The sequence below is a fragment of the Anabrus simplex genome, chromosome X (assembly GCF_040414725.1).
Source record: "Anabrus simplex isolate iqAnaSimp1 chromosome X, ASM4041472v1, whole genome shotgun sequence".
Classification (NCBI taxonomy): Eukaryota; Metazoa; Arthropoda; class Insecta; order Orthoptera; family Tettigoniidae; genus Anabrus; species Anabrus simplex.
The window spans coordinates 92,888,248-92,960,336 of record NC_090279.1 but is presented as its reverse complement, the minus strand read 5'-3'; the positions used below and the strand labels follow the sequence as shown (position 1 = coordinate 92,960,336).

The following is a 72,089-nucleotide window of genomic DNA, read 5'->3' as shown; positions in this document are numbered from 1 at the left end:
AATAATCGAATAAATAATCAAATAAAATAATCGAATGAGTTTCAAATATCATTCATTTATATCGCGCGGAATAATGGGATGCGACACGGATATTTTTTTTTCAGTTTAAATGTACCTGGTAGATAACCGATTGAAGTAAGCGAATAGATGAACGCTTACGAAAATTAGAAATACGCCTTTTTCCAAATGAATCTCCAAATGTTGAAACTAAATGAGTGAATTAACTGGCTTGACATCTAATATCTCTAAATAAAATTCCTTATTCAAATAAATGCCGCCTTTTCGCGCATTATGGAGCTAAGCCCCAGAACTAACAACTGACAGTTTCTTTTAACTAGCAGTGGAAAATACACCTACTTTAATTTTATGTCGTCCAGCTGCATGCATAAATGGTTAGCATGCTGGCCTTTGGTCCAAGGGGTCCAGGGGGTCCCGAGTTCGGTTTCCGGTCGGGTGGGAGATTTTAACTTTCATTAGTTAATTCCTATGGCTCGGGGACTGGTATTCGTGCCGTCTTCAGCATTAGACTTCATCTTAGGTAGGACTTCATCCTCACAGACGTGCAGGTGACCTATCCGGCGTCAACTCTAAAGACCTGCACCAGACCTCCCCGGAGGCCCTATGCCAGTATTATAAATTTATGTGAAAGGTATGAAATGTATTATATTAACTTTAAGACAACAGCAAAATATTTTTAAAATAATGATATTAATACACCTCGGTCGCTTTCATTCACTAACCATTATTTTCCCTCCTGGGTTGGGGTGGCAGAATAACATTCACAGTATCCCCTGCCTGTCGTAAGAAGCGACTAAAAAGGGCCCCCAGGGGCTCTTAAATTATTTAAGAAAAGACTAGATAAACAACTGATAGGCAATCTGCTACCAGGATGACTGCCCTAAGTCGATGGAAAAACATGGGTTGAAGGGAAGCATGAGTCACCGCGCACCCCATCCCTCCTGCAGTCATCGCAAGCACCTGATGTCAGGATTCGTGAATTTTGAGACTCATTATAATGTTTACTTTAGCTACCAGTTTGTAGTCGTCAGTTTTGATACTATTTGTTACTAATTATAGCCCGTGAGTTCTGAGACTCGTGAGTTCTGAGACGTAACCGAACAAGCTTTCACCTGTAGCTGAAGACTCCGAGTTCTCTCAAGTCAGATGTCTTGCGCCATAACACGTTGTCGCATTCCTTTACAACACCAGATTGGAAAAATACAGCTTAGCTCGCAAAGTCATTTTTTCCGCTGACATGTACACTGTAGTCATTTACTGTTGTCAGTATACCTCCATCGTAAACATATTTCAATAAGGGTGAGGATATTTGAAATGCAATTATGCTCTTTAGTTTTTTAGTTTATGTCAACTCCACGTTCGAATCCTTGGGAGTGGCATTTACTCTGCTCACCTAGGGCTTAAGTGCCCCCTACAAGAGTTAGCCAAGGAGGTTAGATAGACGACAGCTTAGCATACAACGTGCCTAGACTTAGCCAGACACCCCCGTGATTCCGCCAATGCAGACAAAACAACAGCACATGTTGCTCGACTCCTACCTAAGGCAAGGGTGCCCCTGGAGGAGCTTTACTATTCTAGAACCCCATCACATCGGAATGAAGTGTCCCACAAGAGTTGGCCCAGGAGCTTGGATAGACAACAGCTTAGCACACAACGTGTCTAGACTCAGCTAAAGACCCCTAGTCCACCAATGCAGACACAACAACAGCACATGTTGCTCGACTCCTACCTAAGACAAGGGTGCCCCTGGAGGAGCTTTACTCTGCTCGATCCCCAACACACCAGAATAAAGTTTCCTACAAGAGTTGGCCAAGGGAGGTTACATAGACAACAACTTAGAATACATCATGCCTAGACTCAGCTGAAGACCCAGAGTTCGCTAACACATGCTCTCTCAAGTCAGGCGCCCTTTTCAGTAGCCTCTTTCGACAGTATTCCTTAAGATAACGGCATCCTATCGTCTGGAGGTTTCAGAGGACGTAACGCGTGGCTAGAGGTGGATTGCGCGTCGCGGCCATCTTGCGCAGTAGCCCCTGGGCCAGCTCCCAGGAGTTAGTCCCATAAGAGCCAATGTATATCCGCCAGCTTGCACATTAGCCCCTGTGCCAGCTCCGCCTATTTTCCCTACTCAGGGCATTTGGTATTTTATGAGCCCCATCAGAAAAGGTTTTCATATTTGTTTTCGCGCGTTTTTCACACCTTTTAATAATACTTTCCTCTCATCTTTAGATATGGTAGATATAGTTTACACTGTACCCGCGGCTACACAACGTAAAGTGCCCTCATGTCGGGAAAAGTCGTATTTATTGTTTCTGTATCCTTGTTGGATAGTTTTTATTCGTATATAGAGTAGTAGGATTCCTTGGTTAGCACGTTCTTTTTTGTTGTCTCCTGTAGGAACGTCTTAACGAGGCTTTGCTGTCATAAATGTCATAAAAGAATATTTAAACTACCCTATTCATAGTTCATAAAATGAACACACCCGAAAGTTAAATAGTAAATTTAAGAAATAGTCCAACCTACATGATGGCAAATTTTATCCAATTTTTTTAGAAATATTTTAAGTTCACTTTGACAACTGTACTGAACAACAAAATTGAATTTTTCAACAGAACCGATGATTCTGATTTAGAGGAAAGTAACACAAAGTAGCATACAAGTAACATAAAAGACATACATTCCAACTTAACAATTTCTAAAGCAATATATATTATAAGTGATGGGAATCCGTGTGATGATGAGTTGCAAGAGGAAGATGTGCCTCAAAGTGTTCAACAGAGTTTACCTCTTGTGCAGGCAGCAAACATGGCACGTAGTCTTCCGGATTTTTTTCTGGCATGAAGTGATGTGCCAGAATATCTGTTAAATTCACGTGCAGTGGTTGCTGACTGCCTTGAATATTCGTTTGTGTCTGGGAGTGTTCAGAAGAAATTCGCAGACTTTTTCATAATACAAAGTCGAGGAGATAATGTACCGATACAGGGTAAAATTTTAGATCCTGAAAATTACTAATTATAACATTAACACATACATATTCCTGACAGAAAATTACACAAACACTGCTTCCTACCGAAAGAGACCGGAATAGATTTATGTTTATCCTGCATATCTCTAACATCGTCTATTTGTTTTTCAACTTCACAATGGTTATGAAAATCATTTTCAGGCTCCTCTACAGATGGCAGATATCTACGATTTGCCTCAGTACTGGTAAGCATCAATTCACTGCGCTCTTCTTCTTGTTGTTATGCTACCAACTCCTCCACACTCCTTTCCTCTCCAGTTATCACAGAATCCTCCCCACAAAAGAAGTCCTCAACAGTGCAGTTTGACTGCAACATTCTCCATACTTCTGGAAGCAGGCTTCCTTCTTTCACTGGCAGGCAAGAGTTGAAATTGTAGTCTGCTTCACAGCTTTCCAAACTTCTGAATAAATTGAATCGCACACAAGATTGAATCTTAAAATGATAAGGAATTAAATATGCTTCACATGGTTCTCCCTATAGAATGACTAAAATCGAATCACTTCCAGGTGGGGAGCGATTTCCTCATTGAATAAAATATTTAATTACTTTCGTAGAAACCATCCTACAAGGGGCATTCCCTACTCGTCACAACCGATTTCGCTCAAATTTATAGAACATGCAGGCCTTGGCTAGGAATGGAAGTAAGTAGTATAATGGGAGAGTTCTGGCGCCTCCTCCGCCGCACGCCTCCTCCTCCGCCTCCTCCTCCCGCGGGAAATTTGAATTTTGGCGGGAAATTTGAATTTTGGCGGGAGATTTGAATTTGTAAACAAAGCCACGTGCTTTTTGACAGCTGTCATCGACAACAACGCATCGCTAACCTCACTGCTGCCATCTTGACGGGCCTAAACCTCACTAGTGCCAACTTAACCTAAGTAGCATGAGGTAAACAAAGCCACGTGCTTTTTGACAGCCACGTGCTTTTTGACAGACAACAACGCATCGCTAACCTCAGTACTGCCATCTTGACGGGCCTAAACCTTAGTCGTACCAACTTAACCTCACTAGCGCGAGGTAAACAAAGCCACGTGCTTTTTGACAGCCACGTGCTTTTGACAGATTTGTAAACAAAGCCACGTGCTTTTTGACAGACAACAACGCATCGCTAACCTCAGTACTGCCATCTTGACGGGCCTAAACCTTAGTCGTACCAACTTAACCTCACTAGCGCGAGGTAAACAAAGCCACGTGCTTTTTGACAGCCACGTGCTTTTGACAGATTTGTAAACAAAGCCACGTGCTTTTTGACAGACAACAACGCATCGCTAACCTCAGTACTGCCATCTTGACGGGCCTAAACCTTAGTGGTACCAACTTAACCTCACTAGCGCGAGGTAAACAAAGCCACGTGCTTTTTGACAGCCACGTGCTTTTTGACAGACAACAACGCATCGCTAACCTCAGTACTGCCATCTTGACGGGCCTAAACGTTAGTGGTACCAACTTAACCTCACTAGCTCGAGATAAACAAATCCACGTGCTTTTTGACAGCCACGTGCTTTTTTGATAGCTGTCATCTGCCATCTTTAATCTATAGAGCACAGTGCTGCCCTCTTTAGCTACTTACCTTTGAAATGTGGTGGCGGATAATTTGAAAAAAAAAGGTTTTCGACATGCAGCCATCTTTAATCCAGAGAGAACAGTGCTGCCCTCTATGTGGTGGCGGCAAATTCCACGTGCTCTTGTTTGAAAACATACTCACGTGCTTTTTTGACAGCTGTCATCCGCCATCTTTAATCCAGAGAGAACAGTGCTGCCCTCTATGTGGTGGCGGCAAATTCCACGTGCTCTTGTTTGAAAACATACTCACGTGCTTTTTTGACAGCTGTCATCTGCCATCTTTAATCTATAGAGCACAGTGCTGCCCTCTTTAGCTACTTACCTTTGAAATGTGGTGGCGGCAAATTGAAAAATTCCACGTGCTCTTGTTTGAAAACATACTCACGTGCTTTTTTGACAGCTGTCATCCGCCATCTTTAATCCAGAGAGAACAGTGCTGCCCTCTATGTGGTGGCGGCAAATTCCACGTGCTCTTGTTTGAAAACATACTCACGTGTTTTTTTGACAGCTGTCATCTGCCATCTTTAATCTATAGAACACAGTGCTGCCCTCTTTAGCTACTTACCTTTGAAATGTGGTGGCGGCAAATTGAAAAATTCCACGTGCTCTTGTTTGAAAACATACTCACGTGCTTTTTTGACAGCTGTCATCCGCCATCTTTAATCCAGAGAGAACAGTGCTACCCTCTATGTGGTGGCGGCAAATTGAAAAATTCCACGTGCTCTTGTTTGAAAACATACTCACGTGCTTTTCTGACAGCTGTCATCCGCCATCTTTAATCACAGTGCTGCCCCGGTGACGGCAAATTCCACGTGGAAACAAAGCCATGTGCAGCTGTCATCCGCCATCTTTAATCACCGTGCTGCCCCGGTGACGGCAAATTCCACGTGGAAACAAAGCCATGTGCTTTTTTGACAGCTGTCATCCGCCATCTTTAATCACCGTGCTACACTCTATGTGGTGGCGACAAATTCTAAATGCTTTACAAACCCATGTGCTTTTCTGACAGAGCTGTCATCCACCATCTTTAATCACCGTGCTGCCCCGGTGACGGCAAATTCCACGTGCTCTTGTTTGGAAACAAAGCTTTTAATCCAGAGAGAACAGTGCTGCCCCGGTGGCGGTAAATTCCACGTGCTTTACAAAGCTATGTGCTTTTTTTGTCAAAAAAAAATTCTGCTCTCGAGATACTTACCGAACTATACTTACGAAACTGCTCATCACCTTCTTTCTTCTATGAGTAATAAACAAAAACTCTATCCTGCAAATAAGGAGCGGGAGGAAGGTGATACCTAACCTAAAATAAAAGAATATGCCAATTCTACATTATTTATTTACATCTTGTATGTACAAGTTTTATCTTGAATCATTTTACCCCAGTGATGTTTGCGTACTTCTCGATGCAATTCTTGAATGTACAAGTTTAAACTTGCTGTACTACGCTCTCAGCGTACCTCTCCCGAATTGTGATGTAAGACAGCGTAACGTAAGTACACACACCTCTAGCATAATGTTTATGTAAAGTAGTACTTATCAATACTACTATGCCCCCAGGCTAGCGTGTTGGTAGAATTTGGAATGACAAACCGTTTACAATAATCGCTATTAAGGGCTACCTTACTAATTAAATGAGTGTACAACTGGTGCTTCTTGCTTCTAATGACAGACATTTGCTTATGCAAAACAGGCGGATTACTTTTAATGCAATTGTTATAGTTTTCAAAACTTAGCTGATTCTGAACGACATTCTTTTTAACCCCCTTCAATCTCTTTATTTGTAATTCATTTAAGAGTTTTATGCAATATGACTTGGATTTAGTACCTACAAATGAATCGATAATATTCCCAGCACATTCATCTTTCATTTTACCTAGAACCTTTTTGTTCACTAGCGGTAGATGATATTGATTATCTGCAGGATAGTTACTCGTATCAAACCTACCCAAGTCAGGCTTTATATCATTGTAATAGTCATCAGTTTTGATTTGATAAATAAACGAATCGGTATCTGTGTAGAGCAATTGCGCATTATGCGCGTACTTCTTCATCATATAATCGTAATGGAATTCATACATGAGTGTTTTAGCCAATTCAAGTACTGTGAAGCCGACGTAGGTAGGTTTGTCATACTTAACCTTGACACGATTCATCTGTATAATAACTAAATTCTCATGTATGATGGTGCAGCTGTGGAAATTTGGTTTACTTATTAAATAGTTAGCACCATACCTTTTCTTAATATTATCCCAGTTTGTAATCAATTTTACATCAACGCGTTTGTCAACATTCTCCATAGTCTTACCAAACACACTGTTATTCATGAGCTTGTAGAAATCTTTTTCAAACTCGTTAACCGCATTCGTTCTTAAATTATTGTTCAGATCGATATATGGCTTTAGCCACGGTGACTGATTAAATTCTAGTACGCGATGAATTTTGGATAACTTCAAACCATGCTGCAAACACTGTTTTAAATTTCGGTAATGAATGATATACTTAGATTTATCGCATAAATTAGCAATGAGCATTTTCGTCGTTGATGCAATGTACGGGGACTTCATATTTTCAGGGCAGAACGGTAGGTCATTATGAGAAGTGTGTAACTCTTTAGGATACTGTAAGTCAACTTCGAGGAAATAACCTTTATCAGCTTCATCACCTAGGGCGTGTAGCTGTAAAGCATCAATTTCGCACTGCGTCAGCCAGCGGAAACCACTCACCGGTAGATGCTGACTCATCGCCCACCCATACTGATTATTAGCATCGAGGTAAACGATATACCGAGATTCCTGACTGGAATCGAAACTCGGCATGTACTTATTATTAGCACTCGAATACCGGCCGCTGCACTGACTCAGACCGCCTCGAATGGATGCTTTTATAAAGTGCACCATATCAATATCAGTTAGCAGTTCTAAATTCACACGCGTGTGTTTCAACATCGCGTCCCAACTTAACCCAGGTGCAGTAAAATACTGACATGGGTCAAGGCTGTAGGTGTTCATGCAAACACAGCGAAAATTTTCAAAAACATCAGCTAACAAAAGTACATCTGTCTTTAAATATAAATCGGAGTATTCACCCAGCGTTTGAATGTGGAACTGCTCCCAGATATGTTGTGCATGTAAATAGTCATCATCACTAATATCTGCTGAATTCAGCGAGCTGTAAAAGGATTGTTTCGATGGTAAGGCACGTTCTTCGAGGCGGTCTAAGCAGTCGAGATATTCGTAACTAAAACACCCTTACGCCGAAGTAAATTAAACTGCGCTTCTTCAGGGAAAACGCGTCGAATTTCTGTAAATTGTTCAGGCTGTAAATGACTAGAAAGTTTATCGAGGCTACTCACCATAAAGCGAAACGAGTCAAGGAATCTCAGTTTTATAGAATGCTCAGCATCTACTTTTACAGACTTTGCAAACGCAATGTACCGCTCTTTATTCTGAGGGATTATATCTACTTTTTCATCCGAAGCTCCAAATTGTGAAATGATGAAATGAGAGTCGTAACCGGATAAGTTATGAAAAATTACAGGGATAAATTTAGGAACTCTATACTTAAGATTACAGCTATAATGAGCGGCACATCTGTAGAAACCAGTTAAATGATCATGATCAAAAACTTTAGGGTCATTTTCGGAAAATTCCCCATCACAAATGCTACACTTTGTAGCACGTTCATGATCATTTAACTGAATTTCGGTGAGTGGCTTCATAGGAATATTACTATTCAGAATACGACCGAGACGAACTGCATCACTTTCAAGTCTTTCTAAAAATACTTTAGCAGCATCATGTCCTCGATACAGCTCTAACTTGTTAAGCGTACTATCGTAACTACACTTGATGTAATACGCGAAGCTATACGGGACATGCATGTGCGTAGTATTAGTGAAAGAGTTGTCAGGATTAGGTGAGCATGTGTTGCATGGCGTGAGGATGGCTTCAAAGTCTGCATAAATCACGAACGGTACCCACATCTGCTTGTGAAAATTTGTAAATTTTAAAACATTATTGCCTGTAGTAGGTATCTCCGTACGTACATGATTGCAGTCATTCTTGGAATGCTCCGTTAACTGATCTTCGGTTTTAAAATACTGCAAGCATCCATCACATAGCCACTTTTTACCATTACGTTTTGACAACTGACTGCCAACAAGTCTACTCAGATTTTTAATCCAGCAAAAGTGGCTATTCACACTGTTTTCAATATAGAGTAAATTAACGTGAGTACTCTTCTTATGACATGTATAATACAGAGGACCTACTACAGACTTTTTCTCTACACCATACACATTAATACTAATGTTATTTAGTTCCTCAAAGCGCTTAATATCCTTTATCTGCACAGGAAATTCTATACTATCGAAATTTAGCTGCGTTGAATAGTGTGGATACGATGATGTTCTATTCGCTACATTCCGTTTCACAGGATTTAAAGCTGACATCACCGCCCATGCAAAACATGCTTCGTCATTGTTTTGGATGTTTACAACAGCTTTTCTTTGCTGAATCCATGTCGGCAGCTCGATGTGCGAAGATCCACGCATAGGATTGTACTTATTGATGTTAACTTCTAGATACATTATCTCAACTAAAGCCCACCCTGATTCCTTTTCCTGAAATTCCTCGCTTAGTTGAAATAATGTTAGAGACATCCCTAAGTACATCGCCAAAATTAGTCGACTCACTTATGACAAAATTCTTCGTATTAAATGATTTAATGTCCGTTATTTCGGATTCATCCGTGCTTTTAATGTACAAGGCGAAAAGTTCAAAATTAACTTTAAATAAACTATGATTGGACAAAGATTTAGCAAGAAGCTGTTGTACATCCGGTTGAACGCAATTTAAAAAGTTTGAAGTGCTCTGAAACTTTTGACTGGTGCGAATTCGGTAACTAGCAATCCTACTTTTAAATGCTGTATTAATTTCCTCGATGTTTGCGTTACTACCACTTCTACACGCATTATTTTTATGTGCATTACTCCGTAAGTGCCCCTGAAAATGCGAAGATGGTACATCAGTGTTACAGTGCTCGCAGTGAATAGTTTGAAGTTCATGATTTTTTCTAGGTTTTTTACTACTAGTACTTTCTACAGCTACATCAGTAGCTGCACGCTTTTTCCCTACTACTACCTGAGGGCAAGTAGATATTTGATGTTCCTCTGCTAGGTGATCCTCATATCGCTCTACGTTAGCGAAGTACACACTACAAACTTTACATAAAGCAGATGTTATGCTAGGGTGTTTTGATTTCATATGGCGCATGAAGTTATCACGCCTTGCAAACGTTACATTACATTCTTCGCAGCAGGGGGACATCTGTTCATGATTTTTTCTAGGTTTTTTACTACTAGTACTTTCTACAGCTACATCAGTAGCTGCACGCTTTTTCCCTACTACTACCTGAGGGCGAGTAGATATTTGATGTTCCTTTGCTAAGTGATCCTCATATCGCTCTACGTTAGCGAAATACACACTACAAACTTTACATAAAGCAGATGTTATGCTAGGGTGTTTTGATTTCATATGGCGCATGAAGTTATCACGCCTTGAAAACGTTACATTACATTCCTCGCAGCAGGGGAACATCTGAATAGAGAACGACCGATAGAGATTAGGTGAAAGTTACGGAAGAAACCAAGTTTCAACGTATAGAGGTTGGACATGGCTGTGAGTTAGGCCTATAGCATGAGGATTGAAGAGAACGACTAAAGTTACGATGTTCGGAAGAAACCAAGTTTCAGCCCGTTGAGGACAGACATAGCTATGCGTACGTGTTTGAAATTATACCACGTCTATAGTATGTAGATTAAAGAGAACAACTATTTATGATTAGCTTAAAGTTACGATGTTCGGAAGAAACCAACTTTCAACCTGTTGAGGGCAGACATAGCTATGTGTGCGTGTTTGAAATTATACCACGTCTATAGTATGTAGATTAAAGAGAACAACTATTTATCAATAGACTAAAGTTAGGATGTTCGGAAGAAACCAAGTTTAAGCCTGTTGAGGACGGACATAGCTATGTGTGCGTGTTTGAAATTATACCACGTCTATAGTATGTAGATTAAAGAGAACAACTATTTATGATTAGCTTAAAGTTACAGAAGAAACCAAGTTTCAGCCCGTTGAGGGCAGACATAGCTATGTGTACGTGTTTGAAATTATACCACGTCTATAGTATGTAGATTAAAGAGAACAACTATTTATGATTAGCTTAAAGTTACAGAAGAAACCAAGTTTCAGCCCGTTGAGGGCAGACATAGCTATGTGTACGTGTTAGAAATTATACCACGTCTATAGTATGTTGATTAAAGAGAACAACTATTTATGATTAGCTTAAAGTTACGATGTTCGGAAGAAACCAACTTTCAACCTGTTGAGGGCAGACATAGCTATGTGTGCGTGTTTGAAATTATACTACGTCTATAGTATGTAGATTAAAGAGAACAACTATTTATCAATAGACTAAAGTTACGATGTTCGGAAGAAACCACGTTTTAGCCTGTTGAGGACGGACATACCTATGTGCGCGTGTTTGAAATTATACTACGTCTATAGTATGTAGATTAAAGAGAACAACTATTTATGATTAGCTTAAAGTTACAGAAGAAACCAAGTTTCAGCCTGTTGAGGACGGACATAGCTATGTGTGCGTGTTTGAAATTATACCACGTCTATAGTATGCAAGAACAACTATTTATCAATAGACTAAAGTTACGATGTTCGGAAGAAACCAAGTTTAAGCCTGTTGAGGACGGACATAGCTATGTGTGCGTGTTTGAAATTATACCACGTCTATAGTATGTAGATTAAAGAGAACAACTATTTATCAATAGACTAAAGTCACGATGTTCGGAAGAAACCAAGTTTAAGCCTGTTGAGGACGGACATAGCTATGTGTGCGTGTTTGAGATTATACCACGTCTATAGTATGTAGATTAAAGAGAACAACTATTTATGATTAGCTTAAAGTTACAGAAGAAACCAAGTTTCAGCCCGTTGAGGGCAGACATAGCTATGTGTACGTGTTTGAAATTATACCACGTCTATAGTATGCAAGAACAACTATTTATGATTAGCTTAAAGTTACGATGTTCGGAAGAAACCAACTTTCAACCTGTTGAGGGCAGACATAGCTATGTGTACGTGTTTGAAATTATACTACGTCTATAGTATGTAGATTAAAGAGAACAACTATTTATCAATAGACTAAAGTTACGATGTTCGGAAGAAACCTACTTTAAGCCTGTTGAGGACGGACATAGCTATGTGTGCGTGTTTGAAATTATACCACGTCTATAGTATGTAGGTTGAAGAGAACAATTATTTATGAATAGCTTAAAGTTACGGAAGAAACCAAGTTTCAGCCTGTTGAGGGTAGACATAGCTATGTGTACGTGTTTGAAATTATACCACGTCTATAGTATGTTGATGAAAGAGAACAACTATTTATGATTAGCTTAAAGTTACGATGTTCGGAAGAAACCAACTTTCAACCTGTTGAGGGCAGACATAGCTATGTGTGCGTGTTTGAAATTATACTACGTCTATAGTATGCAAGAATAACTATTTATCAATAGACTAAAGTTACGATGTTCGGAAGAAACCAAGTTTAAGCCTGTTGAGGACGGACATAGCTATGTGCGCGCGTGTTTGAAATTATACCACGTCTATAGTATGTAGGTTGAAGAGAACAATTATTTATGAATAGCTTAAAGTTACGGAAGAAACCAAGTTTCAGCCTGTTGAGGGCGGACATAGCTATGTACGCACCTCGCGTGAGGATTAAAGAGAACAACTATTTATCAATAGACTAAAGTTACGATGTTTTAGAAGAAACCAAGTTTCAACGAATAGAGGTCAGACATACCTTAAAATCTTCGCGCTGCAAACTGTTACTCTGATGTATAAAATGCGTGCGTTCAAGCCTGAAACTCGAATGATAATATTCTGGTCGTACCTAAAAGAAAAAGAAGAAACATATATGAATGTAGTGTAGGGTGCATCATCTAACCTAGTTATCTTTACAACTCAAAGTTCGAAAACATACCTTTTAAAAAAATGCACGTGCTGCAGACTGTTACTCGGATGAATAAAATTGTTGCGTACTTTCGAACGGTACCTAAAAAAGAACAAACATATATGAATGTAGATGTCTAGCGTAGAAGTTGCTTTGCAAATAAAAAAAGTAACAGTTCTACCTTACCTTAAGATAAAGGCTGAAGAATAATATTCACTGCAGACGGGAGATGTGTGTGTACGTAATAAACGCATACAGAGAACTGTGAGCACTTCGCGCAGACTGCAGCGGCTAAATATTCTGCTTGTTACCAAGCGGATATGATAATCGCTGAGCTGACAACTGCGGTACAGTCGGAACGAATGCAAACAAGAGCTCCTACCTGCAGGCTGACGTATTCGAACCTCCTGTTGATGCCGAGGTGTCAGAATTTAAGAGTTCAATCCTTGGAAAGTTAGCGTGTGATCCACGACTTCTCGAGGGTACATACGCGGTATTCCTTACCTGTAGGTATTGAGCTAAAGCTAGATCATGTAATGACGATCGCGCAGGCCCCTCGCCTAGCATTTACGGCTTCTAGTTCGAACCCGCTATCCCCCGAAGTAGTGAGAATGATTGGAGAGTGTTGAGGGTGATTCATTCGTCGGATGGAGGCGTTAAGCTATGTGCAGGCTTCTTCTAGTCGGGGTACGCGATTCAAATCCTGGTAACTTATACCGTCGGGAAGGGCATCCGGCTAGATCATGTAATGACGATCGCGCAGGCCCCTCGCCTAGCATTTACGGCTTCTAGTTCGAACCCGCTATCCCCCGAAGTAGTGAGAATGATTGGAGAGTGTTGAGGGTGATTCATTCGTCGGATGGAGGCGTTAAGCTATGTGCAGGCTTCTTCTAGTCGGGGTACGCGATTCAAATCCTGGCAACTTATACCGTCGGGAAGGGCATCCGGCTAGATCATGCAATGACGATCGCGCAGGTCCCTCGCCTAACATTTACGGCTTCCAGTTCGTATAAAACTATGGTGTGAGGCGGGGTGTGCAAAAAAGCCAGCATTAAGTAAGGGCTGTTGATAGGAGGCGTTAAACCATGTGCAGGCTCCTTCACCAGGAGAAGCCTACATGCCGGTACCGTGCTGGTTCTTTCGATAGGAGTAGGCACTGTGTGTGTTTTAACCTCTCCGTACAATCATGATAGTTTACGTTAGGAACTTACATAGGCTAAATGCTACACATTCCGTGGTAGAGCCGGGAATCGAACTCGGGCCTCCGAGGGTAGCAGCTAACTACTGCACTACAGAGGAGGACTATTTCAGAATATTTTACAACCTTAATTGGTACTGTGTTTTAAGAGCTTACATGCCACTCAGCTAAGAAGACGTTCGCGAGTTACATGTCGCTTATCAGTGTCCTCGTTCAAGGCCGAGCCGAAAGATACGTGTACAATTTCAGCTAACACACGCATTCCACACAACTCGCTCAGAATGACTGTGCCGATACTTCGAGGACTGTAGAACAAATCTATAGCCTACAGTATGCACGCCTCTCACCCGGTAGTCTCGGGTTCGATTCTCTTGGGAATAAAATGTGTTTAAATCACATGAATGTGTTGAGTTGTCCTTCCTGATGCAAAACTAGCAGTATCTAACCTCATACACTATAGTTTTACGACCGGTTGCCCTTCCTGACAACTCGGATTAAGAATCTGTTTTACAACGTCTAACACGGGGAATCGGGGATTTACAGCTAGATCCACTTCTTAGATTTTAAAACACGAACTATTGTTTTACGGCCGGATGCCCTTCCTGACGCAAAACTAAGATTTTAAATCGCAAGAATTTGTTTTAAGACTAGTCGCCCTCCCTGATGCAAAACTAGTAGTATCTAAGCTCTTGGTTGCCTTTCCTGACAACTCGGATTAAGAATCTGTCGAGAATCGGGGATTTACAGCTAGCTTAGATTTTAAATCACGAACTAACAAGAGCACGTGGAATTTACCGCCACCGGGGCAGCACTGTTCTCTCTGGATTAAAAGCTTTGTTTCCAAACAAGAGCACGTGGAATTTACCGCCACCGGGGCAGCACTGTTCTCTCTGGATTAAAAGCTTTGTTTCCAAACAAGAGCACGTGGAATTTGCCGTCACCGGGGCAGCACGGTGATTAAAGATGGTGGATGACAGCTCTGTCAGAAAAGCACATGGGTTTGTAAAGCATTTAGAATTTGTCGCCACCACATAGAGTGTAGCACGGTGATTAAAGATGGCGGATGACAGCTGTCAAAAAAGCACATGGCTTTGTTTCCACGTGGAATTTGCCGTCACCGGGGCAGCACGGTGATTAAAGATGGCGGATGACAGCTGCACATGGCTTTGTTTCCACGTGGAATTTGCCGTCACCGGGGCAGCACGGTGATTAAAGATGGCGGATGACAGCTGTCAGAAAAGCACGTGAGTATGTTTTCAAACAAGAGCACGTGGAATTTTTCAATTTGCCGCCACCACATAGAGGGTAGCACTGTTCTCTCTGGATTAAAGATGGCGGATGACAGCTGTCAAAAAAGCACGTGAGTATGTTTTCAAACAAGAGCACGTGGAATTTTTCAATTTGCCGCCACCACATTTCAAAGGTAAGTAGCTAAAGAGGGCAGCACTGTGCTCTATAGATTAAAGATGGCAGATGACAGCTGTCAAAAAAACACGTGAGTATGTTTTCAAACAAGAGCACGTGGAATTTGCCGCCACCACATAGAGGGCAGCACTGTTCTCTCTGGATTAAAGATGGCGGATGACAGCTGTCAAAAAAGCACGTGAGTATGTTTTCAAACAAGAGCACGTGGAATTTTTCAATTTGCCGCCACCACATTTCAAAGGTAAGTAGCTAAAGAGGGCAGCACTCTGCTCTATAGATTAAAGATGGCAGATGACAGCTGTCAAAAAAGCACGTGAGTATGTTTTCAAACAAGAGCACGTGGAATTTGCCGCCACCACATAGAGGGCAGCACTGTTCTCTCTGGATTAAAGATGGCGGATGACAGCTGTCAAAAAAGCACGTGAGTATGTTTTCAAACAAGAGCACGTGGAATTTGCCGCCACCACATAGAGGGCAGCACTGTTCTCTCTGGATTAAAGATGGCTGCATGTCGAAAACCTTTTTTTTCAAATTATCCGCCACCACATTTCAAAGGTAAGTAGCTAAAGAGGGCAGCACTGTGCTCTATAGATTAAAGATGGCAGATGACAGCTATCAAAAAAGCACGTGGCTGTCAAAAAGCACGTGGATTTGTTTATCTCGAGCTAGTGAGGTTAAGTTGGTACCACTAACGTTTAGGCCCGTCAAGATGGCAGTACTGAGGTTAGCGATGCGTTGTTGTCTGTCAAAAAGCACGTGGCTGTCAAAAAGCACGTGGCTTTGTTTACCTCATGCTACTTAGGTTAAGTTGGCACTAGTGAGGTTTAGGCCCGTCAAGATGGCAGCAGTGAGGTTAGCGATGCGTTGTTGTCGATGACAGCTGTCAAAAAGCACGTGGCTTTGTTTACAAATTCAAATCTCCCGCCAAAATTCAAATTTCCCGCCAAAATTTAAATTTCCCGCGGGAGGAGGAGGAGGAGGAGGCGGAGGAGGAGGCGTGCGGCGGAGGAGGCGCCAGAACTCTCCCATTATACTACTGAAGTACCCGAAGTAGGAAATCCAGATTTCCAAGCGTATAGAAAAAAGTGCACACGTCGAGCAGTTGTTGGCGAAGCGGTAAGAGCGCGGACTGATAATTCGATGGTCGTGGGTTCAACTCCCCGTGTGGAGAAAGGTTTTCTCTGTCAACTAGTATATTATTCATTTTACAATTAAGCAAATAGGTGAATAATTTATTTATTTGTACGGAAAAGGCATAGAAAAGGTAAAAAGTTGGGATTTAATTTTCACACATTTTTCTACCTGTGGCAAGAATCTATTTTTTGTGTACAGCCGCCAGGAGCAACCTTCACTTGTCAGGTGAAAACGAATCTTACAGCGGAACGACTATTCACGTTTATGACACATTACCCAAAGAGGGGAGATAGTCAATAAAGGAGAAAAAAGAAGAACTTCTGTTTGAACACGTCAGGAAAGTTCGCAACTCCAAATTTTCTACAATTGTGCGCTCATTAAAAAAAATGACGTCCTATATGCCTTTGCATAAAAAATAAATAAAATAAATTAAAATAAATGAATAATATAAAAATTGAAAAATGTTCTCCACAAACGGAGTCGAACCCACGACCAGCGAATTACTAGTCCAAGCTCTTACCACTACACCGACTACTGCTCGACGTGCGCACTAACGTAAGTGGCTTATACGGTACGAGAGCCGCGTCAACATTATTATTTTTACTTTTATTTTCTATACGCTTGACCATCTGGAGTTCCTACTTTGGGCACTTTCATTTCTAGCCAAGCCCTGCATGTTCTATAAATTTGAGCGAAATCGGTGGTGACGAGTAGGGAATGCCCCCTTGTTAGAGTAAAAAAAAACTGGGCCCTAAGATAAATATCTATTTGAATATAGTGTATTTAATATTTTAAAAATCCTGTTTTAATTTTTCAACCCTTTACGCAAGAAGTTCCAAGAGTTTTCACACTGTGGTACAGAGCTTGTTTCTCCCTAATAGCAGAGCTCAGTACCTTATACCTAAATATTTTAGGCAGTTTACTAACAATCTCTGCCTGGAAATATTTTTTCTGTCTATGTAAATAGTAGATTCACAACGTTTACATGTACTTAAATCGAATAAATTATAACACCCACGGCATTTTCTATGTTGGTTAGCGCTTTTGAGGGATACAGTGTATAAAGGCCTATCTACAATTCATAAGTGAAATACACGGACTATAATACACTACAGGTAATATTTACAGTCTTCACAGTGTTACGTCTTTTACAGCTGTTCATTATGATACACAAGCAGATCATGTTCATCCCGACTTCGCAATATTTGTATGATTCCATTCCAAAACACGATCGTTTCCTTGGTGTGTAAACTTTCTACCCTGGCCACCATTTCCATAACAAGAGGTTCTCGTCAACTGATACTTTGCCATCAGGAGTATAAGCTTCCAAACATTTTCCTACCAGGTGGTTAAATACTGGCCTTATCTTATATATTTAGGGAGGAATTTGTCCATTATACGCCACCATTGTCAGAGAAATGGAAACATTTTTTTTTTTTTTTTGCTAGTTGCTTTACGTCGTACCGACACAGATAGGTCTTGTGGCGACGATGGGACGGGAAAGGGCTAGAAGTGGGAAGGAAGCGGCCGCGGCCTTAATTAAGGTACAGCCCCAGCATTTGCCTGATGGGAAAATGGGAAACCACGGAAAACCATTTTCAGGGCTGCCGACAGTGGGGTTCGAACCTACTATCTCCCGAATACTGGATACTGGCCGCACTTAAGCGACTGCAGCTATCGAGCTCGGTGAAACATGTCGTGGAGGAAAATATAACAATAATATTATTGGATGCCTCCTCTGCGAACCATGTGACCTTGCCGCGGTGGGGAGGCTTGCGTGTCCCAATGATGCAGATAGCCGAGCCGCAGGTGCAACCATATCGGATGGGTATCTGTTGAGAGACCAGACTAACGAATGGTTCATCGAAAGGGGGGTAGCAGCCTTTCGGTAGTTGCAAGGGCGGCAGTCTAGATGATTGACTGATACGGCCTTGTAATAATACTCAACATGGCTTAGCTGTGTTTATACTGCTACACGGCTGAAAGCAACGGGAAACTACAGCCGTAACCACCTCCCGAGGACATGCAGCTCTCTCTGTATGAATGATGTACTGATGATGGCTTCCTCCCGGGTAAAATCTTCCGGAGGTAAACTAGTCCCCCATTCGGATCTCCGGGTGGGGACTACACGAGAGGGGGCGATCATCAGGAAGATGGATACTGACATTCTGCGAGTCGGAGCGTGGAATGTTAGAAGTTTGAATCGTTGTGGTAGGTTAGAGAATCTGAAAAGGGAGATGGATAGGCTAAAGTTAGATGTAGTTGGTATAAGTGAAGTACGTTGGCAGGAAGAACAGGATTTTTGGTCAGGCGACTACCGAATTATCAACACGAAATCAAACAGGGGTAATGCAGGAGTTGGTTTAATAATGAATAAGAAAATAGGGCAGCGGATAAGCTACTACGACCAGCATAGTGAAAGAATTATTGTCGCCAAGATAGACACCAAACCAATGTCCACCACAATAGTGCAGGTCTATATGCCTACTAGTTCAGCAGATGATGAAGAAATTGAAAGAATATATGAGGAGATAGAAGATTTAATACAATATGTCAAAGGTAACGAGAATCTAATTGTGATGGGAGACTGGAACGCAGTGGTAGGCCAAGGAAGAGAAGGTAGCACAGTAGGAGAATTTGGATTGGGACAAAGGAACGAAAGAGGAAGTCGGCTGGTTGAATTCTGCACTGACCATAATTTAGTCCTCGCCAATACTTGGTTCAAACACCACAAACGCCGGCTGTATACGTGGACGAGACCTGGAGACACTGGAAGGTATCAAATAGACTTCATTATGATTAGGCAGAGATTCAGAAACCAGGTGTTGGATTGCAAAACTTTCCCAGGAGCAGACGTGGACTCTGACCACAACTTGTTGGTCATGAAATGCCATCTGAAATTGAAGAAATTGAAGAAAGGAAAGAATGCAAAAAGATGGGATCTAGACAAGTTGAAAGAAAAGAGTGTGATGGATTGTTTCAAGGAACATGTTGCACAAGGACTAAATGAAAAGGCCGAAGGAAACACAGTAGAGGAAGAGTGGAGAGTCATGAAAAATGAAGTCAGTAGGGCTGCTGAAGAAATGTTAGGAAGGAAGAAAAGATCAACTAAGAATCAGTGGATAACTCAGGAGATACTAGACCTGATTGATGAACGACGAAAATACAAGAATGCTAGAAATGAAGAGGGCAGAAAAGAATACAGGCGATTAAAGAATGAAGTGGATAGAAAGTGCAAGGTAGCTAAGGAAGAATGGCTGAAGGAGAAGTGCAAGGATGTCGAAGGCTGTATGGTCCTGGGAAAGGTAGATGCTGCATACAGGAAAATCAAGGAAACCTTTGGAGAAAGGAAATCTAGGTACATGAATATTAAGAGCTCAGATGGAAAGCCACTTCTAGGGAAAGAAGACAAAGCAGAAAGATGGCAGGTGCATATCCAACAGTTGTATCAAGGTAACGATGTAGATAATTTCGTTTTGGAACATGAAGAGGCTGTTGATGCTGATGAAATGGGAGACCCAATTTTGAGGTCAGAGTTTGACAGAGCTGTGAGTGACCTAAATAGGAACAAGGCACCTGGAATTGATGATATTCCCGCTGAATTACTGACTGCCTTAGGAGAAACCAGCATGGTAAGGTTATTTCATTTAGTGTGCAAGATGTATGAGACAGGAGAAGTCCCATCCGATTTTCGGCAGAATGTTGTTATACCTATTCCCAAGAAAGCCGGTGCTGACAGGTGTGAAAACTACCGCACTATTAGTTTAGTATCTCATGCCTGCAAAATTTTAACACGTATTATTTACAGAAGAATGGAAAAACAAGTTGAAGCTGAGTTGGGGGAAGATCAATTTGGCTTCAGAAGAAATGTAGGAACACGTGAAGCAATCCTGACTTTACGTCTGATCTTAGAGGATCGAATCAAGAAGGACAAGCCCACGTACATGGCATTCGTAGATCTAGAAAAGGCATTCGATAATGTTGATTGGACCAGGCTATTTATGATTCTGAAGATGATAGGGATCAGATACCGAGAACGAAGAATTATCTACAACCTGTATAAAAATCAGTCTGCAGTGATAAGAATCGAGGGCTTTGAAAAAGAAGCAGCAATCCAGAAAGGAGTGAGGCAAGGCTGCAGTTTGTCCCCTCTCCTTTTCAATGTTTACATAGAACAGGCAGTAAAGGAAATCAAAGAGAAATTTGGAAATGGAATCACAGTCCAAGGAGAGGAAATCAAAACCTTGAGATTTGCCGATGATATTGTTATTTTATCTGAGACTGCAGAAGATCTCGAGAAGTTGCTGAATGGTATGGATGAAGTCTTAGGTAAGGAGTACAAGATGAAAATAAATAAGTCCAAAACAAAAGTAATGGAGTGCAGTCGAACGAAGGCAGGTGATGTAGGAAATATTAGATTAGGAAACGAAGTCTTAAAGGAAGTAGATGAATATTGTTACTTGGGTAGTAAAATAACCAACGATGGCAGAAGTAAGGAGGACATAAAATGCAGACTAGCACAAGCAAGGAAGAGCTTTCTTAAGAAAAGAAATTTGCTCACTTCAAACATTGATATCGGAATTAGAAAGATGTTTTTGAAGACTTTTGTGTGGAGCGTGGCATTGTATGGAAGTGAAACATGGACGATAACTAGCTCAGAAAGAAAGAGAATAGAAGCTTTTGAAATGTGGTGTTACAGAAGAATGCTGAAGGTGAGATGGATAGATCGAATCACGAATGAAGAGATGCTGAATCGAATTGGTGAGAGGAGATCGATTTGGCTAAATTTGACGAGAAGAAGGGATAGAATGATAGGACACATCTTAAGACACCCAGGACTTGTTCAGTTGGTTTTTGAAGGAAGTGTAGGTGGTAAGAACGGTAGGGGTAGACCAAGGTATGAATATGACAAACAGATTAGAGCAGATGTAGGATGCAATAGTTACATAGAAATGAAAAGGTTAGCACATGATAGGGTGGCATGGAGAGCTGCATCAAACCAGTCTATGGACTGATGACTCAAACAACATTATTGGATGAAATGACCTACCGAAGAGCTGTACCATTACACTGACAGACTCACAGACATGAACAGGAAACGCAAACTAACTTTCTATGGGCACATACAGAGAATGGATAATAACAGACTTACAAAGAAAATATTTGATGTGCTTCAAACAAGAAAACAAATTCGTATCATGAAATAGCGATGTCTTAAAGCAGGTGGGGATCAACAGGCAAATAATAAGAGCCGAAAAAGAATTTTAAAAAATGATGAATACAAAATTCATTTACATTCATTTCAGCAGCTCCATTAGCGAATCATCTACGAGTGTTTTTTAAGCTATCTCGAAATTTATCAACCTTCCAGGGAAGCACAGTGATTACAGGTGGTTAACGATCTTTTGCATTATTTTGGTTACGTAACTGTGTGTGGCCATGTGACGTATTTTCCTTTACTTATGCCATTTTCAACTCCGCGGGACGGTTGCTTCGATTTATGTACCACCCCCGATTTCCCCTTTTCTTTTTTCCCATTATCGGGTTCTTTCTTTTTAATGCTCGCCAATAATTCTTGTTATTGTTATTCGAATTTGTATCTGAGATTCGATGTAAGATTCATTTTTTAAAGTGCATTTTACTATTGTTATCTTTCCGACCATTCCAGTAATATGTGGCTGGTACACTGCACCTTGGCCAGTGATTCGTTTAATTAATGTTACACCGTGTTGCTCTCTTAACTTGGTCCTCTGAATTGTGCATTTAATTCTTGGCGTAAGTACGTGTTATACGTTGAGTTGTTTGAAATATTTATCTACTATTCTACAAAAGCCTCTGGTTGCCTAAATGCTTCCACGAACCTAGTTAATTCCTATTATCATTGCTCTTGGTCGGTTGGTCATTAGTTTTTGTATTAATGTTCGTGAGTATTATTATTATTATAATAGGCAACTGGCTAAAGTCATCTTACCACAGTCTATTAAACATTTGATACCTAAACTAACTCATAACAACCAGAACACAGCAGATGTTTACTTCACAATGGTCCTTTGGAGATTGTTCAGTTCCCCAGATCTCATACCTGTTGATGTCTACATATGGGACATGCTGAAATCTCTGTCTAGTAGTATATATGAAGAGTGGGTGACATAAGAATGGGGCACAATTAGGAAGGGAAGATATGGGATTGTGTACAACGGCGATCCAGGACTCTGAAGGACAAACGAAAGGACAAAATGCACTGAATAATCTCAAGATAATTAGTAAAAATATGGCAGTAAGGACTGAAATGTTAACGAAAAGGGAGAAGAGAGGGATAAAGCTGTAAGACGAGAACATCCGGAAATTTGATGCATTAAATGCTATAAAGATATGGAAGTGGCTCATCTACTAGAAAACTGTAAGGAGAAAAAGAAAGACCAGAGTGAAACATGGATGAGAAGAAGATAGGTAAAATTGAAACGGAAGCTGAATTTGACGCTCTCGTTACGGTATTAAACAAAGGATGCATACACCAGCAAAACTTGTACTATTATGATAAGAATATGGGAAAATAAATTAAAAGAAGGTTAAAACAGAGAAGACACATGCAGCTGGTAATAAGGTTATGCATGCGGAGGTATCCTAGACGCTATGACGTAGATGAAGTCTGGGAAGTACATCAAATGCTAAGTTTATATAATGACAAGCAAATGTACCCGTGCTGCGCTATGATATTCAACATTGTATACGGATTTCTCCGTAAATTACTCTAAAGGCAGTTAGTAAGATTATATTAAATTGCATGTCTCTTAGCGAGTCCGAGAAGGAAAACAGGGAGGACACCATACGTTGTTTCCGATGTGAGGTAGGCATTGGGGAAATTTCCTTGATAATGGCAGGCCACATTTCCTACCACCAATCACAATCGAGTTCGGTAATTTCTACTATAATGACAGGCTCATTTGGCAACTACCATTCACAGTAGAGATGGAGAGTTTTCATTATAAAGGCAGGCCCCTTTTCCTCATGCCAGTCACAATCGAGTTGGAGGGATTTCATAATAATCGAGAAATGCAGCGCTAACGTATCAATTGGGACACGAAAATAAACCACAGGACCAAAGTTCTAGATCTCTCCAAATTGAACGGCGATTGTGCTATCTGTTTTAATACGCCTTACCGTATAGCCACCATCTACCCAGAAACGAAGGCCTGCACCGTTCGGGAAAGAAATATCAAATCAAGTCTGGGGTAAAATAAACAATACTGAAATTACAGACACGCTATGAACATCAGAATTCGTCACATATCTATGCACCTTGGTCCTTTGGAGATTGTTCAGTTCTCCGGACGTCACACCCGTAGATGGCCGCATATGGGGCATACTGAAAGAATTTGTTTTCCAGTAAAGACGACTATATCTATAAATGTACATGAATTAAAAGAGAAAACTGTCTGTTGCAACCAGTATTCACAAATATGTTCGACGATCTACAGGAATATTATGATCTATGCATGACGCATTAGGCCACACTTTTCACGGACTTGCACAGCAAAGTGCATACCAGTTCGTGCCAGTGCTTCAAAAAGAACACATTACACACTGCCCACGCAAACATATGAGGAAACGGAATAAGCGAAGGAGACATCGGCCATTTATCCAACGAACAATTACGGACGTTTTTACAATTCTCTACATGTCTTTACGGGGAAGCTCCCATAGCCAGGATCGCAACTCCATTTTGCTAAATATTATGTTTCTCAGTGTTGCTGTTAATCTTCATACAGCAACAGCGATTGCACTCAGACCGGCTACTTCATGCCAGGGAAAGGCTGAGCATTGTAAGCTTCAATTTGTACCAATGAAATCATGTGATTCCTACGGGAGAATTTGAGGCATGTAGAGACAAGTGCTCATGGATATCTGTGATCCAAAGCGCTCCCTCTGTTTTCCCATTAAGCTGTCTTGTATATGGCAACTATTTCCAGGTATTGGGGAGACTCACTTCACTTCACAACAAGCCTAATTTCTTATTAAAATCTCTACAATTATCATTATGAAGGATGAACACTGGTACCAGTCATGTTTGCACATAAACCTGAACTTAAGGGTACATGTCTGTGAAGGACCATAATTTTAACTACAAATCACACACAAGATATCACCAGTAGTTTGCTTCATATACACCCGAAATTCACCGTACAAGTGGAACTAACCTTTTAGAACCATAAACCAACAAAGAAAAATTAGTTAGTCAAGTATTTTAATAATTAGCCTACTTTATCCTTTGTATGTAATTTACTTTTTGGGAGTGTAGACAGTTTTTAGGTACCTTTATCTCTGAAACTTATCAATAAAATCCACCAGTTCCATTTTTAACTGTATACAGAGAATGTGTGTGTGTATAAAGTAGACTACTACGCAGAACATACAGAAAGAGTTGAATTAGCAGCATTAATTAAAACTTGGTACATAAATGTACAGCAATTTTCTGTTGGGTGTAGCTGAAGTCAAGTCCTAACATTTTAAGATAGGTCCATGATTGTAGTCTACTTTTCTTCAATTATCGTACTGATTCTATGCACGAAGTTTCAGCCTTCTAGCTTGAGTAGTTTTTGGTCTATTAAACTAAATATGTCAGAAAACTAAACTTTCAGGAAATTGGACTTAAAGTTTAACTTTGAACTTTGCTTTTCATGAAAGTTGTGGCGTAACCTGATGTGTTTAATGCATTACAGAACACATAATCATCTTGTTTCAGAAGTTTTTCATCCTCGTTCTTCCTCCTTATATTTCTTTTTCTGGTTCTTGCCTCCTTGGAAGTCCCCTTGAACATTCTCTCTGCCTCGGCAACTATTATGTCAATAGCAGTGAGGAGGTAGAGGAAGATCCATAATTGCACAGAAAGTTTGTGTTGCTTTATACCCTTTGCCTATACAGCGCATACAGTTCATATTATAGAGCCTCTGAGACCATGACCACAGACACTGAGACTATTTACATCTTCAAGCAGTTCAATACTACTTTCACTTTCACAATATTTACACTCTAACATTTGTTCAGTAAACTGCACACAACACTCAGTTCAATTGTCACAGACCCAGGATTTATGTTTGGAATCGTTTCTTCACTAACGTTACTGCTGTATGAATCGTCCAAATATTTCAGTTTATTTTTTGAAGCGCTTGATTGCACCTTAACCTCACTCTCTCCAGAACCATTACTGGTATTGATTTGTGTTTCTTGCTCCTTAGATGTAAATCTATTTCCGTAGAACTTGCGCCTGCCAGCACCAAATTTCCTTGTCCTCGGCATATCTATGGAAATATTTGCTACTAAACTATCAAGGTAAATACAAAGTTAATGTAAACTACATTTATTTATTACTGATGTGGAGAAAGATGAACATCGTGCAGGTTAGCCAACTTTTCAAAGTTAAATTTACTATTTTTGCATAGATATTACCTTTAATGGCCCAAAGTGACTTGTTCAGGAAATATTATGAAGTTTAAATACATCTGACATGTAATGAGGCGTGGCAGAGTTCTGCAGATATTTAAGATTAGGGCTGTAAAAGGTCCTAAAATTAATAATATGTACTTATTTTATATGGTTGAATTCACGAAAGACTGGGGGATACTATAAGAGCAAAATTTATTTTGATTTCTTTAAAAAATTCGCGTACATGTTCCCTGAAAATACTAACTATTATTACAAGTAAATAATACATAACAATAGTACGATATAGACAAGGAGAATATTTGAGTGATAGATGTAACATAAATATTACATACTTTCGTGATTTGTCTTGGTTGTGGCAGTGAGTTTACAGACGAGGAGGTGACAAGAGTAAGTTAATAAACATAATGAATTATTTTATATTTTATACGAGTTTATTGAGTTGAGTTCTAAAAACTGACCATGTACGCCACAAAAATTTACTGTAAATTTATTTATTCCTATTTCCTTGTTTTAATTACATATTTTGTGATACTTCAATAAAGGTGATATTTAATAGTTACAGTAAATTAAGTGAAAACTGTAATCAATTCATTACATGAATTAGAACAAAAGGTAAGTCATACTTCCTGCAGTCTTGTACCTTAATTACTGTATCTTAATCTCCTTCACTGAGGCAACTGACAACAGCCCCACATTATCCCTTTGACGCCGACATCCATATATCATATACACACGCTGCCGACCTCCATACGAGGTATTGATACCTGCAGGCCCAACATCATTTTGTTGTTGCTCTTAAAGTAATAAATGTTGTAGAGATGGAAGTGGTATACCTTTGACGGTAAAGATCTCTACCTTCCTTGTATGTATGAATCATCCCAAATCAGTGTTTCTGTCTTTCTCTCTGAAGTGTTTGAAATAGTCTGATCCCTATCCGCTTGAGAGCACGAAGTCGAATATAGCAGATGTACGTTTCATTACGGGATGTTTCCTCATGTAGATTGATAGCAGAAATCGCAATCTCTTCACTGATATGAGTGTTGACATCATCTGGTGAATTCATATACCGTAATTCTTTCAGTGCCTTGAAATCTGCTTTGAATCCTTATTAGTTGAGAAAAAGGATATTGAGATAAACCACCCAATCAATTACAAAGTCAATACGGCCAATGTGAGCTGATTATCATAATTAATTGACCCGCTGTCAATTTGAAATGACATTTCGTGGAGCAGAAGGATGGCGCGGAGCAGTTTGAATGAAAGGGAAGTTACAGAGGTTTAATGAATCAGACGATATCAGCACTACACCAGACTAAACTGAGCGAAGAGAGAATGCACGTATTAACAAAAGAAATGGGAGTGCATAGTGCGCGCAGCAAAGTAACGGACGACGAAACACGCCAAAGTATACGCCCTCTTTCTCATGAACTATTCGACCCATTAGCCTGGGATTGGTGCCAAATAAATCTTCGAACTATTGTTCTCAGTTCTTCCACTCAGTTACTGAGACAACGATTACCGTAGTTTCACTGCATTGCGAAACATCCCAGGCAAATACAAGAACGTCACTTTCATTCTGTACAAATGCGGAAGGTCCCTTCTCTATTACTAAACTATCAAGGTAAATACAAAGTTAATGTAAACTACATTATTTCAGTCTCTTCTGTAAAAGTCTGAAAATAATCTGGACTAAACTGTATAAACTTCATGATCTGTATTGTCAGTGCTGAACTGTGTAAAGTATAAGGCTTTGTTTTTTCCCCCTATTCAAAACCTTATTCAACCTCCGGAGGGGGTTATACATTCATGTCAAGGTTACTTAGAAGAGCAGGCATGTTGTATTGTACTGAATTTGGAATAATCTAGATATACGGTACGGTAGTATAAAAATTCACAATTACGGTACACTACACATAAACATTCACAAGTCGTGGACCTATTTTTTTTCATAAAACAAAAATTGCGTTTGGATAACAATCGTCTGATGTTGTTAAACTAATGCTAAATTGAGTCTGATACCCATGAACAGATTACATACAACCTTAGCCACATATTAATAGTTTGCTTACAGGCGGAATCATTATCATTGACAGTGCTCTATTAACTTGGATGAAACCTTCTCCATTATTCTGACTTTTAACAACAGGCAGCCATGAAATAGGTTCACAGCTTCTACGGTCATTAGACAAGGACAGGAGAGAAAAGTGGGAAGCAACAGTGAAAGATATGGACTTTGCAATATCCAGCAGAAAAGCTTGGAGAGTCTTAAATCGACTTACTGGAAAACATTATTCTAAAGAGCAGTGTATTAACTTGAGCCCAGATGCCATTGCAAATAGAATGGTTGAAGTCACCCGAGCCAAGAGAGATAAATGCCATACGAAAACTGTGAAACGTAAGCTCACCGAGCTCCAACATGGAACAAAGAAGAATGAGGAACTGTCTAGACCATTCTCTATTCAGGAAGTTGAAGCTGCTATCAAAATGCTGAAAACCGGTAAGGCTGCTGGCTCTGATAATATCTTCAACGAATTCCTTCGAAATATGGGTCCACATAGCATAAAATGGATCACTTCTCTTTTTACTTACATCCTTCAGACTAATAACCTGCCGAAGCAGTTCAAACAGTCAAAGGTGATCGCCCTTATTAAGCCTGGAAAGTCGGAGCAGAGACCTGAAAACTACCGCCCAATAGCACTTCTCAGTTGCACTTATAAACTCTTGGAGCGAGTCCTCCTCACTAGGATAGCACCACTCATTGACGCTGTAATTCCCCCAGAGCAAGCTGGTTTCAGAGGAAATCGTAGCTGCACTGATCAAGTTTTGTCTCTTACCACTCACATCGAGGCAGGCTTCCAAAAGAAGTTAAAATCAACAGCTGTCTTTATTGATCTGACAGGTGCATATGATAATGTCAGGCGACATGGACCAATTCTTAACGTGCTGGGAGCAATTCCCTGCTTGGAAATTGCAAACCTAATTTCCAACATGCTCTGTGAGAGAGAGTTTGTAGTATTCCTAGGTGATACTAAAAGTCCCCCCAAAAAATTAAATAACGGTCTGCCACAGGGATCAGTATTGGCCGCAGTTCTCTTCAACCTATACATCCATGACTTACCACGAACCACAGCTACTAAGTTCATCTATGCAGACGACATGGCATTGGTAGCTCAAAGCAGAAATTTCGAGGATGGAGAAGGCATTATTTCAGCAGACTTGGTCAAAATGGCAACTTTGTCTTGGCGTTTGATCCCAAGTGCTTCTGAGACCGAGGTTTCATGTTTTCATCTCAGAAACAGACTCGCAAACTATGAGCCATCTGTCTTATTCCTTGTTGAAAACCTAAAGTACAACCCGTTCCCGAAATATCTAGGAGTCACATTGGACAGAACTCTGAGCTACAAAGAACATCTCACCAAGCTCTCCCACAAATTCGCTGCAAGGAATAACATCCTACACAAGCTTTGTGGCAGTTCCTGGGGAGCCTGGGCTGACTGATTACGAAAAAAATGAAATGGCGTATGGCTTTTAGTGCCGGGAGTGTCCGAGGAAATGTTCGGCTCGCCAGGTGCAGGGCTTTCGATTTGACACCCGTAGGTGAGCTGCGCGTCGTGATGAGGATAAAATGATGATGAAGACGACACATACACCCAGCCCCAGTGTCAGTGAAATTAACCAATGATGGTTAAAATTCCCGACCCTGCCGGGAATCGAACCCGGGACCCCTGTGACCAAAGGCCAGCACGCTAACCATTTAGCCATGGAGCCGGACACTGATTACGGTTAACGGGCATCAGTCTTGTCTACTCTGCAGCGGAATACTGTGCCCCAGTATGGCTGGAAAGTGCACATGACAGTTCCTGGGGAGCCTCGGCTGACTGATTACGATTAACGGGCATCAGTCTTGTCTACTCTTCAGCGGAATACTGTGCCCCGGTATTGCAGGAAAGTGCACATGTGCATAAAGTGGATACGAAGTTGAACGATACCATGCGCTGCATAACTGGTACTGTAAAGTCAACAGCTCGCCACCGGTTACCCGTACTTAATCATATCCCACCACCCCACCTGAGGAGAAAGGAAGATCTGCTGAGAGAAGCAAAGAAGATCTGGTCATCTCCCTCTTTACCAGTTCACCAGAAATTTTTTTACCCATCGCCACGACGACTTCGATCTAGGAGACCAGCAATTATACTCGCTGGCCGACTCTTGAGGGATAATTTTAATCTAAACGAGAGCTGGCGGGATGAGTGGCCAATTTCAACATCTGGAACAAATGCTCATGACCTAAATCCAACCGTGAAAATGAAGGGATTCGACCTCCAAAGAAAACGATGGTGTCGCCTCAACAGACTGAGGACTGGGCATGGACGCTGCAAATTCTTACGCCATAAGTGGGGTTGGATGGTTTCTCCAATTAGTGAATGCAATGAAGAGGAGCAGACCATGGACCATGTCATCCCGTGCTGCCCTCTTCATGTCTACTCCGGAAGCCCCAGCGACCTGTTTCATCTTTCAGAAAGTGTTGTAGAGTGGCTGAAAAACTTGGACCTGGACTTATGAATTTGTAGTTATAATCACCATACGATTAAATAAATAAATAAACCTTCAGAACGAGCATCGAGAATTATCTACAGACACTCAAAAATTTGTTTATCAATAAAATCAAGTATACACGCAAGAGAAGAAAATACTTCTCCTCAAACAACCGTTCTGAACAAACAGAATCTACTCTGAGAATACACAACAATTTAATATAAATTTTGGCATGATGATCATATGATTTTAATATTTTTAATGGGAACTGATACTCAGTATGTTAACAACAACTTTTACTGAATTGTGGGCTTGTAAAAATTAGGCCTACTTTCTACAGAGTCCTTGCAGTTATCCTGCTAAGTCTTAAACCTATTACAATGGTATAACATTTATATTTTTAATAATAGTTCGTGGTGTAGGTTAGTGTAGTCAGTTTGTGAATCAGGAACAACAGCTGAATGACCTGGTAAATGGAACTGAGACTCGGGATACCAGTTGCTACAGAATAGGAGTGGACATCTCGAGAAAACTGTGAGTCACGGCCCTGCTTGTGAAAAGTTACTGCAAGTAGCTCGCAGTTGTGAGACAATATCACTACATCGGTCTGTTTTCAGAGGAACATTGCTGCAAGGGAGTAAATTTGGTGGAAGTGGGATATCTTAATCATGAGTTTTAAATAACATACATGAAATAAGTGAGAATGATTGCTGGTACAAAGAGGTAGGGACAATGGCAGGAGATTATTCAGAATGAAGGGATATAAAGGTCAAGTTATGAATGAACTAATTCGATAAATGTGTAAACGTGCGTATTTTTGGGATCGTGTAAGGCGAATGGAGGATGATGTGTTATCGAGGGGAATAATGGACTCAGCCATAGGGGGTAAGTGAAGTAGCAGACTAAGACGACGATGGTTAGACTCAGTTTCTAAGGAGGTAAACATTAAAGGTATGGAATTTAATGAGGCCACGAAGTCTTACAGACTTACCTTATCACTCCTTCCAAGTTATACGGAGAAGAGAGAGTGTGACAAGCTGCAGGAAGTGATGGCCGATACACAGCTAGGTCACGTGTTACAGAGCTAATTGCTTTTCTCGCATTAACTGTTGCATTCACAAGTACGTAGAGTTGTGTAAAAAATCTTATAAGGTGAACGTGTGGATCAGTCTGAATCACTTGGTAGACAACTTCAGACATAAAAGAACTACAAATACACTTTGAGATGAAAGAAACAAAGAATGCTTAAATTACAAACAAGCTATGAACATCAAATTTGTCATTGTAACATGAAAGGTGTCCATGGAGTCACATGATTTTGTAACCGTTAAAATCCACCTAGCATTTCTGTAACTTAAATATTTTCTCCATGTAGTCACCTCTCAAACGTCTTAAGAATTTCATGTAAATATCAAGTAGTGAACGTGTTCGCCTCCTTACCATTTCGATTTTCGGCCAGTAACTTTACCTTTTGTTTCTACCAAAGGTCAGGTAGGATGGGTACTTGTTACCCTTGTTACAGTTAACATCATTCACTTCATTTCTAGGCAGTTAGACTGTTGAGCAGTTAGGACAGGGAGTACTGTTTCATTTGGTTAAATGTTGGTTGTGCCTGGATAGGCCAGGAACTTGTAAATTTCGAGAATAGTCTACAAATATGTGAATTTGCAGAACAAAAAGCTCTTCCCCTGATGTAGAAATTGGAAGATCCGTCTCCTTGACAGTTGATTGAAAGGATCAGTAGCGCTGATTTAAAAATTGTAATTAGGGAGCTTCGTGCTTATATTGTTAATTTATTGTTATCTAATTTTTCCAAGATTGTACCCAAGCTAACAAGCCAGATCTGTACCTGAATCTTTATTTGTTTAGCAAAGTGTAAAATTTAATATTTGAAAAGAAACAGTAGAAGAGAAAGAAATATAGCTCCAATTTTAAAGCAGCTGCCATCGTGTTGTGAGGTGATTGCCGTAATATTTCTGTACTTATCTACGACGAAACACTTCGAGGTACAGTCATGCGCCCAAGATTTTAAACATAGCTAATCCTAATGCTGCTCTTAACGACATAGAGCTATGTATTGATTACGTGACCGTGACGTCACTCCACATGCTCTTGTTTAGTAAACCAAGCCACGTGCTTTTTTGACAGCTGTCTTCTTGACGGACCCTAACCTCACATTGAAGGACAATAGAGCGTCGCTAACCTCACTGCTGCCATCTTTACGGCGGTAAACCTCAAGGCTGCCACCTTATGCATGTTATAGCGCGGAATTTAAAATCCAACAACAGAACGTCGCTAACCTCACTCTTGCCATCTTGATGGGCTTAAACCTTACTGTTGCTACCTTGGTTATACGCTTTTGTGTTAGTTTACTGTTAATCGCTAAGCTGTTCGCATCATCGAAGTAGAGTGTAACAAATGTCAAGTAGATTCAAAAAAGAATCTGTTAGCAGAAGTTAAAAGTCCCTCATGGAAAAACCTATTTCTAGGTATATTTGCGAAGAGTGTAGAAAAGCATTTTCCCGAAGCTATCACAGGAGACATCATGAGATATCATGTAGGACAATTTTTCAATGCAAACATTGTAGAAGAGAGTTCAAGAACGCATACAACGCTCAACGTCATGAAGCCGCGTGTAATGTAGCTTCATCGGGAACAAAATACAAAGAGCTCAACCATATTCCAGCGAACACTGATTTATGTTTAAAAAGTACACCTCTGCGAGAGATTTTTAATTCTCCCTTGTTGTCTAGGCCTGCTGCAAGTTCTGTTACTAAGCACAAACTTCAAGATAAAGAGAGGCAAGATCATGATTATGATAATAAGGATAATGATGTTGATCAAAACAGTAGTAAAGGGAAAGTAGAAGAAGAAGAAAATCTTAATGTTTCATTGCCATTACAGATTGATGATTTTACTTCATTTCCTAAGCCTACTACACGTTCTGTCGCAGTGCAAACATTTCAAGAAGAGATGCAAGGTAAAGATGAAGGAAATTTCAACGCTTCATCGCTATTGAAACAAGTTAAGTTTGTACCTAGAAACGCTACTGCTGAAGCACGTATTACATCAAAACAAGTCCCTACACATCAACTGTTTGCATATAGACTCAAAGTTTACAACGAGCCTCTGTTACCCCATGTAGATATGAGCTACTGTAAAGACCCCAACGTACTGGTAAAACGTTTACAACTGCTAAGAGCCTATCATGATGCTGGTTACACACAGTACAAAGAAGATATTTTTGAAATAGAGCATGAATTACGTCGTGTAGGTATTATTAAGTAAGAGCTTACCCTCACCTAAGCCATCCATCTGTAGTATATAGTCGATCGAGTAGCTATATTCGTATAGATTATTTCCCAACATTCTCCCTTCCTTAGGGTGTTAACTCCGCCTCTAGTTGTAGGGCCGGTCTCAAGCCCGGATAAAGAGAGGAGAGGCACCCTAGCCCTTTAGCCCATTAGCCCTTTAGCCTATTAGCCCTATAAGGAATGTGCGGTAATCTGATCTTCTTAGAACAAAGGTATCCCCTGACATGTTCTAAACACATGTTGTATCGAGTACAGTGTTCTATTTTAGTCTTGATCACTTATTTAGTGTTCTAAACACTTCAATCAATGTTCCGATCACATGATAAAGTTAACGGCATAGAGTGCAGTGTTCGATTCTAGTCTTGATATGTTTCTTTAGTGATTTGCAAGTCTAAACATGCATAATGACGTCATCACTGCAGCACGTGCTTACTCTAGCTATCCCGATGCAGGTTTAAACTTGTTCGATAGAGCTATACTTGACATAAGAGGAGGCCTTAACAGCTTATGTATAGCCGCTATTGTTTAAAGATAGCTGCTATTAAGAAAAAGCACGTAGAATTTTTCAAATTACTCCCCACCACATTTCAAAGGTATGAGGTTTAGTGCTGTAAAGATACCTACACGATGCAAAGCTAGCTTTCTTCATCAGAGCAGTCACCATCTTGTGTGAGCACCTTTAGGCCGTATCATAAGAAGCTGTGTATAGTCGCCGTCTTGTCGCTGTTACCTTGCGCAAGCACCCCTAGGGAGTCTCATAAGAGCAGCAGCCATCTTGTGCAAGCGCTCCTAAGCTACCTCATAAGAAGCTATGTATAGCCGCCAACTTGTAGAATTAGATAGCTGCCAATGCCAAAGGGCCTAAGTAGGGATCGAACCGTCGATCTCATAATTAGACTATGTTTTTCTGATGCTATCATGTTCCTGATACTGCAAACCTAGGTATCAGGTGGAAAAAGTTTATCCGTTTTGCTCTACGATGCACCGTTTTCGAGATATTTAGCATTTTGCTTTTAAGCCCCAAATGTAATGAATCGAACTAGCATGACACGTTAGCCTCTATGCTACGAGCGGCAGCCATCTTGCGCAAGCACCCTTAAGGCGTCTCATAAGGAGTCGTGTATAGCCGCCATCTTGCGCAAGCATCCTTAGGGCGCCTCTAGTCATCTTGTGCAAGGACCCTTAAGCCACCTCATAAGAGCAACCGCCATCTTCCGCAAGCATCCCTAGGGCGTCTCATAAGGAGCCTTGAATAACCGCCATCTTGCGCAAGCATCCCAAGGGCGTCTCATAAGAACCTATGTATAGCGACCATTTTGCATAAGCACCTTTAAGGAGTCATGTATAGCCACCATCTTGTGCAATTAGCGTCGAGAGATGGCTGCTGTAGAATTTTCCTTTTTAAATTATCCGCCACCATATTTCAAAGGTATGTACCTAAAGAGTGTAGCACGGTGCTCTATGGATTAAAGATGAAGGATGACAGCTGTCAAAAAATCACGTGGCCTTGTTTCCAAACAAGAGCATAAAGAATTTTTCAATTTGCCGCCAGCACATTTCAAAGTATCTAGCTAAAGATGGCAGCACGGTGCTCTCTTGATTAAAGATGGCGGATGACAGCTATGTGAACTTTTCAAATTGCCCGCTACCACATGTCATAAAGAGGGCAGCACGGTGCTCTGTGGATTAAAGATGGCGAATGACAGGTGACGAAATTGCCCGCATGATAGCAGCACAGTGCTCTATTGATTAAAGATGGCGGATGACAGCTGTCAAAAAAGCACGTGGCTTTGTTTCCAAACAAGAGCACGTGGAATTTACTGCCACCACATTTCAAAGGTATCTAGCTAAAGAGTGCAGCACTGAGGTTTGTGATGCAAGATGGCGGATGACAACTGTCAGAAAAAGCACGTGAGTTTGTTTCCAAACAAGAGTACGTGGAATTTGCCACCGCCACAAAGAGGGCAGCACGGTGCTCTCTTGATTAAAGATGGCTGCTGTCACGTGGAATTGCCTGCCACCACATTTCAAAGGTATCTAGCTAAAGAGGGCAGCACGGTGCTCTCTGGATTAAAGATGGCTGCTGTCGAAAAGCATTTTTCAAATTATCCGCCACCACATTTCAAAGGTAAGTTGCTAAAGAGGGCACCACTGTGCTCTATGGATTAAAGATGGTGGATGACAGCTGTCAAAAAAGCACGTGGATTTGTTTACCGATTCAAATTTCGCGCTAGTAAGGTTAAGTTGGTAGCACTAAGGTTTAGGCCCGTTAAGATGGCAGCACTGCGGATGACAGGTGACGAATTGGCAGCTACTGCGATAAAGAGGGCAGCACGGTGCTCTGTGGTTTAAAGATGGCGGATGACAGCTGTCAAAAAGCACGTGGATTTGTTTATCGATTCAAATCTCGCGCTAGCGAGGTTAAGTTGGTACCACTAAGGTTTAGTCCCGTCAAGATGGCAGTACTGAGGTTAGCGATGCGTTGTTGTCTGTCAAAAAGCACGTGGCTGTCAAAAACACGTGGCTTTGTTTACCAATTCAAATCTCGCGCTAGTTAGGTTAAGTTGGTACCACTGAGGTTTAGGCCCGTCAAGATGGCAGCAGTAAGGTTTGCGATGCGTTGTTGTCGATGACAGCTGTCAAAAAGCACGTGGCTTTGTTTACAAATTCAAATCTCGCTCCAAAATTCAAATTTCCCGCCATAATTCAAATTTCCCGCCAAAATTCAAATTTCCCGTGGGAGGAGGAGGAGGCCGCAGAACTGTCCAATTATACTACTGAGGTCGGTGGGCCGCACTTCTCCCCTCGTTGGACGTCACGACCCGTTCGGTGTCGGTCTAAGGCCTGGGTGTGTAGCCTGTTCGTCCGCGTCGCAAGGCGTGTTCATCGGACCCCCGGTGTTCCGGCCGACGGCTCGACGGTATGTGTGCGCGGAGTTGATTCGCCGCCCTTCGGGCAGGCGTCCGGCCCCTGACAAGCGAGGGCGCGTGGCATGAACGACGAACCTCCGGCCCGGCTCCGGCCCCGCTCAGCTGTTGGTTTGGGGATGCCTCGGACAAAAGAATCTTTTAGACTCCCGTCAGCGGCGCAAAAGCTTCGGGTAATGTCACAAGCCGTCTTGAAACACGGACCAAGGAGTCTAACATGTGCGCGAGTCATTGGGTTGACACTAAACCTAAAGACGCAATGAAAGTGAAGGTCCCGCCGCGTGCGGACCGAGGGAAGATGGGCCGCGCTGCTGTGAGTCTCCGCATTCTCGGGGCGTCTCGTTCTCATTGCGAGTTGAGGCGCATCCAGAGCATACACGTTGGGACCCGAAAGATGGTGAACTATGCCTGGCCAGGACACTAGCAAGGGAGACGTGGAGCTACAGGAAGAGACCAAGAGAATTTAGAGTTTTGTGTCAATATGTTGGAAGGAAGATATTTTAAGATGTCCTTGGTGATGCGGTCAGTCACTTCAGCACTGCCTGCTCCTTAGGCTCGAGAGCTTCCTGATCTCTTTGAGACCCTCGGTTCAGCTTTTCACGGCCGGTGTCCTGGCTGTATGCCGTGGTCGAATTGCGTTAGTAGTTGCCTATGTCCCACCGGAAACTGAGAGGGGCATTCCCAGGAATCCGGTCAGTATGAAGGTCAGTGGTGTACTGAAGGTGTGGCATCCAGTAAATGGAAGAGCAACCCGAAGCGGCAAGAAATTTCTCTGAAAGGAAACATAAAACACTTTGTTGGTGTAGCTCTGAAGATGTAGCAAAATGAAACTGACGTGAAAGTGGGAATCTGGTACCGCTTGTGGCCGTCGAGTGGAATGACGTGTTCCTACAAACTGTGGCTCAGCTTACCTCGCCTTTCCGTTATGTATAACAGAGGGAGTACTGTTTTCTACTCGGCCATGTGTACATACTTCAATCTGCACTCAACATACAACGGCCACACCCAGAAATCTCCTGAGCTGTATAGTGATTACCTTCCTCATGACGGAACTGCAACGTGAGTAACAATTAGCCAAGTATACTCCATATCTTCGTGATGTGATGAAGATTATTGTTTAAAGAGGCCTAGCATCTAGCTCCTTGGCCCCTAATGATACGAAATGTAAAAACAATTTAAAAGTCCAAATATTCAACCTCTGACCAGAATTCATATCTTGATTGTGAATAATGAATGGACGAAAGCAAGATAATCAGCGGATCCAATTCAAATATTAAACATTAAGAAGAATTCCAATAATCAATCCTACGAATACAATTATAAACACGACGACGAACAATTATTATGAACTTAAAACAATCAGCGGAACCGGTTCGAAATGGCGCACTTATCCAGAAGCTAACTTATAACAATGGCATATACTGACCAAGGAGCTGCTTCCAAAGAACATCCTTGAATCGATGATGCTTTTTGTCTAAGGAGATCGAAACTCTAGGTGAATTGCCCCTCATAAGGGTACCTATCGCTAGTAAAGAAGAACCACGGTATTTCTAAAAAATAACGTAAACATTCGGTGTTCCACACAAAAGGGCGCAACCCATACGCAACTAAAAACCCACGGTGTTCCCCACATAGTGGGTACTATTCACAGGGACCCGTTCTACCCCGCGGTATTCCTTGACATAATGAATAGTAATCACAGTGACCCGTACTCTACCGAGGTGTTACCCACATAGTTGGTACTAATCACCAGGACCCGTATTATCCCGCGCGGTGTTCCTCACACAGTCGTACTAATGAGAGGTAAAACCCACACACGTGGTGTTCCTCACATAATGGGCATTAATGAGAAGTAAAACCCAGGCCCCTAGTGTTCCTCGGAGGCAAACCCAAAATGTTCCTCACACAGTTGTACAAATCTCAGGGAACAGTACTATCCGTGGTGTTGTTCAGATTGTTGTACGAATGACAGGTAAACCCCAGACCCGTGGTGTTCCTCGGAACACAAACCCATTGTGTTTATCACATAGTGGTACTAATCACAGGGACACGTACTATACAGCGGTGCTCCTCGGAACGAAGCACATGGTCTTCCTCACATAGTTGTTCAAATATCAGGGACCCGTACTATCCCGTGGTGTTACTCTCATTGTGGTACTGATCACAGGGACCTCTACTATACCCTGGTGTTCCTCACATAGCGGTAATAATAATAGGGAGCCGTATTATACCGTGGTGCTCCTCACACATTTTTACTATTCACAGGGATCCGTAGTATCCCGTAATGTTCATCACAGAGTGCGAACTAATTACGGGGACCCGTACCATCCCATGGTATTCCTCACATTGTGTTACTAATCAGAGGGACCCGTACTATCCCATGGTGTTCATCACATATTGGTACTAATCACAGAGACCTGTACTGGTGTTCCTCATATAGTGCGTACTAATGACAAGTAAAACACAGACCAGTGGTGATCCTGAGAACGCGAGCCCATGGTGTTCGTCACATAGTTGTACAAATGTCAGGGACCCGTACTATCCCGTGGTGTTCCTCACAGAGTGGGAACTAATCACAGGGACCCGTCCTATCCCATGGTGTTCCTCACAGAGTGAGAACTAATCACAGGGAGCCGTACTGTACTGTGGTGTTCCTGACAGTGCGTACTTATCACAGGTACATCCCAGACCCATGCTGTTCGTCACATAGTTTCAGAAGTCTCAGGGACCCGTTCTATCCCGTGGTCTTCCCCACATAGTGGGTCCGAATGTCAGGAAAATATCAGACCCGTGCTGTTCCTCGGAACGCAATCCCATGGTGTTCGTCACATAGTTGTGCAAATCTGAGGGACCCATACCATCCCGTTGTTTTCCTCACATAGTGGGTACTAATGACAGATAAATCCTAGACTTCAGATGTTCCTTGGAACGCAACCCATGGTGTTCGTCATATAGTTGTACAAATCTCTGGGACTCGTACTATCCCGTGGTGTTCCTCGGAACGCACACCCATGTTTCCACAACCAGATTCTGAAACACCCGAGCGACGTTAGCTTTTTTATCTAGGCAAAGGGTTAGCCTCCGTCAAAGTGATGGGTACTATAAATACACAGTGATCCTCTAACAGACCCATGGTATTCCTCAGTTTGTGGTACTAATCTCAAGGATAGTGGAACTAAGCACAAGTAATTTGGTTCAAAATTCAGCATCCCTTGGTCTCGTCCTCCACGCACAGAGATCTGTGTGTTTGGTCGGCGAGAGCTATATTATTTCGCTCACGTCGACTGGAAAGCCAGGTAAGAACCCCCTACACGCCACCTGGGACGCAGCACGTGGGAGTAACACCTCTCCCCATGCTACGGCAGCGTAGTAGGTTCGTGGATAATCTGCTGTTACTTGATGTCGTGTATCCCCACTCCCTTACCGCTCTTACAACTGCCAATGGCTGCCATACAGAAAAGCCGCATAAGATGACTAGACTCTAATTCTTCTGACCGCAACATTTTGAAGTCTGTTGGTGAGGTTTACCATTTTCCACGAACTGGTGGGCAATCTGTTTAGCTGTAACATTCGCATGACCCTCTGTAACTGGTTGGTTACAACTCAGACGTTTAAGAAACCTCCAGCCTTTCTGGCTATCCTTCCTTAGATCAGCGTCCCCATCGCACCTGTTATTAGATATCGCTTTTAAGAAATCTTTCCCAGCTTGGACGGTATCGGATCTCAAATGATCGTTGTCAAAGAGATCACGATAGTTTCTCAATATTTCATTAGTTTTTGTATATAGTGTTCACCGTCAGCGAATTGAGATACGAGAAAAATTTCACGATATTTACATAATCATCACATTAAGGAAAATGTTCCATATTCAGAATGTTCTCGTGCAGTGAAATATTACATTTCCCCCAATCAGCCTTCTTAAAATGACATCATCTTCGAAAAGGAACTCAGATTCTAACGATTTAAAGGTAAGATGTATTGAACTAAGACGAGGCCAAAGAACTAGTTGCAAACAGAATTTTGCGGTGGCGTTTTGTAAATTCACAGAGAGTCGCAGACTGAACGATGAAAGGCATAAAAGTCTGTAATGAAGATGTATGTATGAAAAGGAACTGTCTGCGGTCAGATTGCAGCATATATCTGGCATATAACAGGACGATGAGGGATTGTTTGCCCCACTGATTTCGCTGAAAACCGAGATATGTGTTTGCTTACGCAGATACTGTAATTTAATATCTGGATAATATCCATCCTCCATCTCGCAGTGTTGAATGATACTGGAAGTTTGTTATCATGTTGTAGAAATAGATCGCACGAATTTGTCCATTCTACGCCAGCTTCTCCTCTTTCTTCGGTACCTGGATAGCTCTATGTTGTATTATGACTCTTGATGTCACCAACCACAAAATTCACATGTTGATGCTGGAAGGCTCCACAAATCTAAATACAGTACCTGGTGGCTTATTGATTGAGCTCTACTGTGAGAGTCTGAATGTCATCACGGGAGATGATCTGGATGTTGGATAGCACTGAGGGTGTTCAACCACTAAACGCATGACCTTGATTTTTGGACGGCGAAGATTCTAGTCTCGGCGACTTTCCTGAATGCATATTATTAGAGTGTCCAGTAAATTGCAAGGCTATATATTTTGCGTTGTCTTTCAGATTCTTAAAATTAAGTGAATAATAGAAATAAAATAATCAAAGTGCAAAATATTATTATGAAAACTTGCGTAACATAAACCAGTAAACCTGTACATACAGAGGACGAAGTTGAGCAGAAAATGGGAGCTGATAAGAGTTAAATATAGTCTGGGTATTTCAGTAAATTCTACAGTCCGACTCGTTGGCTGAATGGTCAGCGTACTGGCCTTCGGTTCAGAGGGCCCCGGGTTCGATTCCCGGCCGGGTCGGGGATTTTAACCTTCATTGGTTAATTCCAATGGCCCGGGGTCTGGGTGTCTGTGCTGTCCCAAATATCCCTGCATCTCACACACCACCCATAACACAATAACACGCAGTTCCCTACACGTGGCAGATGCCGCCCACACTCATCGGAGGGTCTGCCTTACAAGGGCTGCACTCGGCTAGAAATAGCCACACGAAATTATTTTTGTAGTAACTTCTACACCGTAGCATGGTGTATTTTGCTATGTGTAGGTCTGATTTGACCTTGTAATATTTTAGTGGAAGTTTATCACAGTTTCAGCTATTAATTTTTGTGCTGAAAAGATACAAGTAGAAATTTACGATGCTTGCGTATGGTAGAAGTGTCACTGTGTTATAACCGACATTTATTCATATTTTTTAAGGATGGGACGTTAGATTGAGTGCATTTCTCATAAAATTTGTTCAGACGTAATGAGAAACATGTTTGCAGTATAGCAGTGAAATTGAGAGGAATTTTAAGTATGTTAATTTGTGAGATTTTATGTCCACAGACGTAGAATCAGTTGTGTATGCAAATTGGAAAGTTCTGGTCAACTTCTAATTTGTACATGTCAGTAATTACAATATTTATTTATTTATTTATTTATTTGGCGTGTGGCTACATCACTAAAACAAATAATATTTACGAATATTATCTCATTCTAATAACAATAATTGACTTCATAACGCTAATAAGTTGAAGGCAGGGGAGAGTTCGATTTTAATCTATCTCAGCGGTATAACTAAGATATTTAGCATCTGAGGTTGCCTCAAGACACTTTCCGTGAAGCTAGTTAATCATAGAATTCATATCAAATGTTCGGCCTTCACAAAAGGTCTCATTATTTTATCCAACAATAGGCAGGAACGAATTCAGTCCATGGAAAACTTCGTGCCATTGCATCTAAAACGAATCTAAAACTCATATAAGAAAACCCAATACATGGGAGGATCTACTCGATAATTACACAAACAAAATCTGGTAACTCAGTTTCGCAAAATTACTCAGGTAAATAATTTCAAATACTCGGGGAAATCATCCAACAATCTGCATTCAATCATGAGGAAAACAGAGAGAGATTTCTGTATTACAAGTAGGCCATAGCATCACATGGAGAAGTACGACAAAATATCAGTATCAAGCAACGCTATATTAAAGCATTATAACACCGTAATTAGGCCTCAAACATTACACACGTCAGAAACCTTGATCAGTCGAGAAAGATCATTATCTAAAATGATCGAAAAACAAGATTGGGAAGTCCTCAGGGAAACCATGGCCCAGTATGCATAGGAGTGTGGATGAATAGGAGGTCTCCGGAATTATATCAATATATTGAGAAAATATCAGATACAATCTTTGGAAAAGGTGATTGAAGTTTGATTGCCATATTGAAAGAATAGGTGATGAAAGACTCACTAAAAATTTAATAATGCCTCCTCGCTAAAAGTCGGAATAACTGGATAATCGTAATTGAAAAGGACCTTCAAGAAATCAACATACCAGATGAAATTATATGGGACACGCCTAGCTTTAGAACGTTGGTGAACAAACATCATTTTGCTGAGAACCCAAGATGAGTACACAGTTACACAGAAAGAAGAACAGATGATAAAGAACAAAGAGGGAAGAAACTCTGGCAGGAGAAGAAAGCACAACCATCTGCAAAATAAGTACAATCGCGCTCCTTAGTGGGGCAAAATATTTTGAAATAATAATAATAATAATAATAATAATAATAATAATAATAATAATAATAATAATAATAATAAGTAATGGAATGAGTAATAGTGACCATCCATGTGGTATGCTTTTTTGTGAAGTGTCAGTCTGCGATAAATTTGTCAGGAGGTGATAGCTCGGGGTTCGGTGTATTGAGGTTTGGGGTCTATGTTGAAGTCAGTGTCATATGCGTCTGGACTATTGTATTTTCAAGTGAAGTGAGAAACTTAGTAACTGTCAATAACTGTCGGTGGTAGATAAGTTCTATTTGTCCATGTAGTTATGAAACCATGCGACTCAGTTTGTGAGACATGCTCCTAGTAGATACTCCAGAGGTAATGGTGTAGATAATGCCGAGTTTTCTTTGTAAAAATGCTCGAGGGAAAAAATCAGGACAGAGTGTTTTGAAATATGGTAAGGTCCATGGTTTGAATACAGAACAGGTTCGTATATCCAGCGGGATTCTTTGTTCATCCAATTACTCCATTAGTACCAGTGAAATGCATATCAAATTCTACAGATCCCATTAGACTTGAAATAATTCGTAATGGCAATAATGTTGACCGATATATTGTGATAATACAAGGATTTGGACGAAGATTTGTGCTGTAGTAAAAGGCCATCCGTGGCGAGATCTGTTTGCTCACTTGTGTAAGCCAGTGGAGAGCGGCAGGTATAAACCTGTTTGACGAGATAACAGGTGTTCACATTTATATGAGGCGGAACCTCTTAGGAAATAGAGGCCCGTGTTACAACATTATTGATGTTACAATAAATGGGGAGTAATTTGAATTTCAATTCTACTGCATAGGCAAATGACAAGAGTGGATTCTCAGTAACATTCCCGAACACTTGACTATGTATTCTAGTTTCGATGTTTCCATAACACAGTCATAGTTCGTATTGCCACTGAGCGTTTAAATAATTACTTTGGTGTCAGAAGGTTGTCCTTAGATATTAAGATTTCCTTTTCTTGATATATTCATAGTGCAGCTAGGTGTTAAGGACTGCCGATCGCGTCTCCTTCAGTGGAAAGCAGAATGGCGGTTGAAGTGCATGGAAGGGATTCTTGGGATTGCTCGCCCATGCTAGGATCGTGAAATTACGTAGCTAGCCAACTGCTCCTAGATGACAGGTGAGTATTCTTGTTTGACACAAAGAGTCAGTACCACATAGTATTCCATAGGATGTAGTAGCACCATGCCATTAGTCCATGCGATACCCATGATTTTTTGCCATGTTGTTCATAAAGGAGGTGTAATTTTTTGTGTGTTTATATTTTAGCAGGACTATACGTCGATGCAGTTGAACTCCGTGAGCTAAAATATGTAAGGGTTACACATGAGTCGAGTTTATTTTGGGGTTTGACTGAAGGTTATAACTAAATGTTAACAGAATTTCTTTTCACAGGTTTTCATGAATTTATTCCAATCACTGACTTCAACCTGTTGTTTCGGTTCATGAAACATCATGCAGTTAATACAAATAACACTATTTTATGTTGTATAATTTTACGCTATTATTCACTGGCACTTGAAGTCCACTTGTTTTGGAGGGTCACTGTGGTCATCACGCACATTCAATTAACTTCAACGAGAGGTCACTTTGGTCCTCAACCTTAAACATTAATATAGTGGGTGAACATTATAGCTCAGTGATGTACATTTCGACGTTTCTCAGATTCCATTGAGGGTCCAGGTGTCTCGTCCTATGCTGATGGACAGTCAGTGGGTGGCCTAAATTAAAAAGGTATCGAAAACACTTCCTGATATTTAGACGATCGAGAAATCGGATGCATAACGCACAGTTGTTTATGGAGCTGAGCAGATTGAATGTCATGTTGTTTTCTAGTTAACCATAAACTGGTTTTCTGTGAATAGCCCTTCAGACTTTTTTGTGGTGGATATTAATTTCAACTCGAAATCGTGCAGCCGCAGCGTTATATTAATATCACTGACCGCAGAACACTGTTTATGGCCATATTTGTATACACACCCGCCATCATATTTCATTGTCTTTTACTGAATAAAATAGTTAGATGATGAAGGCTTTTATTTTATGTAGGCCTTCCTTGATACCCCAATAGTCATGTCTGGAAGTGACGAAGAGCCATTAACACCCCCTGAGACACAAGAGTTAACAATTCATGCTGAAGACCTGGAACAGGCAAACACCAGTTTGACAGGACGAAAAGGGTTCATTACTCACTATGTCTCTTCAACACTTGCAACGTTGAGATATAAGAGATATTTAGTAACTTCCTTGTGGCCCCGTTAGAGAAAAGAGAGAGGCCAATTAACTGCCCCCAGGTAAACTAAAATGGAGAAAAGTATACTGCAGCTGTCAACATACGAGTCCCTACTTAAAGACGCCCCTCGAGAATTACGTGACATTCATGAATAGCTATGGGCACTGAAGTAGAACTTTCAATTTGCATTCAGAACCGGCTAACAGACACAATATTATCGTACAAGTGCCGAGGGAGCATGTACAGTTTTGAGCTACTGGTCTACTCATAATTAAAAGAATACACGACATGCAGGAAACGGGAGCACAGATGTGCTCAGGTTTCAGCAACAATTTCTTCAATTGCGTCGTATTATGACTTGATTCGGCACCTGCTAATTCCCTTGAATTGTTTATTCATAAGTCTGAATACTTCTTTCATGCGCTTCTAGTCTTTTACCAGTTTTCTTTGTCATAGGATTCTTCTGTGTTCATCCGAATTAATTCTCATCCTCGCACTGGACGGCTCTCAAACGATTGTTGATGAGCACACTTCTACTTTGGTCCGAAAACATAAAAAGGGTCGTCCTTGGTTGAGAACAAGCGGTTGTATATGTCTGTGGTTGATAAGGAGATAATTCATGAAATGACCTTTGCTCTTTTCGTACACGGACCTAGCATTATGTTACCTGAAGATTTTCTCTCAGAGAAAATGGCACAAAAGGATGTTATGAGGTCTACAGAAAAGGTGCCGTTCTAGCTGAAGAGCTTACTACTTCTCTGCTGTGTGCGATCGCATGTGCCTTGCTACATCTCCGGAATTGGAGGTCTTGTGGAACTCCGGACACTTGTGTAGTAGTTAGTGGGACGTTATGCAAAATAACATTATTATTAAATCACGTGCGGCTTAATCACGACGTGATGTAACGCTCGTGCGCCGTATCGCCCGTGTGAACCGACAGCGTGGTGCTGCGTGCGAACGATTTGCCAAGAAACACGGTGGAGTGCGGCATCTCTCCAGTGTGGTTTACATGTGCGTGGTTAACTTACATGATTCTCTTAACGTTTTATCGCACAACAGAGCACTCGTGTGTGTTCTGATCTGAAATGTTAAAGGGACCTTCTTGGCTGTATATTTGTCACAGGCATAACACCAGTATAGCTCCTGGCCTGTGTGAACTGGTAGGTCGCTTTTCTGGATGAGGGATTTGCAACAGCTATTGCGGCAGTGCGCCTTACACCCCTGTGAGTCCGCATACGACGTGCTAGGTGGGATCTCCTGCTGAATTCCCTGATTCAAACATTGCATGAGAATGGCTTGTTGCCTGTGCCAGTCAGCATATGAACTACTAGGCTGAATTTGATGCCGAAGAATATGCCACAGATATTGCAGCAATATGGCTTCTCGCCTAAGTGTGTCCGCATGTGATCTCCTAACTCGCGTTTCTGGATGAATGATTTGCCGAACACATTGCAGCAGTGTGGTATATCGCCTGTGAGGGTACGCATCTGACCTGTATAGATAGACTTCCTGGCTGAAGGAAATCCCACAGACGTTGCAGGAGTATGCCTTCTCATCTGTGTGTGTCCGACTGTGACTTATTTGGACGGATTTACTGCTGAATTACTTGCCACAGACATTGCAGCATTATTGCTTCTCATCTGTGTATGTCCGCACGTGAATAGCATGGACGGATTTACTGCCGAATAACTTGCCACAGACAAAGCAAGTGAGAAAGCATGTGAATAGCATGGTTGTCATCCCTGCTGAAGGATTCGCCACAGAAATTAGACCCGTAACGCTTCTCGTCTGTATGGATCCACATATGATGAGATAGAGTGTCTTTCCGGCTGAATGATTTGCCACAGACGTTGCAACAGTATGACTTCCCGTCTGTGTGTGACTGCATATGAACAGTTAGTGTGCTGTTCAGGATGAATGATTTGCCACAAACATTGCAGCCGTTTGGCTTATCCCTATATGGGTCTGCATATGGTCGTCAGACTGCCTTTCTTTATGAATGATTTGCCACAGATATTGCAGGTCTATGGCTTTTCGCCTGTATGGGTCCGCATATGATCGGTCAGACTGCCTCTCTTTACGAATGATTTGCCACAGACATTGCACCTGTATGGCTTAACGCTTGTATGAGACCGCATATGATCGATTAGTTTGCTTCTCCTTATGAATGATTTGCCACAAACATTGCACCTGTATGGCTTCTCACCTGTATGGGTCCGCATATGATCGGTCAGACTGCCTTTCTTTCTGAATGATTTCCCACAGACATTACAACTGTATGCTTTCTCGCCGCTATGGATCCGCATATGTTTGGTTAGATTGCCTTTCTGTGTGAATGAATTGCTACAAACATTGCAACTGTATGGCTTCTCACCTGTATGGGTCCGCATATGTTTGGTCAGACTGCCTTTCTGTATGAATGATTTGCTACAGACATTGCAGCTGAATGGCTTCTCACCTGTATGGGTCCGCATATGATCAGTCAGACTGCTTTTCTGTATGAATGATTTGCTACAGACATTGCAGCTGTATGGCTTCTCACCTGTATGGGTCCGCATATGTTCGGTCAGACTGCCTTTCTTTCTGAATGATTTCCCACAGACATTACAACTGTATGCTTTCTCGCCTCTATGGATCCGCATATGTTTGGTTAGATTGCCTTTCTGTATGAATGAATTGCTACAAACATTGCAACTGTATGGCTTCTCACCTGTATGGGTCCGCATATGTTTGGTCAGACTGCCTTTCTGTATGAATGATTTGCTACAGACATTGCAGCTGAATGGCTTCTCACCTGTATGGGTCCGCATATGATCAGTCAGACTGCTTTTCTGTATGAATGATTTGCTACAGACATTGCAGCTGTATGGCTTCTCACCTGTATGGGTCCGCATATGTTCGGTCAGACTGCGTTTCTTTCTGAATGATTTGATACAGACATTGCAGCTGTAAGGCTTCTCACCTGTATGGGTCCGCAAATGATCAGTCAGACTGCTTTTCTGTATGAATGACTTGCTACAGATATTGCAGCTGTATGGCTTCTCACCTGTATGGGTCCGCATATGTTTGGTCAAACTGCCTTTCTGTATGAATAATTTGCTACAGACATTGCACCTGTATGGCTTCCCGCCTGTATGGGTCCGCAAATGTACGGTCAGACTGCCTTTCAATCTGAATGATTTGCCTCAGACATTACAACTGAATGGTTTCTCGCCTGTATGGATTCGCATATGTTCGGTTAGATTGCCTTTTTGTATGAAGGAATTGCTACAGACATTGCAACAGTATGGCCTCTCGCCTGTATGGGTCCGCATATGAACGGTTAGTTTGCCTCTCTTTATGAATGATTTGCCACAGACACCGCAGCTGTACGGCTTGTCACCTCTATGGGTCCGCATATGTTCGGCTAGTTTGCCTCTCCTTATGAATGATTTGCCACAGACATTGCAACTGCATAGCTTCTCGCCTGTATGGGTCCAGATATGTTCGCTTAGATTGCCTCTCCTAATGAATGTTTTACCACAGACACCGCAATTGTATGGCTTCTCCCTTGTATGGGTCCGCATATGTTTGGTTAGATTGCCTTTCTGAATGAATGTTTTGCTACAGACATTGCAATGGTACGGCTTCCCGCCTGTGTGAATACCCATGTGACCTGCTAGTTTTTTCCGGCTGAAGGATTTTCCACAGACGTTGCAGCAGTATCGCTTCTCACCCGTGTGAGACCGCATAACGTCCGGCCTTTTCCTAAAAATTTTATGAGATACTGAGCATTCGTTTATAATCGCACCTGTATGCAATCGCCTGTCCCCTGTCAGCTTTTTCATCTGTGTAAAGAATTTATCGGAAAATACGCACACTTGGAGCGGGTGGATCCTGAGGTGTTCCGACAAGCTGCTTCGGCTACCTAACACCTTTCCGCAGTGATCGCACTTGAAGGGTCGATCTTCCTTGTGTCTCTTCAGTTGTCGCAAGAGGTCCAACTTCCCAGCCAGTACGTCACTGCGCACACTACACCTAAAACTAGCTGATCCGCTGTCCGGAGGTTGATGATCTCTATAGCTCACCTCGGGTCTCGATCTACAGTGACAAATTAAAACCAGGTGACCAATATTTCAACAGCCAACTCCAATACAACTCTCACACAGGGGATTTGCTAATGGACATTCCAATCACTGATATCCAGTGCAGAGAGCTCGTTACTCATAAACATTACATTCCTGACAGTAAACATCATCTGAGGTTAAATTTCAAAAGCTCTCACTTGTAACGAGAATGCGTTGCGTCTTTTCTTAATCACGATATCACGCGCAAGAAACTTGTCACGGTTTAGAAATGTACGAGTTAATAGACCTCATTTGAAGAAAGCATGAGAAGTGGTCCAGCCTAAAAGGGTAAATATTCATACAAGCTCTTTAATCCAGCACATATTATTCTACCGAAATCCGTAGTCTGTTCTCCTACATAAAAAACGGCATATGCTTTGGAGTTTTGATCTTGTTGAACCACTCTGCGCTTTGTCGCACGCAAGTAATAATTTTTGTAAAGGACCTTGATCTTGAGGTTGTTTGAGAGAATGTCTGTGTTGTAGATATTAATAAAGTTGAGAACGTTTGCCGACATTCAGCAAGATCTGTTGCAACATGGCTAATCTTTTATGAATGTTATTTTGTCACACAAATATACATATTGCATTTGTACATTGTTATCATATCACTATAGCATTTTATTATGTCACTGTGTCGCTTTTCCGAAATATGTATCTTTGATGTGCAATCAAACATAGCCAACCTATATATAGGACGGTAGGTTTATACAAGGACGTTCATACTTACTACCATGTACTACATCAATCTACGTCTTAATTGCTGTATTTAATACGGAAACCAATAATCCTGATGAAATCGTGGAAAAGCTGAAATGTAACAAGTATACGACGACTCTCTCCCTAGCATTGATACTGTCTTTTCTCCTCAAGACACTGCTGTTATAGACATTATGAAGGCAACACAGAATATGGCTTTGTTGGCAGCGTTTTATTACAATGTTCTAATATCCTGATTTTGAAACCAAACACAACCTATCGTGCCCTTGAATATTCTTACAAGTATTACTTTAACAATACGGATAGAAGGAGCATGAAACTTAAGGCTTGAGCCAAAATTCGAGATGACAAGACGTTGAATTGCACCGTAGTGGATATTGCTGCTATGTAAAGGAAGGAATGTTATTCTATTTATTTCAAAAGGTCACGGGCAACGCGATTATTTTTAGTGGATTGATAACATAGTTGTATAGCATCAAATTCTGTGCCTGTCTCCCCACCACAGAGTAGTTCTACATATTCTACGAAAGAACGGTTAAAGGTGAGATAAGCTTACAACTGCCACATGGGAAAATCGATCACGCAAGCTAAAATATATCGTAACATGAACTGGTACTTTCCAATTCATGCTGTATGAAATGAATTCACAAGGCCCAGTCGAATGCATGACTGGCTCACAAGCAAAGTAATGGGAGGCTCGACCATGTATTGTTACTGCACTCTTTGGAGAAAATAAGTGGACAAATGAATGGGGGACATTGATTCCATATATGACAGACTAAACCTCTTGATCATCAAACAAGATATTGATGTTAACACCACTAGACAACAGGGGGCAGAAAATACGACACTGGATTGTATGTCATGCGTTCTGTGGCATATCACGCCAAGGTAAGGTGCAAACGTCTCTAACCCTTCTTCTTTACGTGAATACGTGATTCTTGTGACAAGTAATTTATCAGGTTCACAAATAGTTTTCAGTAAAATAATGTTTCATTTTGCATTGTTAAATATTCTACACGAACCAGCTGTAACACGTGGCGCGTCCCAGGTGACGGATACGGGTTCCCCGCTGGCCTGCTGATGAACTTGAGCAAAATATAAAAGCTCTCGCGTACCAAACATGTACAAAGTCTTAATGGCAACTTTGGCGGAGATGGAGACGTCCAGTAGGGACCAGGTGGCGGAAGATGTACACTAAATTTCTGGAAGTTAATGCAGAAAAGAGGGTAGCGTTTATCCTCTAGAGGAGTGGCTGCAAAAGGCATCTGTTCTCCATGTCCGAAGCTGCGTTACTCCCTTCTGTCATGAGCTCTAAAATGCTTCAAGACAAGCCGGCCGTAAAATAATACCGTTACATCATTACAGAAATAGTTCTCATGGTATCGGAGCCAAGGTTAGTGCAGCCCCTGGAAGGGACGCGCATTGACAGGGCCCAGTCAGCATGAAAAGTATGCTAGGGTTACCGTCGCACGGGCTGTGACGGCTAACCATGCTAGTACCCCCATTTTGTATCCCATCATTGAATTATGCCTGGATGAAGTAGCGAATAAGCCACTGCACTTGAGAGAAGGCTTGTAGGCATCTGAGAGGTGCGGGAAAAAAGATGGAATGGAGAAAAGTCATGTGAAAAGAGGTGTGGTTACTAACTGGTGTACAACAGAAACCGAAGGACAGCTCGTGGTGTTGACATTGTCATATCAGCTAAATTTGACGGTTCAGTCTCCGAGGTGCAAAAGTTTGACAATCGCTTGATGTAACTCGTCCGCACTGGGGAAAGAAGGAAATTCCAATTTTTCACAGCAACGCTCCACAAACTGACGTGCGCTTGGAAACCAAAGATGCGTTCTGGGCACTGCCTGACAAGAAGACCGCTGACTATCTTATCGCTGCCCCTGATCTGAATGGACGTGTCGGACCGAGGAAAGAAGAACAAACAGTCCATGGCGTTCATGGACATGGAGAAAAGAACGACGATGCCCAACAAATTCGCGATTATGCAGAAACTGATCATCGCAAACACACGGTTCAAAAAGAGTGATATTCATCTACTCAGTACTACAGTGGCTCCCATCCATTTCGCATTGACTACATCCTTGTGAGAGGGTGAAATCTCGAAGATGTTCTAGAGATAACAGTTGTCCCTTATTAAATCCTTGCGATGCAACAAAGACCAGTCATCTAAGCTGCGGATAAAGTCACCAAGAGCCCAATACTTCACAGAAAATAGACAAATTGGGATCAAATGGTTGCCCCTGAAGAAGGAAACTAACGTCGTTGCAAAAGTTACAGAGTCACAAATCATCATAGTTGAAGTGAGCCGCACTAAACTGAAAGACGCCTTTCGCTCTATTCCTGAAACAATTAAGTCAGGGCTACGACAACGAAGGATTAAACATGACATATGGCTAAGGAATGAAGATGTTAAATATGCAGTACGGTTGAAGAAGCAGCTGTACCACAAGTTTCTTGCTCGTTGGAATGCCTACGAGGCTGCCACTCGTAAAATGAAGGAGGTATTTGCCGTAACAAAATCAAACCGGTAGGCAGGTCTATATGTGAAACATGACATGCGCGAATTCGAGCGGAATTTTTAACGGCTAGTCCAATCGAGCCAACGCAAAACGTCAGAAGTCCAACGTTTTTACGGCATCAATGAGGAAAAAGACGATTTGCTACTGGACTGGCGGGAAGCGCGAGTACACTGGCGGAACTATTTTGACTAAATTTCAATCATGGAATTTCCGTATCTACCAATCCTAATCACCTCCGCTGTTGAAGGTCCAACGTACGAAAATGACGTCACTGAAGTCCAGACTATGCTGAAGGAAATGAAATCAGGGAAAGCCATCTGTCCCGATTATCTTCCAGCAGGGTTTTGTTTCTGTCAATGGGGGGATGCAGCAGTGTGGCTAACCATATCATCAAAGAAGGTCAAAAAAACAGACTGGCGACGGAGTATCAATTCAGAAATAAGGGAAGCCTTGGCGATTTTTCTAATCACGGCCCGAACATACTTCTGAGCCTCGCAACGAGAGACTTAGAACAAATCTTCGATAAAAGGATTAGCGATTTAGCCAAACATACAAGAAGCCAAGCTGGATTTGTGTAAAATTGTGGCGCAATAGGAGAAACCCATGCTGCCGGACTGTTACTTGAGAAACACTGTGAAAAGAATAAGAGGCTTCATGACAAATTTCTGGAACCTTAGAAGCCCTTCCATCGGGTAATTCATGACCTAATCAGTCAGCCCTACAAGTACATGGCATTCCAGAGCACCTTGCTGAGAGGGTATAATTGCTCTACAAAGAACAAATGAGTTGTGTTCAAGCTAACGCAGGAGCGTCTGATGACTTCCGCATAACTGTAGGAGTCCATCAAGCTCATTCTTGTGATGGACACAATTACCACAAACCTGCGCAGTTCAATACCATGGACACTTCTCTAAGCAAATGATATCATTTGGCTGAAGAGAATAAGCTAGACCTGCAGCGTCAAACAGAAGACTGGAACAATCAACTAGCGCAATAAGCCCCGCACCTCAACAAGAACAAGACAGAATACATTGCATTACATCGTCCAGAAGTTGGAACCATGCATGTTGACGTTGAAGATATAGCACGAGTAGAGATATTTAAGTATATTGGCTCCACAATCTATGATTATGGCTGACTTACTGATGAAGTCAACTTAAGGATATACAAAGCCTGACTGAAGTGGAGAATGACAACAGGCGCCCTTCCGAACTTTGAACGAAGGACCATCTCTAAACTAAGTTCTACCAAACTGATATCTGTCCTATCGATATCCATCCTGTCGTTTTATATGGCAACGAATGCTGCCCAGCTCTAGAGGTAGAACGCCAAATAAGCATCATGGATACGAAGTTGCTTAGGTGGAAGGCTGGCATAACTAGACTAGATCACATTTCAAATGATGTTATTAGAAAACGTTTTGGCATTGCAGCGATCCAGAAGAAAATTGGAGAAAGGCGTGTGCGCTGGTTTGGGCAAGTGTTGCGTGTAGAGGATGATACATTGGGAAAGTCAGAGTATTACACAGAATGTCGGCGAAAAGAGGCGCTAGGGACGAACCAGACAGCATAGACTGATAAAGTGCACAACGGCCTGAAAGTTGGAAGACTACATGCAGACATGGCCCGAGACCGAACTAACTGGAGTCAATGAACCACAACACCGGACCCTGCCACCAGATGCAGACTGATGAATATTCTGTTACAAAAATTGAATGCAAAGGATATGTTACACATCCTAACATTCAAATTAGTTTATTGTATGTTCAAATTTTCTCCCCTAAAGCCTATGTCCGATATCTATAAAAACTTATTTTCACAAAATAGTGTTTGAATGGCTGAACGCTTCTGGATTTCGTGTTTAAGAGACTCCTATAAATGCATTGTGAAGAAAAACTTATAACTAAAATAAAAATAAAAAATGGGTATATCTGTGTTAAATGGGAAGGACAGTTTGAATATCCGGTGAAATTCTATGAGTACCTACAAGAGGAGAGTCCGTCAGTGTATTCTAGCCTGAATAGAAATTTGCAATTCATATTTATGCTTACATACGTCATAGACAGCAGACGATCATATTAATCAGTTTGTTATTTTTACTCCGATCACGCCTATAAATATGAAGACCATGAAGGTGTGGCACAAAGTGGTCAGCTCTAAAGCCGGAAGGAAGCCACATAACTAAGTGGTTAGTTCAGGACCATGTGTCTGTACACAAACGGAAGTAAGCCTCATCACTATTTAGCTCAGGACGATGTGTCTCTCCAGAAATGGAAGGTATTCTCATCACTAATTGGTAATCTCAGAAATACGTGTATTTCCACAAGTCAACAATTAGGAAATTTTATGAACCTTAAAATCATTTCTTATGTAATTCAGTACCAAACTGGCATGGCAAATAGTTTAGACATTTTAAAGGAAGTCATTTAAGTTGCGGCACGATATTTGTAGACTGCTGAAATTAGAGTGAGGAAACAATAGCGCCTGAGGTGAGATATAAAACAAAGTGGGAAGTAGCAGATAAGATCCGGTCCACTGAATCCTTCATAAGCATCTAAAATCTATGATGTAAAATGGACTAAGCTACGTAGACAATGGACTGTCCCCTGACATATATGCCAAGAAAAAAGAAGACACACAAAATGCATGTCGCTTTGCTGGTCTCTGCACAAAATACGTTTAGAAAGTAGAAAGCTAATTTAGACTCCATCAAAAATAGAAATATGATTTTGTGTGTGAAAAGGATTCATAAGCAACATTTTTACTGGTGGTCATAATACAAGATTATTCTCTAACATAGCCTATTGTGTCCTGTTACACATGAATTACAAAGAAACAGAGAGTGTGAGCTGGTACTGGGTAGTTCTGAGGACCGACATGAATATTTCTTGCCACTAGTTGTGAAAGTACAGTAGGAACAAGTCAGTGCATCACATAAGAGCCGAGAAGACTCTAACCACTCACAAAATCAAATAAACCATTCAGAATTCGTAGTTTCCATCACAAATCTTGTTTGAAGTCAAACCATAGGCTACGACTAGCCATCGCATGACCTGCTGATACAAGGGCTTGGTTAAGAGCACCAATCCGAGACTATAGAATCATTTCCCAGGGATTATCAAAGATCATTTCACACAGTAACCAACAAAGGTGTGACAGCAAAAAATTAATTAGCAATGTCACAACTACAGTTCAAAAACACTACTGCATTAAATGTTTTTAAACAGGACATACACTTGTGGTACTTTGTAAGGTCAGTGACAATTATTACAATTTTGAAAGAATATTATATCACTACGTTATTTACCTATTATTATTATTATTATTATTATTATTAGCATAGGGCAACAAGTTAGATACATATACACAAATTATATAGTATTTACAAATATACACAGACAAGAAACAGGTTTTATAGCAGAATGTCCAGTTGAGTGATCCACTGTATGGCTTCCTCTGTTGGTTCCAAAAAGTCACTCGCGCTACCTGTGTAGGAACGTCGTGTACATTCACTTACAATATGGGGATCATCTGTCGAGATGCACCACAGTCGCACTCTGGTGATGAGATATATTTCCACTTATAAAGGGCATCCCTGCGTCGTCCATGATTTGTTCTCACCCGATTCAGAGTGGTCCAAATCTTACGCGGTAGATGATGTTCACCAGAAAAGATGTTGTGTAAGGAACTGTCTGTGGCAACTTTCCAGCGACTTCTCCATTCTTCTAAAGGGTGAAAATACCCATCAGCCAATGCGACAGCATCAAGCAAAGATGGAAGTCGTGACTCGAACCTCGTTACCTTGAGAACAGGAATATCATCCAAAACAGGCAGTTGAGAGTTCAATTCTATGTTCTTGAACTCTCGGATGGTAGCATTTCATCTTTTTAAAACAGGTGGCATTTTACCTGACAGAATTGGGAGCCAATAAAGGGATGTGGACTGGGTAGTACCAGATATTAACCGCAAGCTTGCATTCAGTTGAGTATCAATTAGTCTTGTATATGGGCTATCCAGCCAAACTGGTGCACAGTACTCAGCACACGAGAAAACCAGTCCCTAAGCAGAAGATCATGAAGTCATTGCTGATGAACTCCAACTTGAGCCATACAATTCCTGAAGGATAATATTACGTGTTTTGAGCTTTCTGGACAGATTCATAAGATGTTGTTTGTAAGATAGTGTGCGATCAAGTGTAATCCCCAAATATTTGGGATAGCTACTATGCCGAAGTTCTTGGTGACAAAAACGTACGTTGGCGATTATTCAGGTGAAAACATGACATTTCTGTTTTGTTAGGGTTAGGACACAGTTGCCATTCCTTGAAGTACGTTTCAAGTGAAATCAGGTCTCTTTGTAGCACTTCTTCTGTCACACTAAGGTCTCGATGATGAGTGGCTAGTGTTATGATATCAGCATAACAAAATGTTTGTGATGATGTTTCTGGGAGATCGGAGATATACAAATTGAACAGTAGGGGAGACAGTACCGATCCTTGGGGTAATCCATTTTTGAGCTTCCTTTCTCTACTCATACTATTTCCCATACACACTCGAAATCTTCTGTCATTGAGCATATTGCTTATAACTTGCACGATGGTCCTACAGGGTACAATTCAGAGAAGCTTGTAAATTAATCCTTCCCTCCAGACTGCGTCAAATGCTGCTGTAAGATCAATGAATACAGCTGAGGTCTTGAGTTGTTTCTGGAAACCTGTTTCCATGTGGAATGTCAGTGAAAACACTTGATCGCAGCAGCTGGGATTTGGCCTGAATCCAGCTTGATCAACTGTAATACGCTGAAAAATAGTTGCGCTGATTCTGTTGTGGAATAGCCTCTCAAAAAGAAGGGCAACTGGTGTATAACTGCTTGGGTCAGTGGCAGGCTTACCTGGTTTCAAGATGGAAATCACTTTCGTTCGTTTGAATTCTGCCGGGAGTTGTCTGTTCTGTAGAAGGTCGGTAAAAAAAATTACCAGCCAACTTCTTGCATTCTTCCCTAAATGAATGCGAAATTCTGGATGAATGTCGTCAAAATCTGGAGCTGTACTTGGTTTGACGTCTTTGAGAGCAGTATTGATGTCTTGCACCGTAAGCGGTTGTGAATACCTTGATGTGCGTGGTGTTCTTGATTCCAGAGTTTGGAGCTGGCGCCGTATGTATTTGGTATGTTTCTTATCTGATGGAGTTTGGGAAGTTGTGACGATGTGAGATGCTACTTCATCCGGAGTAACTCCAGGCTGTTCCTTCACCAAATGTGTCCTTCCTCCAAGTTATCTGCGGTGCCCCCAAGATCTTCTACTGGAATGAGTTAGGTCGATATTCTCCACTGTTTCAATCCACCGTTCTCTCCGGGTAGTATCCATGCTGGAAAGAAGTTCATCAGCTATGTCTTGATCACCAGTATGCAGATATTCGTTATAGATTGCATCAGTCTCTGCATTCCAATCAGGGATGTATTCTTTTCTATGGCATACTCTTCTTAGCCTCCATCATAACTGCATCTACGAAATGCTTGTAATTGTGCTTGGGAGCAATCCACCGAACACATTTATCCAGTTCAGTGGTGAATGTTGACCAATTTGCTTTTCTGAAGTCCCTCCGAGCATGTGGTATTGACCGTACAACAGGAATTTTGATGCCAATGTCCACTACAATGGGGCTATGTTGACTGTGGGGAAAATGTCTTAACACTTTACGACTGGTATGTAAGGGCTGTCCTGCCTCATTGCAGCTAACAAATCACAAGTCAGGATTGAAATCCCTATTTCATGCAGCTCATTGGAAAGTACCAAGATCTTTTGGGTAAAAAATCAGATGGAGATTGTTCATTTCTGTCCATTCTACGAGTTTCTTTCCACATTCATCGTTATTCGAGCACTTCCATAGTTCCTGATGGCTGTTGAAGTCGCCTATATAAACTGCAGGGTGTTGAGCAGTCGGGAGTACGGTACCTGACCACTGTGCGTTTGGGGTTTATAAATGTTAAAAATAGTAACATGTGCCACTCGCACAGCAACACAATGGATGCCTTCGTTTTTGTCTTCGTTTTGAAAGAGCAGTGAGGCATCTCGGATATTATTACGAACATAAGTAGCTATACCATGTGCACTGTGATATGTTGCACCAAGAGCTGTGAAACCATCAATGAGGCCCCTTTTCCGAAACTCTTCTTCATTGGCTGTATGGATTTCGTGTATAACCACAACATCTATAATGTTATAACTTTGGATACGTAGTCACATTTTGCTCTGCTGATGATTTCTACGTTAAGCTCGAAAACATGGATGAAAGGTCCGATGTTTCTTGTCTGGTAGCTCTGAGAAGAGCCATTTCCATGAAATACTTCTGCCATTGTTGGAGGATCTTTAAAAAGATAGGTCCAGCAGCCACAGTTATTGCTTTCTTAGCACCACCCGGGGGTCACGTGTAGGGCACTTTGAGGGTAAACCTACAGACGTGAAGCAATAATGTACCGCCTATTTATCTACTTTTATGAGATAATAAATTCACTTACTTGAAGAATTCTGAATTTTTTTAGGCAACCTGAACAAATTTAAAACTCCACTTGTACCTTTCCATTTTATTAGTTAATACTAATTGTGTAAGTATGTTTGCAATCAACACACCAGAAGCACCTGACTGACAATGAACACTAAAATGAATCAGAAAGTGTGGACACATCACTGGAATGAACACAAATTCTATAGCAAAATTTTTTATGCTTACAACAATGCACAAGTTTTATTTGAAAACTATGATACCGAAGATGTAGCATAACTGACCTCAAAGTTTCATTTCTACAACACATTATCTGCTTTGGCGTCCACAAATGGAGGAATCTGACTTAACACACAAGAGAACAGAAATGATCAGAAGAAAGGAATCTAACCAAATAATTTCAAAATGACATTCTTCGAGTTATCACATTATTGAACTCAGCCATCATTATATTGATTAATGAAACTGATTATGTTAGTTAGAAATATTTATTGTTTACAATGTACAGAAATCTTAACAATTTCGAATTAGTAGATCTAATTTTTAATCTACAAATATCGCTTTTTCTGTGTGTCACTGTTGGCATGAACGTATAAAAATATTACTCAGAATATCTGGAAGCAATAGTTTCAGATAGCTTTTCAGATGATAAGCATGTGATGAACAAATGATGCAGAGAAAGTGAAAGAAAGAACACTTTTTCATGGTTGCTTAAAGGAATTGTAAACAAATACACTTCAAAAATATCTAGCTTTACCAGAGATTCTTTTTGTAGATATATATTGAATAAAACTACGAGTACATGATGGAAAATTAAATATGACCTTAAAGTTCCTGAATATTTTAGATAATTTTAACCAATAGAATTTTCAGATATTAGTGTTTAAATGTAACCTTGTAAAGACAGGATTGAACTGATGAAAATGGCCACTTTTGGAGATAAACCAACCACTACTGAACACAACTGTGAATAGGTACAACATATTCCATATTGTATAGGACTTGTAGTGTACGTACTTTGTTTCTTCTTTGATGTATGGCAACAGCTGATCATCAGTTTGTTCCTCTATGCATATTTCCTCCTTAGTATCTTCGGAAGGCTGTCAGTAAGAAATAAGAAAAGTAGAATAAAGAAGTAAGGAATAAAAATATTTAGGCCTAAAATAAAAACAGCTGAGAAAATAAATTTCATAGTGGCACAAGAAGAGTTTAATTAATTTATCTCCCATTTAAAAAATATATAATTGAAAGGAACAATCAAATGAAAATCCCATTAAATGCAAGAGAGGTGTCTACCGTGGTGGCAAATGGTACACAAAAATACATTATTATCAAGCACTAAATTTTAAAAGAACAGAGAAGAAGACAATTTCCTAAAAACAGTATTCTACAATTTTTGCTATTTTTTTCTATTAAGCACACAGCTCATCCTTAATAAATTTATAGAATTTACAAACTCTTACTCATAATTTTTTTCTGTTTTACAAACATAATCAACACATATACCACTTGTGCAACTACTTCAAATAATACTATACAAATTCTATTAGGTTAAAATTTTCATTGCATTTACTTATTTAATTTTTTACCCTTTTTGGAACCTAACTTGCACTATGACCTGCTGTGTTTTAACCTGAGTCCCTTTTGCCACTGCTTTTCAAACAATTCATGAGATATAAGAACATGACAAGGAACCCACTGTTGGACAGCAGTAGACACAGTAGCATAGAAAGGGAGGAACACTGCAAATTTGTAAATTTAAAATCACCTACATATTTGTGAATATTCAGCAGAGTATATGTATACATACATGTATGGGTGGAGGTACTTCCATGTATGTGAACATGTACAATTTTAGGAAAATAAATAATAGTAAGCAGTATCTCCGAATCATTACACAATACCATCCCTTGCTTCTATTTCTCTTTCTGTTGATCCCTAATTCCACAATGACTAGCCATTTTCTTCATCCTCTTATATTCATATTGCCCTGTTCACATCTCCCTACATATGACTTGACTTGTCACCTCTTTGTTCATTTCCATGTTCTTATATACTTTCATTCCAAAAACACTTCACTGTAATATCAAATAATCCCACAGTACTCCCCCCACTTTCCCAACAAGTGGACAATGCTTAAATCATAAGCATAGAAATATCCATCATCCCCCTCTGTACATCACATTAAGACCAAAAGCATAAATCAGTTGATGTCCCAATCAATGAATGAATCAATCAATGAATCAATCAAACCACAGCAATTAGGGCTGTTGGTTGTTTATATAGAAAAAAGATTGTGGAAATATATGAAACATATTATTTCAATTACTAAATCATTTTCCTATAAGTGAACATTTGCCAAAATTTGTCCCCTTGAATTCAAACTTATCTTCATGTTGTGACCTTTCCTACACTTAAAGAACATGACTTAAATGTATTCATGAACTAATGTCATTCCAAGCCATCTCTCCAATGACATCACAGAATATACTGCTTAATCAAACAACTTGTCTCCTTTCTCCAAGTCTCCCCAGCTGAAACTTTGCAACATCTCTGTAACACAACTCTTTTGTTAGGAATCACCCGCAAGAAATGGAGCTATTTCTGTGGATTATTTCCTATTCTCTACTCAAGTAATACTGGTGATGGTCTCACACTCTCATTGTGGCTTTGCTGGAGATTTATATGCCCTCTCCTTTACAACCCCTAAATAACCTCATAATCTGTAAATCTGTAATCTGTAAATTTTATTTTCAATATGTTTAAATGATTACAATAATGAAGCTATATCCTTTTTATGAATAGCTAGGTACTTCCAGAGATCCCCATGAAGAAATTTCACCCATCAATACAATAATAAAACCGGAGAGGACTCTTTCTATTTGTGAAACAAAGAAACTGACTTTTCACCACGTTTACAAATATAGCATTGCACGATGTCCAACTTACAATATTGTCAAGGTCGTTTTCAGTTACTCAAAATCCTGAAACTTATTTATTACAAAGAGCCTCATCACTTATTTCAGTTCATTATTCATATTGTTTACATATATTAGAAAATAAAGGTCTCATAATACTGCCCTGTGGGACCCAATCCCATAATTGTTACAGGATCAAATAAAGCTTCACCTACTCTTATGCTCTGAGTTCTATTTTGTAGAAATACACTAGAAGTGGCCAAATTTTAATGGTAAAAGATATATTTCTACCTTTATGTAAACTACCGACCTTTATAGCCTAATCTTTGAACTTGTTTGGAGGCAAAGTTTCCACTTGGTATATCCTGGTCCACACAATTGTATTTTTTTCATACAGTGGCTACTGTGAGAACCACAATATAATTTCATTATTCACATGGTTTTGTGTCATTTTTGTTAGTGAGCATGTTCTGTTGTTTATCTTTATTACCTGCATATTGTTGCTGTTTGGAAGTAAATAATTTTACCTATTGTTAAGACTTTGCATTCTGTAAATTACATGTATTATTGATACTATTCAGGAGTTCAGTTGTATTTCTTAAGAGTGGTTCTAGAGAACTGTCAAATTTTGAGGTTATGGGGAGACGAAGAGACCTTTCGCCAAGAAAGGCACTGTCAGAGAGCTACTTCTTGAGAAACGTCATTCACAACAAGAAATAGATTCTAGATTGCAAATACCACAGCAATCTGTAAGTAGAATTTTAAAATGTGAAGATAACGGGAAGACAGAATGTGATGATGATGATGATGCTTGTTGTTTTAAGGGGCCTAACATCGAAGGTCATCGGCCCAAGACAAAATGTCAACAAAGTGTTGGAAACCGTGGGCAGAAGAAGAAACCAACCCCAAGGAGGAAGCAAAACTGATTAATTTGTCAGTAAACAACCGTAAGGTTACTAGTTTGGATTTATGTAAGAAATTAGAAGAGTATGGGTCATTTGTATTAGCCAGGACTCTGAGGCGAGAGCTGTTTAATGCTGGAATGAAAGCAAGATGACCTCAAGGCAAAGCGAAGTTTACTCCTGCTATGGCTGCAAAGAGGTTCCAGTGTGCCAAGACTCTGCAGAATTGGTCATCTGATGAATGGAAACAGGCAAGTCCATGACAATTACTGTAATTCCTAAATTATCATTCATTATTCCATTATAACCCAGTCTAAGTGATGTAACCGTACAGCACAGTAAATGTATGAAATTCTTCTTTTAAACCCTATAGCTTATTGCATTTAATGCTAGGCTTATTTGTTTTATTTATTTCAGGTTTGCTTTAGTGACGAATCGGTATTTCCTGTCGAAGAAGAGACAAGTCAATATGTCAGAAGATAAGGAGAAGCATTCCATCCAGATTGAGTGAAGCATCCCACTTCAGTAATGGTCTGGAGTGTGTTTTCTTGGTATGGCTGTGGACGATTATATATTGTAGAAGGAACTATGGGACGTGAACAGTATAGTATTAAGAACCCGTTTGGTAGCTCAGGTGCAAGAGTAGTTTGGCCAAAGTGAATTTATTTTTATGCAAGATAAGATTTTTATGCAAGAACAAAGCCTAGAAACAGTCCAGACATGAACCCCATAGAATATCCTTAGAAAATAGCAAACAAAAGTCCAAAAAATTATAATGACAGAATTTGGCTTGATTGAGAAGCTCGGTCAGATCTGGTGTCATGATGACGATTTAGAGAGTCAGTGTAAAATACTGTTTGATGGGTATGCCCAGTCTAAGCAAGTCGCTCATGAAAGCTAAGGGGGTGCATAAAAAGTACTAATGTCATCAACTTTAAAATTGGTAACATCTTATCTGTTCAATTCTCGAATTTTTAATGTTTAATAATTTGGCCATATCTTTATCTATCCCGAACGCACTAATTTTTTGTCAGTAGTTTCCCGAGATCTACCCTAAGAAAATCCTTGGATATGTCAATCGTGATACATTTGACTTCCTGAATCTAATATATCTGCTATATCATGCTGGAATCCACAAGATGAGCTTCAGTGGAATAATGTTTCCAAAATCTGAACTACCTTATATCGAGCCAGTTGGTAATTTCTTAAATGTGTATAACATAATCAGAAAGAATGCATTCCAAGAGCTTGCATGCAACACAAGTCAAGACGACTATTGTGTAATTACTAGATTTAAGTTTAGCACATTTTCTCTATACACAGAGTGCTACTATACTAAGTATTCATTCATCTGGTATAGCTGTTTCATACATACTCTAATCAATATCTCAAAGAACTGACTTTCGTATATGCCCAGAAATTTTACCCATACCAGCAGCATTTCAAGTTTAAAATTTTTGTATATTACCTTCAATGTTCCTTATTGTGGGTATTGTAAAGTAATTTCAAAGGATTAGGTGAAATTGTCAACTGCGTCAGGTACTGCAAAAGGACATGACCAAACCATTGGTGACATATCCTATGCGTCACGAGTGACGGCTGCGAAGCCCATCGACTAGTGAAGTACACACATTCCCATGTTGTGTAATTGCTACTTCATACCTTTTTTAATCTGTCAACATTCAACACCGTACACAGCAACAAGCCGTAGTAACACGGCTGAAAGTAATTCCAGTATCAAGGAAGACAATGTACACTGCCGGCTGGTGCTCTCAGTGCTTTTCAATTAGCATTCTGGCAGTGAAAATTGCATGAGTTGTTCCAGCACCCTTAATAAAGATGCATTGGATAGCAATAATGCCGGCGATTTCACCCAGTCAATAATGAAGGCTACTCTAAAAGATCTTCTCACGTACAATTGGGTGCAATTAGGATGGTAATTTGCACATTCTGCTGAATCGTCATTTTGCTCGAAAATAGGCACAAGGATGTTTACAGTCCAATGACTGGGAACAGAGCCAGAGTCAACTCTGGCACTGAATAAGCTTGTCAGCCAGTTGATAATGAGTTCTTTAAACTGCCTCATCTTCCAGAAGTTTGCTGGATGGTCATCCGGTCCTGGCGCTTTTTGGTCCTTCATACTCCTAATGGTACTCTCCACTTCCTTTGATGTGATGCATAAGATGGGACTTACCATCAGGAATAGGGTGATGTGGTAATTCAATGCAGGAAATATCTACAAATGTTGTTGCCAATGATTGAGGATTTCTTGTTTGTCCTCTAATCACTGGTCATCTTTGTCTCTAATGCAGACAGTGTGCTCAATACTTGTGTCAATTTTCATCAGATGGAAAACAGTTCTCTTCTTCTTCCCTTGAGCTCAGTGGTGTACAGAGTTTATCAGAATTACACCGACAAAAATTCAAGGATGCTCTTCGTATTATGTTAAGAACAATGGCTCAATCAGACTGGCGGGAAAAATAATAATTTTGAGAAAATGAGGTTAAATTCTTACTTCCTGGTGCGCGATTGAAATTGAAGAGCTGCTGCCGCCTTTCAGGGAAGATGAGGGTAAGGAGGCGTTGTGGAGTGTATGAGCAGACAGAGATAATGCTTCCTCATACGACTTCAATATTATTGTCTCTAACAGGCAATATCCGCAGTCCATTTATCTAATAGCTGTAACTGCACACACAGTTAAAGAACACACTGTATTTAAGACACACATGTTAGTCAAGGAAAGCACCAGATTGTTTCTCCTCTCGTCTGTTTGTCGCAGTAATATTCTATATTAATGAACATGCTCGAAGATTGTGTATTCCTTCCCTCATAATATTGTAAACTCAATGAAATACTGAATGAAGGAATCAACACGCCGAGTGATTTGATTACAGTGTATGTTCAATAAGGCCCCCTCCTACTTTGGTGTATAGTTCACTATGGCGTAGTAGTGAGTGATCATGTCCAGGATGTGTAGTGTGTGGCGAACGGTTTGGAAAGCTGCCTGTATTCTTGTTACAAGATGTCTTCTCTTTCTATAGGGTTCACATAGTAGTCAATTCGTGTAGAACAAACTGTGCACTGCCTACCGGAGTGTGGAAGCGACTATGCGAAAAGAACGAGAAACTTGTGCATTCGCATCGAGAATTACCTATTTCCCCAAATTTCACTTCCCCTCCCTTTTTTCTGATGCACAGCGGCTGACTCTCTGACATAGCAAATAGAGCAAGTTCATCAATCTGAACTGCATGACCGGAAGTAACAAGGTCACTTTAATTTCCTCAAAAGGATATATTTCCCCGAGAATCTGACTGCACCATCATTCTCAACATTACACGAAGAGCATCCCTGATTTCTCTGTCAGTATAGTTCTTATACAGCTTGTACACAGGTCATTACAGTGAGTGCGTCTCGATTCAGCAACAGATTTCTTAGCCACAGGTTCATCAAAGACAATTCTTTCCCTGTGTTCTGGAGTCTTTTTTGAAAGCCAATTTATATACAGTATGCCTTCATCTTACCCTACAACTCTTCTTGGACTGCAATCATCCATAGGAATGTTAGATATTGAATACAAGAGGAACTAGGTTATATCGTACCCAAGTTTACTGTGACGGTTGCAGTGAAAGATCTGTAGAATGTGTCTACATGTTGTCAAATGCATTAAGATCATCAAGAGGAAAATTTCTGTTGTCGCTAGGGTCTCCTTCTAGTCTTTAAGCTTCCACCACTCGATGTTCTCGAGGGCATAGAGGTCCTCAAATCCGCTTTGCCTACCTTATGCAGAGGTGGAATACAGTCAGATGATGTGAATGTTCACATCCTTTCTTCGTCGTAGATCACGGTGCTGAACAACGATAAGGTAAATTTGCTTGCTGCAGTCACCACAAGTGAAACCTCAAATATGAGTTCCATCATCATATCAGATACCGAAGGTATTACCACCATGGCAGCTATAAAAATTCTTAGTGACCATCATGCGCATTAAGGTCATCACAGAGAAGTGAAAACTCATCTTCAGGATACGCTGCAACGTGACCTCGTAGCTCCTGCCAATGCTCTTCCTTATCCAGGTCATCACAGCCAGATTGTGACATAGAAAACACAAGTTCGAGAGGATGCAACGTCGAATGTAATTCACATAAGGCTGTCGGTATAGCGCTGCAACTCAGCAACTCAATCTTGCATGCTTGCGCACACAATGAAATCAACACCATTCCTGCTGGATGTAACCTGGCAGATAAGTTCACAGACATCTTTGATGTCATGAGATTTCTGGCCTTTCCAAAGCAAGCAACTTAAAATCTAATTACATAGCTACACTTCAATTCTAAACCGGACTTACATTATCCAAATTGCAACAGGTTAACAGGAATAATAGAATGAAAAGATTAAGTAATAATAAAGCAAGAATGATATTTACTAATAAAATAACTATTCTACAATTATTCTAAGCCACATTTAGATGTATCCTAACTACAATAGTTTAACTGAAGCAACAAATATTCCTAAAGTATGAATCTATTGAACTTATGAGAATGTAAATATTCATTGACTATGTACATAAAATTTAGTTTCCTTGATTTATCAAAGAGAGAAAAAGGTGAATAGTTTGAATGTAATTATCAGTCAAAGAACAGTGGCCAGTTATAATCATAAATTTAAGCCATATTAATGAAAGTTAATTGAACATAACTTACGGCATATTGTTTATTTGATGGTTTCTACCATTTCTCTTTCACACCGACACAGATAGGTCATACGGCGATGATGAGCTAAAAATGGCTAGGAATGAGAAGGAAGCAATTGTGGCCTTAATTAAGGTACATTCGCACCATTTGTTTGCTGTGAAAATGTGAAACATGCACTTCAGGGCTGTCGACAGTGTGTTCGAGCCCAGCATCTTATAAATACAGACCTAGAGCTACATGGCCAGTTATTCAGTACAACAAGGAAGCAATTGCTTGAATTCCTTCTCTTCCAATACTTTTTGTGAGAGTATCTTAATATGTAATTTCCAACAATACGTTAAAAAGTAAGTTTTTATTTTAAAAGTTCAGCTTTCACAGTTCCCCAGATGTACATGCACATTTGGACATAAGTTTTCATATACATGTCCAAAATAATACGATACATGGGGTTACTTTGGAAAAGTAAAGAGTAAAGTAGAATCCCAAAATTCTATGCAGAGTATGCTTTCCTCCCTTGAAGTCAAGATGGGCTGCCTACGTATGCTCTTCGGATCTAGGATCGAGGTGGCCCTTACTTCTTCGCAGCTTCTATGTATGCCCTTCACCAAGAATCCCTTTAAGAGACTTATCAAGCCTATCGGCATTGTAATTACGACAGACAATGCTTCCAAATTTATGCTTATATTCTTGCAACACATTCCGAAGTAACCCCATGAAAGATCTCCTGCTCAGAAGAACAGCCAAAGACATGATTCTTGAGGTGATCAAGCTAATGCAAGTTGAACCTAACAGAACTTCAGTTAGAGTAGAACAATTCACTTCAACTAACATTTCTTGACAATGAGAACATTCGGTACCACACGATACAACAAGCAAAGTCTCTCACTGAGGGACACAGGAAAAGAGACAACAATCAAGAAAAAGGTTTATCACAATAGTTCTATGAACTTTGACTGTCCTACATCAACACAGATCTATCCATATTAAGAAACAAAGTACAAATTTATGTGAAGATAAACCGACGTCCAGAATTATCGCATGGAATATTTGGAAGCTAATACTCAGAGAAGTGTACGAAAATACTAGTAAATTGCAGGGTATATGCTGTAAACGGGAATCATGCATCAAAGGTACCTGGGCATAGAGAAATACTCACGGGTCAATTTATCTCCAAAATGAGGAGACTGGGTTGGATTAAATACATTTCAATGACACATGGGTGAAATATCAATTAAGAAATAGTAAATGTAACGATTATCATTATTTTACTGTAAAAATTATAGTATTAACATTAACAACTAAACGATAGCTGGGCATCTCAGAGAAGTTAACTGTGAATAATGTAGAATGACACTGCGTAAGCACTGTACAAGTCTACAGATAATTTCACCTTAAAGTTCTACACAACAATCTATACTGAAAATGCGATTTTCACACCACACACAGGATTTCTGCAAACCAATTTTACTAATTCAACAAGGCATCAATAAATCAAAATAATGCACTTTTAATACTTCTATATAATTAATACAGCAGTATATACTGTGGAAATAAATCTTTCATCTACAACACACTGCACCCGAAAATGGCATAATTGGAGTTAAAATTGAGATTGCCGCAAAAGCTTAATTTAATTCGGTCAATGGGTCATTTATAACAGCTCTGGTGAAGGCCAAGATCTGATAACCTTGGAGAAATTCGCCTTTAAGCTCATAGCTGCACGGTCGTGTGGCGACCCGTCCCTATTTTCTTATTGGTCAGGAGGTTAACATGCGACAGATATGAACAGTTAAAATTTTCAAGGCTAACACCGCCCCGCAAGTTTTCAGAATTCTTCACAAGACCAGTTTTGAACCATGATACTATAAGAAGACGTGAAGAAATGTATGATTGGTTTCCTACTAATCAAACCTTCTAGACTGAGGACTGATAAAATCAGTGTGAAACCGACGCTCAACTTACTCAGATTTTACTCTAATGCTCTACTTTAAAGCACAACTTCACTTCGCTTTCCCACTATAATTCGACAAGATATTCAATGCCAAACGTCGTTTATTAGCCGTGATGTCTTACAAAGGGAACACATTATTTCGTCTTCTGCGCGACATAACCACTACAATATTAATTCCAGAACACATGTGGTGTGCAAATCATCTGAACCCGCAAGTTACCTGTGGACTGACATTTAAATAGGCAGGGTTGGAACACGTATTAATGTGCCATTTTAGTTTCAGTATGTGTCAGTATGTGTATATGTGTGTGAGTGGAAGCCTACTGTTACAAGAAGCCTGCAAGACAATGAACAAGGGGAATCATCATGCTGCTTGCAAGAGGAATCTCTACTTTCATCATGGTGCACCTTGCAAGGGATATTACTTCCGGAATGTGCCACTAAAAGGGGAGATCCCACGACACCCTAAGGGGTGCTAAAGGGACCAATCGTGAGACGTTGCCAGCCTGGACTTAATCAACTTCCATCATAAAAGGTAGAGAACCTTTTTAATATTAATTTCCTTCTCAGAAGGACTTCATTCTTGAAATAATATCTTCTATTATTTTGTGTTGTTACAGATTCTTACCGCTTCTCATCTACTTATTGGTGTTGGTAAATTTTGTGAATGATTGAAATACACTCATGTCCATAAAATCCAGAGCACCTTGAAAGACTAGGAATAGGAAGTTCATATTCACAGGACATATGCATTAGTATGTTCTGAAGAAACGATTAGCATTTGAAACATGCCGATCCTCAGGTTCAAGGTCCACATCGATATCCCTGCGCACAACCACGGACTCGTAAATTGTGCCTGCGGCTCTCGTTGTCACTATAAACCAAAGGTAATGGATCAGCGTGACTTGAGCAGACGTGCCTGATGCCTCGCAGACGTATGCAAGAAAAGTATTGTCAAGTTAGTGAGTTTGAAAGAAGGCGAATTATTGGCATGAGAGAACGTGATACATCTATCTGGTAAACTGCAGCTTGTGTGCGAAGTGTGTCGGCAGTGCAGCGGTTGTGTACAGAACGTTCATAGAAGGCCGTAGATCACAACGAGATGGGTCCGGTCACACCAACCAGAGAAGATCGACACCTCATCCGGATGGCATTGCAGAACAGATTTGCGTCTTCCTCGGCTCTGGCGCAACAGTGGAACAGTGGAACACATCGTTCACTACCAGGAGTGACAATCCGTCCCAGTTGATTACGATATGGGTTACCAGCGCGTCTTCCACTTCTCTGCCTAACTTTGACCAATGTGCATAAACATGCTAGACTGCAATGATGTATGAAACGACGTCAATGGGGACAGGAATGGCAGCAGATAGTGTTTTCGGACGAATCCGGGTCCTTTCTGTTTGAAAATGATGCCGCATTTTGGGTCGCCGCAGACAGGGGGAGAGGCATCACACTGACTGCTTTCACACAAGACATACAGCGCCAACTAAAGGCGTTATGGTGTGGGGTGCTATTGGGTACAACCACAAATCAGAGTTGGTGTGTGTCCAGGTCACTGTTACCAGTTTGACCTACGTGAATGGCATCCTGCGAATTTAGCCACACACTTTCTGCACAACACCCCAGACGCCTTCTTTCAGCAGGTCAATGCGCGACCACATGTCACTGCATGAACACGTGCTTTCTTGTTGTCACAGAATGTCAGACGGTTACCCTGGCCCACCTGATCATCGGACTTGGCGCTAATTGAAAATGTATGGGATATGGTGAAAGGACGGGTGTGGAGCTCTGACCCAATGCCAACCACCAAAGATGAACTGTTGAGCCAGGTGAATGCAGCATGGATGACTATAACCCAGGGCCCCATCTGTGCCTTATACGTGTTGATGCCATCACACATGGAATAAGTTATCCGTGCCCCTGGAGGACTCAGCGCCTACTAGGCAACGCGGCACATGCCGAACCTGGGGTACTGAAATGCTAATCGTTTCTGCAGAAAATACTAATGAACATGTCCTGTGAATATGAACTTCCTACCTCTAGTCTTTCAAGGTATTCTGTTGTTTATGAAGATCAGTGTTCTTCTAAGAGCTGAAATGTGTTGATATTGTAACAGTTCTATTATTTGAATTTCATTAACAACGTAGTGCACTAACAATTAAGTGTTAAAAATCACAGACCAATTTGTTTAACTTAGAACCTAAAACACTAACAGGGATGGATACGGTGCATTCCTTTGTGATTTTCTTACATAAT

The 72,089-nt window shown here is 40.7% G+C and overlaps 1 pseudogene; it reads right to left on the bottom strand.

Annotated features, from left to right (window-relative positions):
• Positions 1–47,534: 47,534 nt before the first annotated feature.
• On the bottom strand, positions 47,535–49,241 carry LOC137503316 (zinc finger protein 84-like; annotated as a pseudogene).
• Positions 49,242–72,089: the final 22,848 nt, after the last annotated feature.